Source organism: Ruditapes philippinarum, unplaced genomic scaffold (assembly GCF_026571515.1).
Source record: "Ruditapes philippinarum isolate M1 unplaced genomic scaffold, ASM2657151v2 ctg1670_1_1_1_1, whole genome shotgun sequence".
Lineage (NCBI taxonomy): Eukaryota > Metazoa > Mollusca > Bivalvia > Venerida > Veneridae > Ruditapes > Ruditapes philippinarum.
The window spans coordinates 42,486-114,574 of NW_026852743.1; the positions used below are offsets into that span (position 1 = coordinate 42,486).

A 72,089-nucleotide genomic window follows, 5' to 3' on the forward strand; every position below is an offset into this window, starting at 1 on the left:
TGTAGGAGAGACATTTTTGATGAAGTCATTATCGAGCAAGATTGGTTCATAACGGAAGAAATGATTTACAATTCCCAATGACAAACATTCTGTTTTCCTGACAGACAACATTTGTTTCTGTCAAGATGGAGAATTAGATAAAAACTAATAAATGTTTAAGAACAGTATAATTCTGTACAATAGTTTCCAATTATGTTAGTATTCAAAAACAATATAATGAACAGTATTCAAGAACAATAAAGTGAAAAGTATTGTACTAGCTCTTTTGATGTAACAAATACGTTGCAGCCATTTCCTGAAATATCGATTTATGTTGGGTAAAGTTTCAAAAGTCTTTGATCAACTAGATTTATTAGCAGAAAGTCGCATCATTAAAAGATGCAATAGCTTGTCTTGTGTGATATCATAATTCATTATTTCAGTTTTGTTCTCATTTTCAAGTGGCATTCAAAAATAAAGATTATACAAATTTCAAACATTCATGCAGAATTTGCGGTATTGCCACATAACTTATACCACATTTGTGTCATTTTAATGTTTTCAATATAATTTTTATTTGTACGTCTTTTTATGCCACTGCAATACATGTTTTCTCGTCAGTGTACCCTACCTACCAGCATGCCTGGATAACAAATAAGTAATAACCAGTTTTACTGCCAGTGACCAGATTCTAATACTGCATGATTACTGAATCAGACATGAGTGATGTCGTCCCATTAGCTCTGGAACACTAAAGTGTTTTCCTAGTTTTTACATTTAAATATTCCTAATGTCCAGTTATTTTTTTCATTATTATTATTATTATTATTATTATTATTATTATTATAAGAAAGAATCTCAAAATGTAACTTACATGTACTTATACCTGGTAACTTTTGCACAGGTTCAACATTCAAAACCATTTTGAAACTTTATACAAATTTCGGAATCATTTCAAGGTTATCCTATTAAACTGCTTCAACCTTTTAAACCTTTTGATGTAACTGCTTATTTGTTGCTAATCTACACAGTTTAGGTCATATTGCGCCTTTTGAGCTGTACTGGTGGAGGAAGACCCGTGGTGCACCTTCGTGAAATATTTCAGGCACAAACAGACGCCTGATTAGACCCGTCGACGTTCCATTGCGTTCTGTAGGAGAGCTGTATAGCCTCCTGACATGAAATATGCTGCCGTAATTCGAACGGACAAGCTTTTTGAAATTAACGACCTGAACCACTCTGCCAAGCTTGTCTCTCAAACTAATAAAAGTGAAACAAAATGACTTCAGTTTATAAACTTTATAAACTTTGATAGCATTTAGGATTTAAATTATATATGAACCATATCTATTGTTTCACCATTGGATTACATGAAGTTTTATAATGCTATGTGCATGTGAAATATGAATATTCGAAACCGGTTCCTTATTCTAATAATATCTTTATTTGGAACAAAGGCAATGGAGTGACAAAATAGTTGACAATTGCACTAACGTTACGATTCAAATGAATGATCGCACATTTGACGGGATGCAAACTAGATTTAATATATACAAAAGAAGTCTGATTGAGTATACAGGATATAAAATGTCAGTAAAAACCTGAGCTTTGTTCAATGTATCTTTATTATGCAAATGAAGGAAGCATTTCTAAATGGAAAATCCAATGTCGCTCCTCGCTTAATGAAGAAGTATTCATGCATTTTATTTCCCAGACATATAAGTATCCATTTTGGCCAGTTGTGAATCATTTAAATGACATAAAATAAGAGTACCAAGGTTAAGGCAAACAGTAATGAAAGTGGTGAGAGTTCTTTCAGAAGAGAAAGTTTAAAATGCGAAAAGGAAATTCGAAATCGTGAACAAATATTGTATTATTATCTTTGGTTTACCTATTGATCTGCCCAACCTCCGTAAATTGCATTTTATTCAGTACATCTTACTGTATTATTTTTCACTAAATTCAGGCAAACTCCTTTATGCGATGACAAAATGTTTACGTTCATGGTCATTTTCTATGACTAATGCAGTATGGTCACTCCTGCAGCTGTTAACAAAATTTAAAAAGGAATGCAAGAATGTGTAATGCATGAGTGATATAGAACCAAGTACATAATTAACTACACAATTCAAAAATTGTATAGTTTGTTTCATAACTTAAAGATGATTCCCAACCAAACGTATTTTAGAAATACAACTTCAAAATGTGTTGTATTTTTCTTTGCAATGTTTTCTTATTCGTTGGATACTACAAAGAGATCCCACAACTGTTTCGCAGTTTGGCTGATACATCTCACGGACATCATATATTTGTTATTTTTATAAGGGCGTCTTATAATAGCATCATTACAACATTACAACGCAAGATGGAACAAATGATTTATATTACCTAATGATAAAGAATACATTTTCATGAAAGGCAACATATTAGTTATTTCAAGATCAACAATCAGATCAACGGAATAATAAAAAAAACTCGCATAGAATTTGTTTGCTATTGATCCAAATAAAGCTCCATTATTTCGTTTTTCTCAACTAGTTTGTAACACATTTTTATTAACGTAATATTACAAATATTTATAAGATCAAGTGTTGCATAATTCTTAAAAACATAAATCAACGCATGCGAATTTTGATTTTTGGTAGGTAGATGATAGTACAGACTGTAATTGATCCTCATTGGTATTCCAGACTTCCCATTTTGCATCTACAAACTTATATTGATTAAATTACTTGAGGAAAAGTAAGAAATCAAACAGAAAAACCTGTCGTGAATAGAATAAAAAGATCTGACAATCAGATTTTGAGATTGAGTTACTTTGACAACAGATATTGTTATGCAAATATAGGAATTTGCGGCGTCTCATCGGGAAAGGGTTATAATGCCCTTTGAATTCTTTCACACATGCTTTATGAATACAAAAGCTCAAATTAAGAATGATGTTAAAATATTTTGCTGGTTTAATTAAATGTATGTCATAAAACGTTGCTTGTATAGCAAAGTACCGCACTCAAATTGAAGCCATAGAATTGGAAATTATTGCAGTCCTATTGTCCAACAATATTGACCTGGCACTAATTTTCGGAAAGGTCATATGAATAAACATTGACTATTACCTATCGAATATATCGATATTTTGCTAACTTCACTCGTCAATGAGGTGTGGTGTATTGGTATAGATGTCGGACTACAGATCTGAAGGTTCGATACCTAACCAACACCACGTTATGATTTTTTTAAATTTAATTGCAAGAATTAATTTGAAATCGTTTTACTACACCTGGTTTTAGAATACCTTTTAAATGGTGCTTTTATGCACAATTATGTCTTTTATTTCTTTATAGTATCTTTCAACGGTTCTTTTTGTAACATTATGCAATCCTTTATGCTTAAGCGCATACATGCTATAAAGGCAGTTATTAAAAATTCTACATAGATAGTACACACAATAAAAAGTTTTTCAATAGTTTAAAGAGAATGGCAATTTCAAAATTAAAATAAAAAATAAGTCGCTGAAATAGGATTCGAACCTACCAGTCTACGTCTACATTCTACAAGTGAAAACTATTTACCAACTGCGCTAAGAGGGAATTTTAATTTATACCATTTTAACAAATGGATATTTACATTCATATCGATTTACAAGTAGATCGTAACGTTTACGGAATATACCGACTACAGGACAGGGTCAAATGCAAGAGTGCCAGGTCAATGTTGTTGGACAATACCTCAATTCATTTCATCAATAAACAGGAAACAAAGATGAAGAAAGTTTTGTACATCATTTATTTTCTATCAGCGGCTTTTGTTTACAAATTATAATTTTCCGCATTGAATAAACTTGTCATTTTTTGGCAAAATATCAAGTGTACAATTTACATTTGTAAACAATAGTGGTGGCATTTTGCTCATTTTTACGCTGTCAGGTTGTGCTGAATTAAAAGATTGATTATTTTAATAAAGATTTATTTATCATTGTCTAATCATGACTATAAGATATACAAACTGCCAAAATTATAAAAAGAAAAAGACTGCCTTACTCTTAAGTTAACATAACCGCTGAATTACGAAGGATATTCATATTTAATTTAATTCTAATGGGTCACGTGATTTATTGATTATATTTCGAAAGCTGGGTATAATCTTGAAGATAATGGTGGCTTTTTTGAAGTAACAAACAGATCGTCTTTATTCCTTTATTTATGTCGACTGCTTACATTTCCCGATACTTTGATTAAAAAAATGAAGAGTTTATTCAATAAAATAAATTACAAACTTTCAGAAAATTGAGAAATTATTTTCAATTTGTGAAGTCATTTACTCGTTATTGATTTACAAAAGGTATTTTCATAGCTTATTTCCAAGAGTATAATGTTCTAACTTTAACAATGACATGTGTGATACACAATTAAGAAAGCGTGATCTTATAATCAATCTGCTTATTATAGGAACGTTTTAATGTGTTTGTTTCCCTTAAGGGATAAGAAGATCCGATCCATTTCATTGAATAATGTGTAAAACTTGCTTAGAGTAGTTGTTGTTGTTTTTTTGTTGTTGTTTTTTTGTTTTTTTTTTTCGTTGTTGTTTTTTTTTTGTATAATAATTGCGAAGAAAATAATAATGATGAAAACTCAACTTCAGTGACAAAAAGCTACGCTATACAGTGTTTAAAGGGAATCCACAGAGGTTTTTTTAGACACGACAGGACTGAAAGTATTTCTTCAAGATTTGTATAGTAATTGATTGAAGTCTTAACCAATGACTTGTGTGTAAAATAATTCGCCCAAACATTTTTCTCTTCTTAAACAATAATTTATGTAATTTGCAACAAAACACGTAAAAATGAAAGAATTTTGTTTATTATAAAGTGATTTTATTGACATATATGTAATTAAACAATACAGGTTTATACACTAATTTAAAAGCAATCTGTACAGCAACCTGAAACTTAAAGTGAAATGTCAATTCATGTTATTTGCGGATAACATTTATTTCATACAAACGTCACACATTTTGATAAAGTCATTATCGAGCCAAATGAGTACATAACGGAAGAAATGATTTACAATCCACGATGACGAGCATCAGGTTTTATGACAGGCAAAAGTTATTTCCTTCAAGACGAAGAGGGAGATAAAAAATAGTTAACGAACAAAAGCGTGGTAAATAAATATGCCGAGAAAAGTGTTGAACTTCTAGAACTATAAATAGCTTGATTATCTTTTGCCCAGATCAGATCATTATAATTGTAAAAACATAATCGTTTGAGTATAGTTTTAGAAATATCTCCGCTAATCTTTTTTGCCATTTTGGTGTTTTATTTATTTATTTATTTATTTTTGTTTTCAATAACTTTATTATTAAACTGTAATTTTCAATAACTTTATTATTAAAAAGTAACACTGAAAATTGCCGAACCTTTAATTTTCTGTTAGTTTTTTTCTTTTTCTCCTTAACGTTAGGAAACCTGAGTTACTAATTTTTCTTCCGCAAAAAACTGATACTTGGATGCACAAAATACGCCAACGTAGACATTTCACATACCGGTTCACGGGATTTTTATGTTTATTGATACACCTACATCTTTTCATTAGTATAACAAGAACATAGTTTATGATCACAATGGGGGAATTGTAAAGGGGCAAAAGACTTAAAACAAAGAAACTTTGTGTAAGAAATTGCAATCGTTAGCGCCATCTTTGAACTAAACATGGTAATTTGTAATAACGTTTGACAATACAATTTCATGTATGAATTTCTTGCGCTTGTGCAACTTTTGCATAATTATACTAACATGGTATCGACCATAAGATTATGAAAACAACGTGGTTTTACAATTCATAAATTTTATTATACTATTTTAATAGATATTGCTTTTTGATCTTTTAGACCACACGACATAAGTCACTTGGCTGTATTTTTTATTCTGATTGGCGAGACGAATACAGAACAGAACAGAACAGAAATTTTAGTTCGTAACGTTTACAATACAGTATCATGTTACATTACACATATCAGAAATGTTAAATAGATAAACACATGATATACCTCAGAGATTTACAGTATATTGGAGAAGGAACATATATATTGCTGCAGAGAATATACATAATCACAGTAAAGCGTAACTGATAAACGGGCGTCAAGACATGAAGTGTAGGTTAGTATAATTAAATAAATTTATTTAAACAAGTTGAATAAATAGAAATAATACTTACAATATTTTCTTATTTAAACTAAGTTTTGTATTTTTGTATACCATTCAATGTAAAGCTTAGTTCATGCTACAAGCAATTTCAATTGTCACCGTCTGGATACTACACATATCATAGACACGGATATCTTATTTTGCCTCTGACATTTTTTGATGAAATTATTAGAAAAACTAGATTAGTTCATAACGAACATAATATATATATTCCTTAAGGACACAAAGTCCATTTTAACGACAGACAACAGATTATTTCCGCCATGATAGAGAGTTAAATAAGGCACTATCGAACATAATTTAATGACATCGTCCAGCTCTACCCCTCCCCACCACCGTTTTGTTTTACGTAGCTGTTAATATGACAGTGAGAACCAGTAACCATTACTTGTAACTAAGTTAGCATACATTTAATCGTGAAACATTGATACGAATAAATGATCCGACGGATAACCAGTTTAAAATAAGTAGACTTTGCAACAAAATAATTTTCCTTCATTGGGCAACAGCGACGGACAGTACCGTTGCACGCATCTACTCACAGTCATATAATACAAAAAGATGTAGAACTACAGCGTTTAATGCGTTTATATATTAATTGCCTAACTCAAACAACACATACAGTAAAGAGAGGAGTAAGAGGTTGGTTCTACTGCACCTTACACTTTATTTTAGAATGCATCGTGGTAAGGTAACTGTTACAGTGCAGTTTACAATTTAAAATATATTAACTATAATAGAGACCGTTAAGTATAATAATGAAACAGTTTCATTTGTAGTGTATTAAATTGAAATTATACTGAAGAATAAAAACATTGTCCGTAGATTATATTCGTAAAGTTCACTTTGAGCATAAGAAGCATTGCTTTATAGAGTGTTAGTATAAATTTAGAAAATATCAATAAATATTACAAATTATGGAACAACATACAAACATTTTGCATGTATGATATCAAAGAAGTATTCCTACTTGGAAATTTTATGTAATGTTAAGAAATCTCTCTTAAAATATTGATATGAATACTTGTGAATTTTGTAAGATTATACAATGTACAAATTCAATAGAATATACATACAGAGGAAAGTTAATTCAATATATAATGTACAAAAGTTTGTAAATAAGACCGTAATCTTGTTAACTGTATGACTAAAACATGCAAATGAATTTGGGCTCTCGAAGAATCACGATAATCATTTAATTTGTCCAGTCTCGATGCTTACAAATAAGGAATTATTCATGTACTCAATTGCCTAACAAGGCCTTATACTTTACAGACGCACTTAATGGATGTTACGGAAACACATATAATGCTCGTTCTGTTCAGTTAACAGTGGATACTGATTATAGAGTTCTTTACAGGAAGCTCCTGTCAATTAGGGCAAGGCTACGAAAAGTACAAAATTTTTAGAACAAGAAGCAAACACTTAATTTTTGTCTTGTTGTAGCGGTTCTTGATTATGAATAAACTCAAATTTCAGAATATCGACTGTATCACTTAAATGATTATTCTCAGACTTTATTCTGCTAAACAGGATATGGTTGCCAGGGATGCTCAATGGTCAAACCGCGTGTTCTCTATATGAGTGTGTTTGTTTGGATCAATCTGGTGTAGGCCTAATGCTGAGGTAAGGCCTAAAATGAAATACAAATGGTCATTAAACTTGTAATTGCCGCCTCGCCCCCTTCAACTCTATGCTCAATCCGGAGAACCTGCTTTAACACGCTTCAAGCTGAGGTCCTCAACGTGCGTCATCTGATATTAATGTGTTCGTCCGTGCTACTCTGGTGTTATACCAAAATAAAGTCGATAATCGGAAGAAATGGTACTTTTAGCTAAATTCTTGAATTTTATGGCATGTTTTTGTGAGCTCGTCGCTCAATCAGGACATGATAAAAAGGCATATTAAAATGCTCTGACCATTAATACGCTGGTTAAGGTGATTCTGTCGGGTTAATTTTGGTATTTTCCATCTTTAAGAAAGCCAACACTCGAACAAAATGGTTATTTTAGAACAAATCTCACCTTTTCCCGGTGGCTCCTTTGTGCCCAAGTCTCATTTCCGAACATATATGGTGGCATACAATAGGGGTCAGACTGTGCATCCGACGGTATAAAAAAAACAGTAAAGAGAACCAACTCTGTTATTTTGACGTATATAAACATTGAAGGCAAATATTTTAGCTCAAATCCCTATATTTCAAGTTCAAGTAAAGAAATGTACAGTTCCGATCCTCGCTTCTCTATCAGGTGAGCTTAGGTTTAAATTTCTACCTGTCATTTCGTTTGCAAAACCTTATTCTTTTGACAATTATATTTCAAACAAAAAGAGAAATTATTTATAGTTTTACATAGTGACTGCAAGATTTTTGTTAAAAGTAGAAAGTTCCAAGCTAAGGTATTCTGCCTATAACCATATTGTTTAATTAAAGCAGTATGCAGTACTGTGCTTACTATACCAATACTGGTTCAGATACTGGAGTACTAACACACAATTTTGCTACTGGCACTGGAAGTACTGCTACTTAATTACTTCCCAAATAAAAGTACTGGTACTGCAGTACTGAATTAAAATCAATAACTGGTACTGGTACTGATACTGCATAAGTTGGTAAGTGGTGGTACTGGTACTTAAGTACTATACCCTCTAACACTGATGCATTTCTGTTATACTATGTGGATTGTACGTTAAACACACAATTTGTAGAAACCAGGTACCAGATAAACATGGAACTGTGAAATGAAGAAAAGTTCAGAAATAATTGGCTTTCAGAGCAATGCATAGAATAAATTTGAAAATACTAAACGAACTTGTTATCGCGTTTTCTTTTTTTTTTTACTTCATTTTAGAACACATACAACAGAATGATACTAGATCCATGAACCTAACTTTTTGTAATTGACTATTGCATGCGTCCTAAAGGTAACTGAATAAATAAAGATTATAGTAGTTTTTGTTGTTTGTTGGCTTGTTTCTTTTGTTGTTGTTGGTGTTGTTGTTGTTTTTGTTGTCGTCGTCGTCGTTTATGTTGCTGTGTTGTTATTTTTGTTCAAATTAAAAATTAAAAGTTCAGTAAAGCATAGAGATTATTTAAATGACCACTTAGCAATAATTAAGTTTTAATTACATTTATTTAGTAAATTTTGGACACTCGTCGATTGCTTAAAAAAAACAATGGTCCCATATCTTTGAACTTTATAGTGTCGGAGTGACTTAAAACCCAATAAAATACATTGATATAATCACAAATGGTACATAAAGCATGCTTCAAGTGGGACACATGTATAATTGCACAGCTATCTCTATTACTACAAATACTACATATCTAGCAAACACGTACTAAGATAATCGTTTCCTTGGCTCGCTAATGAAGAGTGTTTCGAATTACTGGAATCTGTGCATCCATTAGCTCAAGTAGGAGAGGTGGTTTTGAGCCCTGGTGTTGCTTTAAATTTGTCACTCCTGAGATAAGTCAATATCACATTTTCAGTTTAGGTGCTACATGTATGACTGACGTTGATGTCACATCTAATAACTGTAATACTGTAACTACAGCCGCTGACAACAGACTGAGGAAATTGGTTTTCAGCCCAGTGGCTTACTAACTCATAGATAATGTTGAAATCTACTAAAGTCGGTGCTGGGCCGGGGGAGGGGGGCTGGCTGACACTTTCTAGTACTGTTCAGAATCGGGCTTAATCAAATTCAGCCTCCAACATGTTCAGTTCTGCCGTTTCTGGAATTCTTACGGGATTCCTTTTATCCCATTTTAGAATATTGAATTGATGGTTGTATTTTGTGCAAGACTCCATATGAAGCCGGAACTTTTACAAACGCAATAGTGTCTTTATTTAAATTAAAATATACTCAAGAATAACAACATTATTATTTTTTTCAGCTTTTAATCTAGGAGATAAACTAAGGAATATCCAATGATGAAAATCATGCCTGACATCAGCATTCGGTTTACATTATGACGTCATTGAAGTCAGAATCGCTTATGAATCGCAAGGAGTAGGACTTCGTGAACATGAGATAAAGAGAAAAAGAAGAAGAAATAGTAAAAGAAGAAGAAAAAAAAGAAGAAGAAAAAAAAACAGTTTTTAAAATCGATCAGACTGTATCCAGGTTTAAAGTTTGAGTCCGGAGTTTAGTTTAAGCTGAGGAAGGAACGCAACAGTATCCTGGCGATTGGTTTTGGCAATCGTAACCGGTTGGGCAAGGATTCGTTGGCGAACATTCATCGGCGTCTGTTAAAAGATAAATCCGGTGTTAATTCATATATTAATACTGATCTTGATAATGTTGCAGCACACAAACTACATGTATCAAACATTATTTTAATCAATAACAAATGTATCCTACGATAAGAAAACGATTCCTGATGAGTAAAAAGATATATTTATCTTAAATAGTGTGCAAAACAAAGTCAGTATCAAATTCCGTCCCTATTGTCATATTTGTTATCATTATCATTTTTTCTAATACAGTTAAAGGGAGCAAACTGTGCAGCAATCTACAAAAATACAATATTTGTCTCCCTTGTTACTACTTATAATTATAGTCATCTTTTTCAGAATGATAAAGGAATCGCGTCTTACCTTCGTTACAAAATTCTCCTGTATATCCGGTCGAAGCACTGCAATCACAAAATACCTCACCACTGTCCGATAATCTACACTCGTCTGGTACATTGTTACATGGGCCTATTCGAATACAGATACATCAATCTATCATTAAGTGCCCATAAAGCTTCCAAAATGGTAATATTTTCATTTTTGGAATTCTTCTATAAAGCAGTTGCCATCTTTCTATTTTTAAAACCTGAATAGTGAGTGACTGGAACAAGGGGAAATACACTGTTTCTTAAACATTAGTAACAAATGTTTCAATAAGCAAAGGGGGTTCATGAATGAATGCATAACAACAGTCATAAGCCGAGATAATGCGAAAAAAGGGGAACCACCGCGTATGACGTTAGATTAACGTTCACTTAAACTATCAGCGTTGTCTCCCCTCGAACGTGTCTGCTTATTGTGCGAAACTGAGACAATTAACTCGGATATACACAAAAAAGCATTTGATTTATATCAACGTTTTAGAGTTTGTCTTAGTTAACTAAAAATGGCATCTCCGTTAGAGGAAGAAAAAAAAATAGTCGCACAGAATAATGTTCACTTATTATTTTTACAGCTTAAACAGGTTTGATCTTTTGATGGGCTCAGAGAACATTTAAACAGTAAACTAAACAAAATTTCTTTTTATTTTATGCCAAGATAAGGTTAAAATTGTAAACATTTTAATTAATGAAAAGCGTGCCAAACGATGATACAACGTGACGTCATTTACGACGTCACGTCATTAAGTTGGTTTCCAGTACTGTCCACGCAGGTATTTCACCGAAACAACGTAATGGACTTAAATTAAAAACGGTGAAGATATCTAATTGATATTTTCATTGTCTTAAACAGTGAAAATATCAGTTTATATTTTACTGATATATTTCTATAAACCACCTATAAAAGCATGTAATATATAACTGATACTTACAGTCATAACACTTAAACTGACTCTTTGAAGAGCCTTTTCCTGGGGCAGCACAAAATTGAGAACTGGTGCAATCCTATTTAAAATATATATATAAATATACTTGCTTTTGTTATTTGAAATAAAAACAATAAATTCATATTGAAGATTTAGTTTTGTGTATTCAAAAACAATGTATACATATTCGAGCTTACGGCATTTGTATTTAAAACGATAAAAAAATAAATATTTCTAATTTTAAAGCAGCTTGCCTTCAGATTTATGCTAGTTTTTATGAGAGTTGGAAATTTTCATGAGAATCTTGAAGCATGCAGCTTTTAAATGATTTGGTAAGTTTTCTTTTTTTTTTTGAAAATGGCTGCTGGTGAGGAGATCAAATAGACTTGAAATTTCGAATAAGGCGTGTCTTTAAATAATAAAGAATTTGTATCGGCCATTATTCAAATATCAAAATTCATCTTGAATATATATAATGGTTAAAAACCGAGAACGGAAATTTAAAAATACAAATGTAGCTAACAAACATCGAAAATTTTGAAAACTTTCATACAAAAATTAGCATACCAGACCGAAATTCTTTAGGCAATTGTCTGTTGCTCTTGTCATGGTACATGCTAGTGCAAAAATCTGTAACAAGAGATAAATAATTTAAAAAGAAAACAAACAAACAACTTTTTTGCATCATATTCGTATAACGTAACAAGATGACGACAAATAATTTTTCGACAATTTTTTTTAAGTTCTATTTTTCTTCAAAAGTACCCATCCATGCAGATGTAATAATAATAATAATAATAATAATAATAAAAATAATAATAATAATAATAATAATAATAATAATAATAATAATAATAATTTATGGCCCCAATCTGTTACGTTTATCATGAAATGTTTACTTGATCGCACGGACGGACGAATAAAAGGTGACTAATTAATTAAATAAATCGATTGACAGTCCGCAGTGTTATCTAAATCAACCCTCTAACTTGTGTTAGCCACTTATGTAATGAAGTTTTGAGAAGTAAAATTGCGATAGGGAATGACTCTGATGATGTTTGTTCATTACGATATACTTAACGAAATGTATTTTAGTTTAAATTCGAGAAGAAATAAAATGAAAGGGCGAGCTAGTAGCGAGCTCGAAGAGCTGGCCCGAAGGGCTTGCTCGCAAAGAGAGCTTTATAGTAATGCGAGTACCTGCTAGATACTGATAGTTTTGAAAACTTTCGTCGGAAGTACTAAATTGACACAACTCAACTTTTCAAATGACAAGGTAACGATAAAAGCCAAGGAATTCTGATTGAAAACGTATGCGTAGATTGGTGTCCTGCGCACTATTATAGGAACCATAATAGGACAGGGAACCAGAATAAACGGAAGCAGTGTGTAAAATAAAATACCGAATGACAATTTTAAAACGGAAAATGTAAAATTATTTTATACTATTTCACGGAAAAAGTAAATCAAGCTCGATTTCAGGATTTACCGTTTTATATTAATAGTATCCGGATCTTTCAATTATATTTCTCATAGTTTTTTTACAAGAGAGAATCTCATTCAGCGCTTCCGTGCCTCGTGAATTCCTTTTTTTGTAAAATTCACTCGGCCAGATACAATTTTCTCCGAAAAAAAGTTTATTGATTCAAAATACTCAAATCATCCTAATATTTATTAACACTGACCATTCAACTTTATTAAAACTTGCATTATTACAAAAATGTTATTTCAAAATTTAAATAATTTATTCTTCTTTATGGCATGAATTTCTCAACCTGTTTTGTTACCTCTGTGATAAATAATCTAGATAGCATTCATGTCCAAAGAGTAAAGTTAAATCAAATCGAAGAACTGTTGACACCCAAATATTGTTAATAACCTTATGAATATTTCATGCTTTGATTTTGAATAAAATCCTGAAATTAACAAATGACTCCTATGATAATAACGTTAGTTTGTCATAGTCTTTTTTGTCTGAAAAATACTTGCGCAAAGATATTTATGAAAATAATTTACTAAAAGCAATATATCTATCTAAATAGTAAAATCAAGACTTAACTCACCGCCAATCCGAGAAAAAGTTTTCCTGCCATACTGAAACTGGAAAATTGCTCAATGAAGTTAAAGTCGTAACAACGTTTAAAGAGACAATGAAATTGCCGTGTGTCAATCGCTTTATATTAGGATAATTTTAATAGAGTATTGATCGAATTGACTTGTTTGTTTAAAGTTTATTGCGTCTTTCGTATGGATGACCCGCACATATGTTACACATGGCATAAAATGTCATCCTGGCCTAAGTACAAAGAAGATAATCGTCCTTGTTTAACAGTTCAAGGTTAACTGGTTTGAATTGAGGATGAAAATCAAAAAGCAATCAGTTTTCGCGAGGTCGAGTTATGCATAGGGCACTGGGATTTTCAATTGTAACAATTTTCTCCCAAATCTCAGTGACAAAGTGAAGTCGACCGACGTGTACAAATTAGTTTATTTTTTCTTCATCTCATTTCTTGGCAGGAAACATTATTCTAAATAAAAGCAACGTTTTGGGAGTTTTTAAGAGATAACATTTTGAGTTTTAGTCGAATAGTAAATTCTAAAAACAAAAAAAAGATCGTGTTAAGAAACATATTTCGAGTTGAGTCAAATATAGCACGATCAAAGGTACATTATGCCTCAGAACGAATAAATAACTCCTTCAGTAAAAAGGGCAAATATGAGTTGCTCTCTATTAAAGTTGAATATTCGAAGCACTGTAACCATACAGTATTCCCTTTAAAGAAAATTATTTCTATTCCGCAAAGAATATGTCCAATTCACGGCCATATTGCCAGCATTGAAGCTTTCAAAACAACCTATTTGTAATACATTTTAAACACGTTAATTTTATTTTCACTCAGTTAATATGTTTTGTTATTTAAATGATATATTAAGTGAATAATTTTCATGAATCAGCATACGTTGTGCCTGTTTTGAAAAAAATATATATCGTTGCAACCATTGCGCCAAAAATATCTCCATTGCGTATTTTAGTCATACCCCTGGTTCCCTGTCCAAATTTGGTTCCCATCATTAGACTATAGATTTGCTCATTGACACGTAATTTATTAGGTATAAAAATAAAAAGAATATGATATTCAAACACGGCACTATCACTTAAGTTTATTCCGGTGACATGTTGTACATCAGAAAAGCTATTTTTATTAGAGAATTTGAAAACAGTGTAACTTTGTGGAAACTAAAAAGATAAACAAAATCAAGACTTAAAATGTTTCCCATTGCTAAATGGACGAATGCATATCTATTAGCGTGAATACGGCGTCTATTAACGTTTAGTTAATAGTTTAAGAGAATGTTAGATGCATATCACCTGAAGAAAGTAGGCTGACATAAAAAATAAAAGAATTTGAAATATAGAAATAAAAGCATAATGGGCCTTTAACCTATTCATTTTACAATGTTCCTTTTTTGTTATTTTGTTTTGTTTCTCACCTGATCGGATGTTATTAAACTGTACTATAAACAATGTCAATTTAACTTTAAAAACCTGTTACTTGCAATATATAGCAAAGCCAAGAATATAAATATATAAAGTACTGTAATGTATTAAGCTCAAGGTCTCGTGGCATCACGCGATACATCGTTATACGTACAACCTGCCCCGCTACAACAGATACAGGACACTACGTTATTTGTTTGAATTTATTAAAATAATATGTAGATCAATATTTTAGAAATATCATATATAATTTATGTTTATTGTGGGCTATTGTTAGACGTTCATCTTTCACAAACACCTATGTCATTCTTATGCGTCAGTCCTCATACTTCTTGTAACATGCTCATGATTTTAATCACATTTCTTAAATTTTGTTTAGTGCATTCTTTCTTCCTGTACTTATGTTAAAATGCTTAAGATCTCTTTATTTTTAAGTAATCCTCTTTCTTCATACATTTGGTCTTACACTCATACCTCTTGCCTCACCCTCACACCTCTTGTCTTACCCTCATACCTCTTTCTCATACCTCTGGTCTTACCCTCATACCTCTTGTCTCACCCCTCATGTCTTACCCCTCATACCTTTTGTCTCACCCCTCATACCTCTGGTCTCACTCCTCATACCTTTTGACTCACCCCTCATACTTCTGGTCTCAACACTCATACCTCTTGTCTTACCCTCATACATCTGGTCTTACCCCGCATACCTCTTGTCTAACCCCTCATAACTCTTGTCTCACTCCTCATACCTTTTGTCTCACCCCTCATACTTCTGGTCCAACACTCATACCTCTTGTCTTACCTCTCATACTTCTGGTCTTACCCTCATACCTCTTTCTCACCCCTCATACCTCTGGTCTTACCCTCTTACCTCACCCCTCATACCTCTTGTCTTACCCTCATACCTCTGGTCTTACCCTCATACCTCTAGTCTCATCCCTCATACCTCTGGTCTCAACCCTCATACCTCTGGTCTCAACACTCATACCTCTTGTTTCACCCATCATTCCTCTGGTCTCATCCCCATACCGCTTGTCTCACCCCTCATACATTTTGTCTCACCCCTCATACCTCTTGTCTCGCTACACTTGTCTTACCTCTACTTGTCTTCCGGTCCTCATATGAGGGTTTACGACTTGCATTGAATAAATTAACCCACAGTTTACATGTGAAGTACAAATATGTACACCGTTTATATGTGAAGTACAAATATGTACACCGTTTATATGTGAAGTACAAATATGTACACCGTTTATATGTGAAGTACATTTGTACACCGTTTATACGTGAAGTACAAATTAGTATGATGCAAATCAAGCTATTTTCAATTATATTAATCACGTTCGAGTGGTCTGAAACTTTCCATTACTGGTGCCAATACGAGGAAACTTGGTCCAAACCCGTGTAGAGTTCGAACCCATGATCCTTGGATTGACAGACGGATCTTAGGTACAAGGCCACTGCTTTCTTTCAAAGTCAAAGAATATTAGATAAATAATAATAATAATAATAATAATAATATTAATAATAATAATAATATAAAATATTGTATAAATGTTTACAATGCCGTTTCAATAGCAAATATTATACATTAAAAAAACATGTAATGAAACTATTAAGTCTAATATATCATTCTACTTCTAACATCTGGTGTATTGCAAAGCTATAAACGGCTAAACAAAGAAATAAGCAGTTACAATCATTAATTATGATCCAGGCTAATATTTAGGTGTGTTTTCAAGGCTTAATAATATACATCAAATTGATCATTATTTTTTATTTTTATATTTTGCTCAAAGCAGTAAATTCTTCCATAATGTCTCTTTTGCGTATATGTTTTTTCTTCTAGTTTTCACGCCAATTTAAACGCATTTTGGTCATATCTCGGCAATCACTTGAACTTTTAACCATTCCACGTGAGAAGCAAATGCATGAACACCAATGTCAAGTGTCAGAGAAATTTCGCCTCGCCCAAGGATCGAACAAGCAGCCACTAGATTATTATATAAATCCGATGCTCCCCCTATTGACCTTATCTTCTGTCAATTTGGCGATATGTTATGTTACGTCGCTTTTGCGCGAAATATTTGTTTATTTTATTAATTAACGTTATAAAAGAGATGAACCGAGCTTTGTTCTTTCACTATCATGCCCTCACAATTTTATTAATTTTGTTTCATGTAAAACTTTTCTTATTTCATGTCACAAACTTAAACTTCCACACCACCTTTGACTACCAAGCCCAACACAATTATAATAAATATGTAACAACTCCCAATACATAATGGCCAATCCGCGTTTGTGCCCCAATGACTTTTTGTTTCCATACGTTTGTCTAGCCTCCTTATATTGCATTCCAAATTTAACTTGCCTCTTCATATCACATTCGTCATATAACTTGCCTCCTCATTTCACATTCATCATATAACTTAATTATAAGGGTTTACGACTTGTATTGAATAAATTAATTAAATTAATTAAGTACAAATATGTACATCGTTTATATGTGAAGTACAAAACTGTACACCGTTTAAATACGTGAAGTGCGAATTAGTATGATGCAAATCAAGCTATTTTCAATTATATTAATCACGTTCGAGTGGTCTGAAACTTTCCATTACTGGTGCCATACGAGGAAACTTGGTCGAAACCCGTGTAGAATTCGAACATTGAGAGGCAGACATCTTAGCTACAAGACCACCACTCCCTTTCAAAATCAATGGGCAAATAATAATAATAATAAAAATAATAATGATAATAATGATAATAATTATTATAATTATTATTATTATTATTATTATTATATTATTATTATTATTATTGTAATAATAATAATAATAATAATAATAATAATAATAATAATAATAATAATAATAATAATAATAACAACAACAACAACAACAACAACAACAACAACAACAACAACAACAACAATAATAATAATAATAATAATAATAATAATAATAATATAAAATATTGTATAAACGTTGACAGTGTCGTTTCAATAGCAAATATTATACATTAAATAAAAGAAACATGTAATGAAACTATGAAGTCTAATACATGTATATCATTCTACTTCTAACATCTGGTGTATTGCAAAGCTATCAACAGCTAAACAAAATCATAAGCAGTTACAATCATTAATTATGATCCAGGCTAATATCTAGGTGTGTTTTCAAGGCTTAATAATATACATCAAATTGATCATTATTTTTTTTGCACGAAGCAGTAATTTCTTCCATAATGTCTCTTTTGTGTATATGTTTTTCTTCTAGTTTTCACGACAATTTAAACGCTTTTTGGTCATATCTCGGCAATCACTTGAACTTTTAACTATTCCACGTGAGAAGCAAATACATGAACACCAATGTCAAGTGTCAGAGAAATTTCGCCTCGCCCAAGGATCGAACTAGTAGCCACTAGATTATTATATAAATTCGATGCTCCCCCTATTGACCTTCTCTTCTGTCAATTTGGCGCGATGTTATGTTACGTCGCTTTTTCGCGAAATATTTGTTGATTTTATTAATTAACGTTATAAAAGAGACGAACCGAGCTTTGTTCTTTCACTATCATGCCCTCACAATTTTATTAATTTTGTTTCATGTAAAACTTTTCTTATTTCATGTCACAAACTTAAACTTCTACACCACCTTTGACTTCAAAAAGCCCAACACAATTATAATAAATATGTAACAACCCCCAATACATAATGGCCAATCCGCGTTTGTGCCCCAATGACTTTTTGTCTGCATACGTTTGTCTAGCCTCCTTATAATTGCATTCAAAATTTAACTTGCCTCTTCATATCACATACCACATATCACTTGCCTCCTCATAAAACGTTCCACATATAACTTGCCTCCTCACATTGCGTTCCACAGATAACTTGCCTCCTCATACCAAATTCGTCATATAACTTGCCTCCTCATATCACATTCATCATATAACATGACTCCTCATATCACATTTATTATATAACTTGTCTCCTCATATCACATTTATCATATAACTTTCCCCCTCATATCACATTCATCATATACCTTACATCCTCATATCACATTCATCATATAACTTGCCTCCTCATATCACATTCATCATATAACTTGCCTCCTCATATCACATTCATCATATAACTTGCCTCCTCATATCACATTCATCATATAACTTGCCTCCTCATATCCCATTCATCATATAACTTGCCTCCTCATATTACATTCATCATATAACTAACATCCTCATATCACTTTCATCATATAACTTGCCTCCTCATATCACATTTGTCATTTAACTTGCCTCTTCATATCACATTCATCATATAACTTGCCTCCTCATATCACATTCATCATATAACTTGCCTCCTCATATCACATTCATCATATAACTTGCCTCCTCATATCACATTCATCATATAACTTGCCTCCTCATATCACATTCATCATATAACTTGCCTCCTCATATCACATTCATCATATAACTTGCCTCCTCATATCACATTCGTCATATAACTTGCCTCCTCATATCACATTCGTCATATAACTTGCCTCCTCATATCACATTCATCATATAACTTGCCTCCTCATATCACATTCATCATATAACTTGCCTCTTCATATCACATTTGTCATATAACTTGCCTCTTCATATCACATTCATCATATAACTTGCCTCCTCATATCACATTCATCATATATATTGCCTCCTCATATCACATTCATCACAAAACTTACATCCTCATATCACATTCATCATATAACTTGCCTCCTCATATCCCATTCATCATATAACTTGCCTCCTCATATTAAATTCATCATATAACTTGCCTCCTCATATCACATTCGTCATATAACTTGCCTCCTCATATCACATTCGTGATATAACATGCCTCCTCATATCAGATTCGTCATATAGTTTGCCTCCTCATATCACATTCGTCATATTACTTGCCTCCTCCTATCCCATTCATCATATAACTTGCCTTCTCTTATTACATTCATCATATCACTTACATCCTCATATCACTTTCATCATATAACTTGCCTCTTCATATTACACTCGTCATATAACTTGCCTCTTCATATCACATTCATTATATAACATGCCTCCACATATCACATTCATCATATATATTGCCTCCTCATATCACATTCATTATATATCTTATCTCCTCATATCACATTCATCATATAACTTACATCCTAATATCACATTCATCATATATCGTATCTCCTCATATCACATTCATCATATAACTTGCCTCCTCATATCACATTCATCATATAACTTGCCTCCTCATATCCCATTCATCATATAACTTGCCTCCTCATATTACATTCATCATATAACTTACATCCTCATATCACTTTCATCATATAACTTGCCTCCTCATATCTCATTCATCATATAACTTGCCTCTTCATATCACATTCATCATATACCTCGCCTCCACATATCACATTCATCATATAACTTGCCCCCTCATATCACATTCGTCATATAACTTGCCTCCTCATATCCCATTCATCATATATAACTTGCCTCTTCATATCACATACGTCATATAACTTGCCTCCTCATATCACATTCATCATATAACTTGCCTCCTCATATCACATTCGTCATATAACTTGCCTCCTCATATCACATACGTCATATAACTTGCCTCCTCATATCACATTCGTCATATAACTTGCCTCCTCATATCACATTCATCATATAACTTGCCTCATATCACATTCATCATATAACTTGCCTCTTCATATCACATACATCATATAACTTGCCTCCTCATATCCCATTCATCATATAACTTGCCTCCTCATATCCCATTCATCATATAACTTGCCTCCTCATATTACATTCATCACAAAACTAACATCCTCATATCACATTCATCATATAACTTATCTCCTCATATCCCATTCATCATATAACTTGCCTCCTCATATTACATTCATCATATAACTTACATCCTCATATCACTTTCATCATATAACTTGCCTCCTCATATCACATTCGTCATAAAACTTGCCTCTTCATATCACATTCATCATATAACTTGCCTCCTCATATCACATTCATCATATAACTTGCCTCTTCATATCCCATTCATCATATAACTTGCCTCCTCATATCACTTTCATCATATTACTTACATCCTCATATCATTTTCATCATATAACTTGCCTCTTTATATTACATTCGTCATATAACTTGCCTCTTCATATCACATTCATCATATAACTTGCCTCCACATATCACATTCATCATATAACTTGCCCCCTCATATCACATTCATCATATACCTTACCTCCTCATATCACATTCATCATATACCTTACCTCCTCATATCACATTCATCATATACCTTACATCCTCATATCACATTCATCATATAACTTGCCTCTTCATATCCCATTCATCATATAACTTGCCTCCTCACATCCCATTCATCATATAACTTGCCTCCTCATATCACATTCATCATATACCTTACATCCTCATATCACATTCATCATATAACTTGCCTCCTCATATCACATTCATCATATAACTTGCCTCCTCATATCACTTTCATCATATAACTTGCCTCCTCATATCACATTCGTCATATAACTTGCCTCCCCATATCCCTTTCATCATATAACTTGCCTCCTCATATCACATTCATCATATAACTTGCCTCCTCATATCACTTTCATCATATACCTTACATCCTCATATCACATTCGTCATATAACTTGCCCCTCTATATCCCATTCATCATATAACTTGCCTCCTCATATCACTTTCATCATATAGATTGCCTCCTCATATCCCATTCTTCATATAACTTGCCTCTTCATTTCACATTCATCATATAACTTGCCTCATCATATCACATTCATCATATAACTTGCCTCTTCATATCACATTCATCATATAACTTGCCTCCTCATATCACATATGTCATATAACTTGCCTCCTCATATCTCATTCATCATATAACTTGCCTCCTCATATCACATTTGTCATATAACATGCCTCCTCATATCACAATTATCATATAACTTGCCTCCTCATATCATTTTCATCATATTACTTGCCTCCTCATAACAAATTCATCATATTACTTGCCTCTTCAAATTACATTCTTCATATAACTTGCAACCTCATAACATATAATTTGCCTCCTCATATCTCATTCATCATATAACTTGCCTCCTCATATCTCATTCGTCATATAAGTTGTCCTCTCATATCTCATTCATCGTATAACTTACATCCTCATATCATATTCATCATATAACTTGCATCCTCACTTCATATTACTTGCCTCCTCATATCTCATTCATCATATAACTGGCATCCTCATATCATATTCATCATATAACTTGCATCGATATATAATACCACTTGCCTTCTGATATCTCATTCATCATATAACTTGTCCTCTCATATCTCATTCATCATATATAACTTGCCTCCTCATATTGCATTCATCATATAACTTGCCTCCTCATATCACATTCACCATATAACTTGCCTCCTCATATCACATTCATCATATATCTTGTCTCCTCATATCACATTCATCATATATCTTGTCTCCTCATATCTTATTCATCATATTACTTGCCCCCTCACATTGCATTCACCATATAACTTGCCTCCTCATATCAAATTCATCATTTATCTTGCCTCCTCATATCTCATTCATAATATAACCTGCCTCCTTATATTGCATTCCACATATAACTTGCTTCCTCATATCACATTCATCATATAATTTGGTCCCTCATATCACATTCCACATATAGTTTGCCACCTCATATCCTTTTCATCATATAACTTGCCTCCTCATATCACATATACCATATAACTTGCCTCCTCATATCCCATTCATCATAAACCTTGACTCCTCATATTGCATTTCTCATATAACTTACCTCCTCATAGTGTTTGTTTCCCCCTCATAATTCTCATCTTATCATACTTGTTGACAATTATCTCATTTTCAGTTATAGATAATCATATTTTAAATTGTTTACAACTGATGAGATATAAATATCATATGATATATTTTAACTGACATCTTTGTTAACAGCTGGAGTCATAAAGCTGGATCAAACTTTAACTTAACCACACTTACAATAAAAATTATATAAAGTATATGTCAACCTGATCTTTAGAATCTGGTTAGGTTTAATCACCATGTGCAGGGTAAATAATTATATATAGTGTTAGAATGTTTGAAAATAAAACTCTCATCTTGGTATTGAATTCCAATTCCTTAGTCTTTGAATAGTCAAGCTTTAAAAGAAATGAGGAACTATTTAAACATTTTTTATTCTGATGCTTGCCAACTTACAATATATACACTTCTAAAGAGTGTTTTGACACTATTAAGTAATTACTATGGAATAGTCATTGAAAATTGTGTTTGGAATCAGAATTAATATTGTATGAACTGAAGAAGCTTAATAAAGTGAAACAAGTATTGGTAAACTGTGTTGTTTTGTTAATCTTTTTATTAAATCAGAATTAAAGCATTTTCAAATACATGACTGTAAACATTACAGACAATAGGGCAGCACACTTAAATATTTGCAGTACTAGAGAGTAAAAAAGCAGTACTTTAGTTTAATCGACAAAACTCTACACCGGTAATTAGCAATTAGTTTATACAAATTTATTTCAATTCGATTGTGTTGGAAGCTATAATCCCTTCCTTGAACCAACCAGTGCAAAGCAATGAGCGTAAAGTTTCTTGCTCAAAGGAAAGCCCCATGCTTGCCCCGGACAGGGTTTGAACCTAAGCGGTCAACAATCCTTAGATTACTAGTCTGAGGTGTTAACCATTCGGCCATACTGCCACTCAATGAAGCAATCGTTTGGTAGGTGGGACCTGCCCATAAAAAAATCATCTTCAGGGGAAACCTGGGAGTTTGACACCAGCAAAATACAGATGATTTCATTTCAGGTGCAAACAGGCACTAGAGTTGCTGAACTGCTTCCCCACATAAAGAATACAAATTCCCTGGTGGGATATCAACTCAGAGAAGTGTGGGGCAAGTGGTTTGAAGTCAAAAATCTTAACCATTTAAGCCAGACATGCCCTGTAAATGACAAAATTATGTTCTCTTGCATATTTGTGGATATTGTTGACATGACCTAGAGTAATAAGTTTAAAAGCAATATCTCAAAGGGCTCTGAACAAATTGGGGATGATACAAAACTTAACCAAGGTGTGAAGCTGAGGAACATGTAAAAACCCTATTGTATTAAGGTAAAACCAGGCAGCTATTTTATCAAGATACTTATTCATGATAAACATAAATAAGAAGGTGAACAATCTCTGGACAATCTTAATTGACCAAAAAAGGGAGCTATAGAAAATAATAAACAAATTTTGCAATCTCCATTATTGTAAATTTTCAAGCACATAAAAAATCTATTAATGTTGAAAATTGAACCTTCAATCTTAACAATACACCCTCAATGCAATATACATGACTGTATATAACAGATATATAAATTTACTCCGGAATAATGAAATATCTTTTATTTTCATAGCTGTCTGGCTATATGATTAAATTCCTGCACATTTGAACTGGAACCGTGCACTATTCTTCAAGGCACAGAAAATTGATTAATTATTTCCTAAATTATGAAAACTCATTTATCTATAACATGTATAAAGAACAGAAGATTAAGCATATATTTAGCAGATTTAGTTATAGATATTTAGCAGATATATTTAGTAGACTAACCTTGAAAGTACTTGTATATATCAGATTTATCTAGACATAATAGGCAATATTTTACATTTTTAGCAGATATCTTTGTAAAATATGTTAAAAGATTTATCTAGAAGATGTTTAGCCAATTTATTAATAAAATAAATATAAGCTGATTTATTTAGACAATAATATTTATGTTAGCACTATTTAGCAGATGCTGCTCATGATATTACATACATATATAAGCATTCAAATTGATTATAGGTTATATAATTATGATAACACTTTTTTATAAATATAAATAACATATAGAAGCATATATAATCTATTAAGTTTCTCTTAAAATTAACACTTTGTTCTATAAACCTTCATTTGTAATTCAAATGCATCTTAACTCTCAAATCTTATCACTGACAAATTAGTAACACACAAATTAAACAACATAAATCTGAAGGCATATGTACAATGTATATTAATATCCATATTAGATGATTGATAATAATAAAACATTTCACTCTGAAAAAAAATGTATATATATGTACAGTGCATATTGTAACAATACTATTTTGTTGTTATTGTTGTTATACATACATGTACAAAAATTGATTTTCAAAGAAATTGCTGTTTTTAAAATGATACATATTTATATGTCATTTTTTAATAGTTACCTGAATCATTCACTATAAATCTACGATAAAATTTGAATAAAATTATAATAAAACACCAAATAAATGAAATACATGTAGCTGTAGTGTTTACATGTATGTTTACATATTGAATGCACGTGATTTTAAACTTATTAAACTCAATAACAGGTATTCATAATCTCAACAAATTAACAAAAAACAAAACAAGCACTTAGTGTTTAACGATATCTCATCACATGAAACTTGGACCCCAATCCAGATCGTAACAGTTCCTTATAAACAATAACAAAAGCATTAACCCACAAAATTACTATTACTTTCTACAAAAATGATAAGAAAATGAGGATAAAAATTATTGCAGACTTACATGGTTTCTGTAAATCAGTTTGCTTCTTTTCATACTTCACAGAGATATTATGCCCACTGTTATACATAGTGACCAAATCAAATTTGTTTCTTAAGTAACTGTTCAAGAAATTTACCAGACCAAGAGAATGTTTTCAATTTTTGGCTATTCAAGGGAAATAACTCTAGAGCGACTAGTTGGTAGATTTTGTTGGTTACTGAACTTTGCAAAGATGTATTCCTTAAAACAACTGATAATTAAAATCCCACCCAAATATTACTCAAATTATACATCGACAATCCTTAAGATTTCTTGTTAAACATAAAAACAGTCAGAGCCAACACTGTTATTCAAAATAGGTGACTGTATACAAACATGTGATGACCCCATAAATAAAATCTTGCAATTCTTAGTTTCAACACTGATAGTACTCATACTAATAAACATTAGAGACTTAAAATAACATTTCAATTTTCCAAGCCCAATTTTGTTATTAGAGTTATTTGAGATCATCAGTATTTTCTCTCGGATGTGGCTGATATATAAATTCATAAATAATGAGCATAATTATTTTTAAAAAATCCTTTTATAAGCAGTGTCTACATGTATTCTAGGAGGGGGGATGGGAGGATTCACCCACATTTTGAGAATTCAACCAAATTTTTTCAGAGGCAGGGGGTATATTTTATATACTAGAGAAAGCAGGAAAAAGATCAACAATACTCAATAAAAATCCGTCCTGTTTTTCAAATCCTAGAATAGACACTGAAGAAGCACTTAGTTACAAAAAAATGACCACAGTTTTACGGTAAAACTTCTGCTTAAGCCTCATAAATGTCCTAACTTTGCAAAATGGACTTGTCCTCCTTTGATACTGGACCTGTCCATTATTAATAAGAGGGATTTTGATACAGGTCAACATTGCTCAAGACAAAAGGCATAGGCAAGTCCTCACAAGTACTTATAAATAGCCCTAACCCTGGTGAAACTGAAAATGACCAGCCTTTGCCACCAGTATATACATGTACCCAGACCAGAATGCACATTTATGCAGTGAGACTGACCAGGCTCAATACTATAATATTGTCTGGCAAACTTTACATTTTCATCTTGATATCCCCAAATTTGTTAATGGGCAATTCCCAAAATGAAAGCTGGCCAAAGCAATTTAAGAAATGCTACAGGTTAAAGGTTAAAATCAAACAATCATTATACAGTTTACTACAGTGTATGTCAGTAACAACAATACAATGGCCATGTTGTTCAAAACAGTGTTCAATAACTTTAAAGTTGATCTTTAAATCTTATATCAAGTAATTTTAACTGTTTCAAAATCTTTTTAAGTGAAAATTTTACGTGTTTTATGTTAACAATACAATGTATTACAAAATTAGAATGAACTAAAAAAAATTTGAACATCTGGTCCATTGGCTTGATTTCAAGTTTTATACATTGGACCCTTGATTAATTCTAATATTTAATAACATCACTTACAAAACAAAAACATCCCAACAAATTTGTATCCACAATGTTACCACAGCAAATAATGAATAAAACAACCTAAATAAATGTAACAACAAAACAGCTAAGTTTCCCATATCAGACCTGAATCCAAGAATTGCATCCTGTAGATGAAAATTAAATGTATTTATACAATATACTTATAAATGAAATTTTAAGAAATATTGATGAAATAAAATGCCTATTTTCATTTTTCTGTATTTTCATTGTAAAAATTAATTTTCCCCTCAGTGAAACATATATTTCCTATTTGCATTGGTGTCTTGCTGGACTACTTTCTTTTAAATTCTGCCAGTAAACAAAATTTAAGAGATTTTTTTTTAATTTTTCAAATTGTAATGTCAAAGAAGAAAAAAATTATGTAATAAACAGAAAATTCAAGGTTTTCCTATAAATACATGATTTATTTTCATGTTGTGGTATGAAAATTATCATATTTCAGTTGTGGCTAGTCCGCCACTCATGAAATATTTATTTTCATAAATAATTAATGTATTTATAGAAAGAATCAAATTTTATTGGTGGAGGAAGATGCCCAATATTCTCGTTACTTTAAAATTTTACTACACATGATACATGAACATTAAATCTTTTCAAGCTTTTATCCCTGTATGACACAGTAAAACTTGTTCAAATGCCTTGCAAATAAATCACTATGTGTAAACTCTTCTTGATTTAATATATTAAATTGCTGTTATGTGATAGCCTGCAAAAACACATTCTAAATTAACCCCAACAGATTTTATTCAGCATAATACTATACATTGTACATGTACATGTTAGCTACATGTAAAAAATGTACATGTATCAAGCACCACCCTAATAATGCTGAAGCTAAAATTGAAAACCCTTTGCCGAAAGAACAGAGCCTAGGTCAGCCAACATACTGTGAAACATGTTCAGTCTGGTTTGACAAGCTTCCAAACTTTTGTCATGACAATGATGACATCCCTAAAATTGATAATGGACTGTTCTGAAATGTAAGTTGGGGAAGTTCATTCTGAAAGTTCAAGGGTTAAAATATATTATGAATATGCTCACTTGTCATTAGGGGAGAAGTTTGTTTCAAACTTTCATCTTCTTTGGCAAGTTTAAAAAATCTCACGCCACAGAGCAAAGACAGAGTTAAAAGTCCCGAGCATATCACAAAAATCATCCTATTCCCGTGTTTAAACATGTCTTCATGCAACAACATTAACACAATGCAAGAAATTAGATTAATCGGCACTCTGAACCAGTTCATAATACTCCATCTGTGCTGTTCTGGAATGATATGACTTCTCAAATACCCCATGGCCGGGAAATATATGCCGACTGCAAACTGAAATATGCACAACGCAATAAATGAGAGATTTGTATTTCGATTTTCAGGGTCTGTAGAATTTACACAAATTAAGTTAGCTAACAGCGCAATTCCGCACGATGATAATAAAAGAATTGGTACTTCTATGTTTTTACTTGATAAAATTTGAAAAAGTCCCTGTCCCGCTAGAATGCACACCATGAAACATGAGAAAACGATGCCAAGAGATGGTTGGCCCGGTTCGAGAATTGGTGTCCAAAGGAATATGATGATATAAATAACGCTCTCGACAAGAGCTTCAATTGCTCCCACCATAAAGATCATCTCACTCGACATTATTCCTTTGAATCCATCGGAACAAACTTTCTTAAATTTTACTTTACTGCCACTATAGTTTTCGATCCAGTGTGTTGAAACGAGAATTCCTGCAAAGATCAGGAATGGTATGGCTAACATGTATGGCGCCACGGGACCCATATGGAACCATTCCGATACAAAATTTGTTATTATCCCTGCCGTAACAGCAAGAACACCATTCCAAGTTGAAGCTTTCACAAAAGTGACGGCAATCCACTCTTTTGGAAAGTCATGTGTTTCTATGTGCTCGTGAACATACCAAGCCTCGAAGGCGGAGAATAGTACCGAGGTGGCCACGCCTCCAATGATTCTTCCGAGTATCAGGATACCATAACTTCGTGATAGTTTCATCAAACATGATAGAGAATAAAGAACTGTAAATGAAAGGCAGAGTTTCTTTCTTCCGAATTGATCAGCTGCCAATGGCGCCCACATTCCAATTATTACTGTGGAAGCAAACCCAAACACATACAGGACAGCAATTTGTTCTTCTTGAAATCCGTAGTACGAATACAGCTTATAGAGATAGGGTCCCTGTAGCCAGTCTGCAAACATGGCCATAAGGTATGCAGCAAAGTAACCTCTCTGAAACTTGAGGAACTGTGGATTGTTGCCCTCCGACACACTCGGCCTTGTTTTGTAGGCCATAACCTGCAGGACCAAAGCCACAAACCCGAAGATAATAAAAGCTCCATATACAATGAACATCATCTTGCCAGCTGTGTTTTTGGAGTATCTTATGGGGGAAAAAATCCTTTATGACATTCGTTCACTGCATCTTTATTGCCAAAAAATCATGTCACATCAAAATCTGAAAAGAGAATAAAAAATGTTATTATGTTATTATACACATTTCTTTTGTTAGAAATTATACATGTGCTATTTAATAAGTCTGAACAACAATTACTGATTTTATTTCACAGATAAATGTGTGTTAAATAGAGAGCACTGACAGTGAAAAGGGAGGTAAATAAGTACATCTTTAAGATATTATTTTCATGAAATGATTTCCCTTGCAGTTGAATAAAAACTTGGCACATCTGAATTTTATACAGGAAAATTTTGGTGGTAAAATTTTACCAACATTATGATAAAAGAATAAAATTGATAATAAAAGTACAAAATTTTATAATTATTAATATTAACATTATTCCCATTAGTACAATGTACATATACTTATATAATGGTCCTGATTATCATGCTATACATGTATTGTAAGTACAATGAATCACGTAAACTAATGTGTAAGTATATGTAAATTTCATGTTTTTATGTCTGTATTTTTTAACACTTATCTTAACATACCCCCTTTTTTTAAACAAGAGGGCCATGATGGCATTGAGTCGCTCACCAGCAACAACTGCTATTCAGTGTTGGAATGTCAATATATTCTAATATAGAATATGTTTAAACAATAATTTGAAGAAATGCCATGACCTGGGGCATTTAAGCTTTAGCTTAAACGGGGCTAATCAAATTAATATGAGCAAACTTGATAAAAGACTACCTAAAGACTACATAAGAATGCTACAAATGTTGGTGATCATCTATCAAATATTTCAGTAGGAAATGATGTTTGAAGGTTTTTTCTATTTTTAGCTTTAGTGGCCCCTTTTTAGTGGCCCCTAAAAGGGGCCAATCAAATTAATATAAGCAAACTTGATAAAAGACTACCCAAGAATGCTACAGACAAAGTTTGGTGATCATCCATCAATTAGTTCTCTAGAAATAGACATTTAACGGTATTTCTATTTTTAGCTTTAGTGGCCCCTAAAAGGGGCCAATCAAATTAATATGAGCAAACTTGATAAAACACTACCCGAGAATGATACCGACAAAGTTTGTTGATCGTCCATCTATTAGTTCTGTAGGAGAAGACATTTAAAGGTTTTTCTATTTTTAGCCCTAAAGACCCCTAAAAGGGGTCAATCAAATTAATATGAGCAAACTTGATAAAAGACTACCCAAGAATGCTACAAACTAAGTTTGGTGATCATCCATCAATTAGTTCTCTAGAAATAGACATTTAAAGGTATTTCTATTTTTAGCTTTTGCGGCCCCTAAAAGGGGCCAATCAATATAATATTAGCAAACTTGATAAAAGACTACCCAAGAATGCTACAGACAAAGTTTGGTGATCATCCATCAATTAGTTCTCTATAGAAATAGACATTTAACGGTATTTCTAGTTTTAGCTTTAGTGGCCCCTAAAAGGGGCCAATCAAATTAATATGAGCAAACTTGATAAAACACTACCCGAGAATGCTACCGACAAAGTTTGGTGATCATCCTTCAATTAGTTCTGTAGGAGAAGATGTTTAAAGGTTTTTCTATTTTTAGCCCTAGAGACCCGGTCCCCTAAAAGGGGCCAATCAAATTAATATGAGCAAACTTGATAAAAGACTACCCAAGAATGCTACAAACAAAGTTTGGTGATCATCCATCCGTTAGTTCTGTAGAAGAAGATGTTTAAAGGTTTTTCTATTTTTAGCTCTACTGACCCCTAAAAGGGGCCAATTGGAATGACATGACCAAATTCCAGTGTGACTGTCACAAGGATGTTACAGACCAAATTTGAAGTAAATCTGCTCAGTAGTTTCAGAGAAGAAGACGATTGTCGACGCATACAAATTTTCTTGGCAATGGAAGGGACTGCTGCCCCCTTCAAACCCCCCCCAAACAGAAGGGGTTGATCCCCCTTAATGAATCATTTGGATTGGGGGGGGGGGGGCACGGCGCCAAAAAAGTGATTACATTTTTAACAACATTTCTCAAATGAAAAACAGTGTTTTGGGTCTAAATAGGCCATTTTTTCACTCAGTCATTTTTTCAGTCAAAAAGCCGTCAAACACGTCTATATGAGGTAAAAGGTTTTAAATACTTAAATACCTTAAGTGTCAAACGATGTGTTGAAATATATAATGAGACAAAGCTATTAAAGATCACAAGCTTTCAATTGCTGTAAAAAAATTTAAAATCGGACATTAAATCGCCCAGAACTAGCGCTATAAAAACAGCTTAATTTGTATTGTTATAGCATAAGAGATATCGATTTTACTGGAAGATAAGGGAAACAACTCATATTTTTTCACTTGATATACATCGGTTATTTACGTAGTTCATATAGAGACTGTCAATGGGTGTATCAATTAATTTTAGAAGAAACATGCATAATATTTTATTCAATCTTAAAGCAGCACACCTCCAGATTCATGCTAATTTTAATTTGAAAATGTATTTAACAAAAATAATGCAATTTCCACATTATCAATGGCACTTACATCCCATGTAAATTACTATGAAGAGGTCATCATTTGCAGAAATAGCCTTTACTGCATTAGTAACGCGGTAGAAATAGAGTTAAAATAACTGAAAAATCGGTCATTAATCGCACATAAGATGTAAATTATTTCTAGAATTTTAATTGCTTTACTTATTCTAAAATCGTAGTACATTTGTTTCAGTTTGGATTTCATCGAAATAGTTTTGCTCATCTGGAGGCGTGCAGCTTTAATTAAAAAGTGACTGATTGATCGACAACCAATGAACAATGATAACAACTAAAGGACGTGTTTCGGGACAGTCCGGGTCTGGTGGTCATCTCCAACAAGTAAGCTCAAAATTTGGTTGTGACCAGTGTAATGTGACCAGAGTCAAAAAGTACAATTATCGAATTGAAAATAATTATCAAAATGATTTTTTAACTCAATTATATCACAGGAACTTGAAATTCTATCACTATTAACGATAATATGCGAAATATACCCCCTATATACTATAAAAAAAACACGTGTTTTTATAGTATATAGGGGGTATATTTCGCATATTATCGTTAATAGTGATAGAATTTCAAGTTCCTGTGATTATATATTAGTCCCTTTTGAAACAAAATACGTGTATAGGTAAATATACGTGTAAAATGGCATGACATTACATGTTTACGTCGCTTCTGGTTGTTTGATATTTTAAATACATGTTTGACAGTTCAGGAAATTATGTCCGAAAACCGTGCAAGTTTGAACAAATATCATATTGAGTATTTGAGGTTTATCTTTGTGAAAAGCTTTCAAAAAGTAATAAATGCAATAATAAAAAATAAGAAAAATGCACCTTTAGACCACTTTCATTTGTAAAAAGTGTTAAATACAGTAAAAATATTCGTTGACAACTCAACCGGAAGTTCATTGACAAATTATTTAACTCAAAGACTACTTTTCTGCGAAAAGTGGACAGTCAATCGACAAGAAATAAAAGTGTCTAGTAAAGATATAAACAACAAGGTTTTCGTTCGTGTTCGTTCATTCATTCATTCATTCATTCGTTCGTTCATTCATTCATTCATTCATTCATTCATTCACTATCCTTAACAACTAAAAGCATATTAGCTCCTAAAATCATGCAAGCAGGCCCAATATTTTCACATCACAGCAATAGGCCAATCGAAAAATCTGTCAACTCAGTGATGTCATTGTTACAAAACCCACATTTTTAACAGGTTATAGTAATAAAATAGTTATTATTTTACAATTTTTTGCAATAACTCACATTCTGTACAGCACCATTGTAACATTTTATATGTTTATTGATCAAGAGTTTGCTTGAATAGTCAATGTCAACGTTTTAATAACAATATATACGTTTAATTGCATAACCTCCTTTGTTTTCAAAGAGGGTATTTCTTTTAAGAAGATGAGAAATGACCTTAGCTTTTAGGTTTTCACTGAGTGCAATGTTACCATTGACTTAGATTGTTGAAAACCTGTAAGTATAAAGTAACATTGGGACCAGAACCTCGCCTAAAGTCCCCAGGCTTCCAGTTGAACATACTTATGTAATAATAAAAGTCATGCCTACAAAGACTATAAAATGAAACTATAAACACACGATTAAACACTAAATTTTACTTTATTATACAAGGGATGTTCAGTATATAATGAAATCAATCTTGTATATTTATACAAAACCTCTTTATGTGTATGTATGAAACTACGAACACCAATAGAAAGAACTCGTGAGTTACAATGGTATTTCTATCAGACATGATACAATCATGCTTTGAAAAGCAACATCAGCGGATACACAAAATCTGGAAAGAGTGATCCATAGGAAGCATTTATCACAACAAAATTACATGAACATCGCAGACTCGGTTTGATCGAGTCTGTACATCAGGGATAATAAAAGATGCTACATCCCTCGCGCCCCTAGCACCGACGGTACCCAATTTTCAACACTTAAAAGTGCTGGAAACAGTTGATCACACTTGAAATTCTAGAACAGGTTTACCCTCGAGAGAGAGAGAGAAAACTTGGTTTTTTTTCAAGTGCAACACAGGTTCAAACAAAATACTTATACGTCGGAGAAAATATCTCACTCATCCTAATTTTTTCAAGCTCCCCAGATGCTCCCCGAAAGGCGTTGGGCATTATCAAGAAATGGATTGATGTAATATCATGTATGAGACAAAAATGGGTTTGAATAGAACTTCATAATGTTCACGAGCGAACACAAATAAATTAACGGAAGTCGCAACATACATTCTATACATAATTAAGTTTTTCATTCATTGTTCACACCAGTAAAAAGGAAGACAACCCTGTCATACATATCCGAATGTATAAAGACATCTCGTCAAACGACAAATCATATGATAGCTGGCAGAACTTTTTTCTATATCATTTACATTTATACATATAAAATTGGTTCAAATTTTACTGCATCACTTTAACTGTAAGGTTTTGCGCTGTTTTCTTTCAGATTTACATTCGCACACATTAAGTTTACAACCTTACTACAAAAAAGAAAGCGGTACACCGACCTTTACGAAGTAAGAACTATTAGATACATTCCATGAACAGAAGGTCACATTGGAGTTCAAAATTGTAAGTTTGAGACATCATTCTATTTCGGAAAAGCTATTTTGATCTTGGGGCCAGCGGTTATATCTGTTTCATCAAAGCGCTCCTTTTTCCATTTCCTTCTTCGAGAAATCAACCGATACTGTATACCAATGTTTGACGTGTGTTCTGTATTGTTAACTTAGGCAATTTAGTGATACTATACTCAATATTTATTAACTTAATCAAATATCAATATGTTCTAATAGTTACCATCTTAAAAAATATGAAACGCTTTCCATCTAATCAACAAAATGACCATGTATTAATGTGACTATTATCGCTAATGGATTTATTTTACAAGAATAGAAAAAACGACATCATATCATTGCATGATATTCATTGTATTTATATTGATAGCTTTATTAACTATTTATGAAAACTATTTGAAACGCTGATGTTTTACGAATTCATAGTAACAATGGATTTTATCATGAATGCTACAAAATTCAATATCGTCACAACGTGTATAAAGTTTATCTTCCGGCAATGAATTAGTCTCTCATCAGAAAACATGCTGGAATTTTGTAACAATGGAAAAGTAAATTGTTCAATCTAAAATCAATTATTTCTATTAATGTATCAATTGAAATATAGAAAGTATTTATAGATTCCAAAGGGAATTATTCTTTCAATAAAGGCATACAGTACGTATACCATCTACAGAGTAACACTCAATACATTGGTTGCTGCTGTAGAGATGTTATTATACAAAGTTCCAGAAATGGACTATTTCCATGTCTAAAAGACACATAAAAATCCTAGGTATTCAACCCTAACTCGAAGTCTTTATACTAGTTTGTAAGTCAAAAGGTAGAACATTTTGACATAAAATTCTTACTAACGAACTGTTTGCAAGCTCATTAAACTGTCATGTAATAAAAACATAAATGAGCAATTTCCGAGCACCGGTGACCAGCAGATTTTTTGCCTATACACAATAATATATAGTGTATCAAATTATTTAAATTGTGCATTTTCTAGGGCCGAGAACAATACTATGGTATCAGTTCTCGGTATCTAGTGACAATGATATGATAGAAAAAGCAATTAAGTGTTAAGTCATTCCTAAATGATTACATGAAACAAACAGCGCTATCCCCAATTACGACCAATAAACAATTATTGGGTCTTTAAATTTCATTCTCAAAATTTAATACGTATCCACTTTTCTACCTATACTACTTTATCGGTTGATTCGTCTTCATAAGCAAATGCAAAGTCATTTTGTAAAACTATTAATAAGGTACCACATTCCACGAAAAAAAAACAATGTAAAGTTACGTAAATGTACTAAATTTTCCATTTTGCATATACGTATACAAAGGATTTGTGAAGACGGATACAAGGAGGAACATTTCCATATAATTATCATTTAAGGACTTTTGACCAGTTTGCTTAATTACATATTAATTATTATAGTCTCAACATATATTGTTCAAGTGTTTATGGAAGCAATATAACACACGAAAGCATCGTATCAATGTTGATCATAATTTGACTTTTACAGGAATGCAATATGTCAGTCACAAGAAATCATCGTTTCAAATATGTACATGTTGATGATCATTTGACCTTTACTTGAGATCAATATATACCTTATTATCAATATGTAAACCGTTTACGAACAAAAACAAACCTCTAATATTTATTGACACTAATCTTTCCTAGAAATATCAAGAATACCTTCCTTTGAGCATTTTCTTAACGTAAGCTTTCGTTTAATTAGTGCGCATACTCGTTAAAAAGCTAAAATAGGATATATACACGAAGACTCGTAAGAAACAATGACGTAATTCATTATTTATTAAGACGGCTCTTTCAAGTGGGCAGCTAAGCAATACCCTAGTTATTGAGAAGTGTTTTTGGAATCAATACAATCTTGATGGAGATCAATACTATAGCAATACAGGTGTAGTAAATGCTGCGAGAACTACCTGCCTATAGTAATTTTATCGGAAATTATATATCTTAATAACATTTTCCGGCAACTGCAAGGAACGCTCGAAAATCCAAAGACAAAGGACTTATTTGACAAGGAAACTGGAATTAATTTGGTTATACGCTTTAAGGTGATTAGTTTAATTACATACAAGAGCAGTTTGTTGGAAGAGGCGTAAAAGTAAGGTAGGTTAAATATTATTTTGTAAAGAAATTCAATATAAAATCATTATTACAGGGAAAACAAGATACGTTGAATTGCATGATGGTCAATATAGAGACTTGATATCAGATATTTTTCTCATGGGAATCTATTTTCAATGCATAGATCTCTGACCTGTCTAATTCTAATCATCAGATTAGCGGATACAATAATTTCACCACAACATACTTGATAATAAAATAGCACATGTCAACGTTTTTTGTTAAATATAAAAGCCAGAGTAAGGATCTTTCAATTGAAATGTTCACTAAATAAAACTCATAATGTAGACATTGCTAATATTTTCTTAAATAAAAGAATTTAAATCTGCAATAAATATCCAAATATCAATCTATGCTTGTACCCACAACAATTCATATCTAGTCATTCAATCCTGAAAACAACAATAAGGCTATGTTTGCTTTCGCGGAGTTATCATCTCTAATTGATAGCACTTAAAAAAAACCCACATGATATGTGTTTTTAATCAATTTCCTCTGCTTCCATTTATCAGTTATTAACACCTTTCAAATTGCCATTCAGATTCATTAATTCTTATATAATAGCATATGATTTTACGACAGTAGACAAGTATGATTAAAAAAACTGAATTCTTTATTCTATTTCCGACCTCAAGATATTGTACACATGATGCTCATTATTCCTAACATGATCTTTTTTGTATTAAGTTTAGATAATTATTTTTGCCACAGGGGATATCAAGGTACAAAGAAATGTCTGATGACATTCTACGTCAGGCGGAACTGCGGCAACAACGTCGTCCAAAGTCACGACAAAATGAAGAAATTTTACCACTTGATGTCAGTAAGCACAAGGTGATCAACCATTGCTTTTTTCGATTTGTTCAAAGTTAATACCATTTATAGTAATAAATTTATACCATCTCAACAAATACGAGTTTTCGTTAGTTTTATTGATAATTTTGAGAATAATTCAACAGATACAAAATGATATAAACGAAATTTGTTATATGTAGCATTGGGCACACATATTATAAATCTAAAGTTGAAATTTGCTAAGAGTATGACACTGGCTTCTACTTTATAACATATTTGTTTATTCTTTTGTCTAGAATCCAAATCTTTTGATTGGAGACAAATTGCATGTTGACGGGTCATGTCTCCCGCCAATAAGACACTCTGGTAATTACGATAAATCTGCCGGAGGAAATATTGCAAGCCTTCATAACGGCTCTGAAACCCACGACGCATTGAGCAGCTCAAAGCAGATAGGGCAATTTGGCCGACCTAGGACACCCCGTCGTCGTATTGCATCACATTCAGACCGTCTTGATGTTACAAATGACGCACCTGTTGTTGAGAAGGACAAACGGTGTATAATATTACCATTCATAAAATGCAAAGTGAGTTGTTTGAATTGCACTTTATATATTATTATCCAAAAACTCGTTAATTTCTTAAATAAACTTGTCCAGCTTCAATATTTTGAAGTTTCTGCTGGCGGTCTTGTGTAGCTGGGTAGTATGGGGGTTGCGTTTATTGGGTGCCGCCCTTCCTTGTTGATCTTGTCTTCCATATAAGGGATAGAAAGATAAAAATTAAAAAAAGGAGATTAAAAAGCTGGTCAGCCAACTGGTCAGGACAGCCACAACTAATGTGCATGCTGGCTATGCTTTATACTCATGGCCAAACCAATCACTTTCTGTTCCAGCAGGTTAATGGTCAAAGTCAGAGTAACACAACCTAAAATTCTATTTCAGAAACACGACCAATACGTCACCTTAGGGCAGTAACGGGTTAACTCATTGTATAATTCAAAAGGAGGTAACTTCTTACTGCACCAAGGTGACAAATAGTGAATCTAACATTGAGTTTGGCACATTCATGAAACATGTATGACTATGATACAATTTCTTAAATGAGACAACTATAAATGTATTAGCATATACTAAGTGAACCATGTTTTGGGGCAGCCTGATCTGCAAAATAAATATGCAATCGTCTGGTGATACTATACGTGTAAGTCATATTAACAAAATGAAAACTGTATTATACATACAGAGAATGAGAATGCTGTATAAAAAGTGTTTGACGTAACAGAGGTTAAAGTGTAGCATGTATTTTGTATTTACAGATACAGGACAAAATAGTTAAAGCGCTGATAAGCACAACGACACAAAGGTCTACAATATCGCATCGATTGTTGGATGGTGTGAGGTAAGAACAATGTTTGTGTCTATATTGACATTGTTACCATCGGTGTATGTTATTACAAGGTAAATCTTTTGTATGCTGCAGTAAACTTTTATTATATCGTTATACATGTATATAATCATTGTTTGACATACAAAATATTTCTGCTATTGTAACACTGTTAAAGTGAAGTCTCCTAATCACCGAGTTGAATAAGGTAAATAGATTGTTATACAGATCACTCTGTATCATAAGTAGTTTCTTTGTTGTTGACTCTGGCTTGATATGATTAACGGAAGGGCACTTCAGGTCTTTCTTTACCTAGAAGGTGACATACCGATTGCGTGTGGCTAATAATCAAACAAAAATATACTTAATTTGCGTAGCAATATTGTTACGTATCGATGTTGATTTACAGAATATATAGAAATACAAATTTAATCAAAGAAACTAGGTATATTAATAAACGAATAATATAAAAGTTGAAATCTGACTGGATATAGGCGACTAAAATGTACTTTTATATTTGTTATAATGACAACGGATTGTTATTAAAGGTAAAATGTGAAAAGATGGTTTTAAGAAGATGACCAATTTTCATGTAAAAGTGTAATATTTCTTTTGATTTGTAAAACTGCTTTAAAGCATGCAAAATAACGAAGGCACCGACAATAAAAATTTAACTGTCAAATCATTCAGAAATAACTCTGACTTGGCTGGTAACTTGGAGTCATATGGTTATGAAATATATGATTATATTTTCAGATTTCTAATTACATTGTAATTAGTTTGATCAGCTTTAAGGATAACATCATCATTTTAACATATTAGTTTTTAATTACCGGAGTTTGAAATTATCCTAAATATGTGAAATATATAAAGACACCATTAAAATCACGAATAATTCTGTCGCAAAATATGATCAGAATCAACCACTATCTGTCTTTGCTATTTTTATTTCAGGTGTAAAAATGACTCCGTTGCAAAGTCAGTTGAGATATGTGGTCAAGAGGTTCAAGTCAATTTATTCATTAATGGTATGTGTTATCTATAAAATACACACCGTACAGTTTGGTAAAGAATGCCACGTTATATTCAAGAGCTAACACAATTAGCTGCACCATTCAAATGATTTTATCTTTCTAATAGTCCCATATTTGTTTTCATATATTGATAACATCAACATTTGACGCACAATTTTCTCAAAAACTGAGCTTTTTGTGGCATAAGCTTATCATCTCTATTTGTTTAGTTTTCTTTGCATCAAGCTCGTGTTATTATCCTTCTTTTCTATCTACAGATTCAGCTTTGCACGATCTCGTATTTGGAATGGATTTCATTTATGACAATAATGTGAGTATACATGAGTATTAAAAACGTATTGACCTTTATTGATCTCTTCTGTTTTATTGTTTGTGGAAATGAAATTAACCAATATTTTCTAATAATCACATTACACTTTAAGATTGACAGCTAGATTATACTTATACTGCATACGAGCATGATTTTCTTTTATATTACATGTGCATTCTTTTTCGATATAAAGTATAAGATACTGCAGAGTACATTACAGAAAATATTGACCGGTCACCAGGAAACATACCAGAAGCAGTTATTGGTAGAAAATAATTCATTTACCTTAATGTGGTACACTGCAGTATAGAATAAATTGCAGTATAAAATATACACATGTCTTTCCTTTTCTTGTAATTTCAGTGTATTCTGGATTTTGCTGCTTATGAATTAAAGATGAAGGAGAATATGAGGACGCCGTTCTTGTCAGAAAGTGATATACCATTGAAGTTCAGAAACCGACCGGGACTTGCTTCTTCTATTTGATTGATTCATTTATTACTCTTGCGACACCATGATTATTTCCTTTATTCAAACAGATAAGTTATCTCGAAGGAAAAGAAATGAATCTATGCAACTAATGAATATATAAAAGGGATTTTACATGAGCTGCCAAAATTCATAGTTGACGAGTTTATGAAATAATTTAAAAGTGAGCATTGGCGTGTACACGACTTTTTATCACATGATATTATACAACAGGGACTGCTAAAATTGATAAAATAAGAGTACGACGGGATATTTATATATATATTTCATATAAAAAAGCGTTTTAGTAATAAATACAGAAATACGTTATGGTTTTATCTCAAACTCTTAAGCTAATGAGCAACCTTCCGAGTTTCCTGACGGACATTCTGCATATTATTCATAATGAAAAGCAAACAGAAATGCACAAAAGTGAAAGCTATTGTTACCATTATTTTGCAAAAGTGGACATTGTCTTATTAGAGATAATTAATCTCCGATTTATAATTACTTTTGCTATAAACATCAAATACCGATCTTATAAATATAGTACCATGTACACTTGTGTAGCATCCTCATACAAGTGAAAAAGTTATTTGTACAACTTCTGACTCACAATGGGTTATAAACATTGATAAACATGGCAAAAAACAGTACCCAGGCCAAGCATCATTGCAAAGAATTGCAAAGTTTTTATGTTACTATCTACGATTTATAAAGCGGTTATAAACATTGAGAAACAACGTAATAAATACAGTACTCTGACAGGGCATCGATACACTTGAATGAAGTTCTTTAGTACTATCTACGATTTATAAAGCGGTTATAAACATTGATAAACAACGTAATAAATACATCCACTTACATGTACACGACATCATCAAACTAGTGTTGAAAGAAAGAAGGAAGGATTACACATTATCCGCTAATATTTAATGATATAATTATATAAGTGTGTTCCCCTAATTGATATCATTTGTACTATGTAAGATGTTAATTGAAGCTTAAGATGCATTACGCTCGTACTTTTATATTACAATATATAATATTGAGACAGAAGTATGTTGAACAATGATTTATAATTTTAAATAAAATTATAACTTAAGACTATAATTAGTGTGTCATCACGGCAAGAATCTGAAATTCAGAAGTGTTTTTATATAAATCGAGCACTTAAAGATAATTTAGAAAAAAAAAGTTGTACCTTTCACTTCAATTAAAACAACGTAAATATATTCAGAAGTGAACATTATGAGGGTCGTGCGTTCTAAGAATACTAATTATGTTGACTTATCTCCCTTTATAGTGGTGTCACGCATTGCATGCATGCGATAAGTATAAGCCCCTTTTCAATTGAATAAATAATATTGAATACCCTTTGTTCTTAATTGTTCATGTATAGCTAGAGGGTGATATTGGGTATTGTGGCCTAAGAACTGCTATGTTACCCCGAGATGCAGCCTAGAGGTAATGTGCCAGTTAAATGGTTGACTATATCCACTATATTGCTCCGAAAGTCATGTGTTATTTTTCAGTTGTACCGAAAAAACAACAACATAATACTACATAAAATGTCAAAAGAAATACTTTCACAGTTTTAACGAAATGTTTGTTCCTGTCACAAAATAGGGCACGGACAGTCTAACGTCAATCAATATGAATAGTTCAGTGGAGTTAACTAGCACAATACTGAATACGGAGGTATTTAGAGCTATGCGCCCTTAAGTGATATCCCTTGGGAGTGATGTTCGATCAGAATTATGGGTCTATGATAGTTTAACATTTGAGAAATTATATATTAATAATGTTGAATAAGCTTTATTCTCAATTAGATGGCATTGAATTTATAAGATTTGTTCTCAAAAGATAACATTTATTAATAAATATTATTGTATATGTGTTGGTGTCAATATATAAAATTAATTTACATTTGTTACATTTGTTCTCAAAGTATGATATTGAATAACCTTAAAAAAAGTTTGTTTAATGATAAATTATATTAAATTATATAATGATAACTACTCAAAAATATGTTTAAAGAATAAACAGTTTGATGTTTGTTTTCAATGATTATACTGTCATTTTGGTGAACATGAAATTATTTATATTTATTTTTCTTCTATATCTAAGGAAAGAGGGAAAGAATTTCAAAAATATTTCATCGTCTATCATGTCAATGATTTATCCATTGCCCTCCTTTTCTAAACAGCCACGTGCATTTGAAAATTAGATTATTTATTGCAGTAATAAGTGAATGTAAATAGTTTATTTCACTGTATCTTGAAATAAATCGTGCTATATCTAACAGATTTATTGCATTCCAGACAAGGGGCTGTCAAACCTTAAATTTACAAGTGCCACTCAGCTATAAACGTGGAGTTGGATGTTTTATTGTTAGATTGAATAAATATTATAATACTGCATGTTTGTGACGTCATTTTTTCATCGGGTAGTTAGGGCGTTGTATATACAAGTTTGGTGTCAATTTAGGATGACTGTACAGAATCATGGATTCCATAATACCTCACAATATTTTACCAAACACGTTGACCTTGTGACTCATATTTTCAACTGAACGAGCTTTGATTTATTGTTGAGGATTTATAAATATTCGGATTTAGATTTTAAGATTTATTGCAAATATTTCTGAAATGTCGTTCATTGTACATGATAAGCGTTCTTATTTATTCACCAAAAACGTGACCAGCAAATCACAGCTCAAGCACGTGTTTGTCACGCATGTTCGCCATATAACATAATGCACAGTAAGATTTTTTATAAGATAGATAGATAGATAATTTATTGACGTATACATTCAGTACATAGTCATATTACACACATTTATATAGTACAATCAAACACAATATCATGGTACATGAACAAACTTGTAGTACAAATTTTCAATTTACATATTTTTAGAGAATGAACGTTAACACCATTTAGTACTAAAGTGAGCTTATCTATTATAAAGCGTTTACATTCTTAAAGATATAAAAAAAATGGATTTTAAACTTAACCATATGCTGTGATAAGATTCATTTCACAATGTTTCATACTAGACACATTGTCAAGTAAATTCAAGAAATAAACAATATCACTTTTAAATACAACGGGACAAATTTATACTGTAGTAGTATTGCTTAATGTAAATAGAACGTATATTAGAGTAACTATTACAAACACATATAAGATGGAATTCATCTTCTATTTCATTACTATCGCAAAGCTGACATATGCGTTCCTCTCGGGGTAATCTATTAGCACCATACATGTATCTACCTGTTTCAATTCGAAGTTTATGTGACGATAATCTTAATCTTGCTATGCAATTTCTATAAGTTCTGTTATGGAGAATTTTCAGGTAGTTTGCCATTTCAAATGAGTTATGCAAATGTACATATATATTTCTTAACAATGGACTGTTTGAAATATCGCTAGAAAGTTTTTGCAAAAAGCAGTCAATCATCCTTTGTTTAAAACGTTTAACAAAATAGTTGGCTTCGTATTGAAATGGGTTGTTCTAAACATCAGAAAACCCGTACTCATTTAATATTCCATGTACTTTAGAAGCCCAACATTGATTGTTGTTTTCATGTTATTCAAACGAAGCGTACATAGCAGTTTTCAAAATGATATTATCGCTATTAATTATTTTAAGCCAGTATGTAATAATTTGCACATATCGTTTAATAAATAATGGATAACGACCTAATTCGCTATAGATTGCTGCAGTACAAGTACTTAATAAGATATCTACTGCCCCTTGTGCATTAAGTTGAATTTTAAAGCGAGACATAATTTATATTTCAGTAATTTACTAGCACAGACATTGGCGTGTTACTGGCTTTAGTCACTCACTTTAGTAGCAATACTAATTTTATCATTTCATATATCAACACGAGGTCATGTCAACTGCTTTATTTTGTGAAAGAAGAAAGTCAATAATGATGATATGCATTTTAAAGTAAACCATCATGGAAAACAAATATCAGATTAAAGGATATCAGTTTTAACTGAAAATGATGTTTCTGTTATTAATTGAATGCATTTCAATATGAAACGTCACCCTTTAGCATAAGGGGTTGCCTTCAATGACCGAGGCACCAGAATTTCAGGCCAACGTTTATCTTTGTGTTATCGTATAAGGCGACGTATCTCTAAGCTCCTGCTGGTGAGGTGGTTTTGATCCCTGGTGTTGCTTTAAGTTTGTAACACTTAAGACTAACTAAATCATCTTTCCTGTTTCGGTCATTCGACCTAAATTTGGTTGGTGCGCCGTAACCCCCCCCCCCCCCAAAAAAAAAAAAATATATATATTATTGTTTATATAGTTATATTTACAATTTTTATATTTATCTTTATTCTATTGGGATGATAATGCCATTTTTATACATGTTATTCTAAAACACTTGATTTAGATTAAGTGTCATCAACGATTTATATAAGAACTTATTTAATCCAGAACATGCCGAAATTGAGATATCACGTCATTCTTTTAGAAATCATCAAAAGTAACGAAAATTTATAAAGTTTGAACCACTTATAAAGATATCACTTTAATTTACAATGCATCAATTTGTTATCCGCTCGTCTCACACCGTGACACCGTTCAGAAAAGTAAATAATTAATAAATCGTACTAAATCACCATCATAAATAGTATTTAACAAAAGTGCGGATTAACAAACGTGATTTACTCATTGTCGGGTGTTTCTATAGATTGAACTGATCATTTTACAATCAACTTGGATTCCCAAAAAGTGACATTTCATAAAGTTACACATATTTCGGACAGATAATTTTTCCTTCGTCTCTGCATGTGCAAGTGAGTATAATTATCTTAACTTTTATTGTAATCATTATTTATTTACCTTTATTTAAGATACTGCTTTAATTTCAATCCGGGATATAGGAGATATTTAATAATTTTCTATAAATACTGGATTAATTTTTTTTCGAGTGGTAAAAATTATTTCAAGAGTGACGGTAGCGATGATGTAATATGATAATTTTTGTACCTCTAGATAAAAATAAATCGAGTATTTATAGAAAAACTTCTATTTTCTCATTATCGTATACCTTTTTTTCTCTCTTTTTTTCTTGACCTTTCGGTTTAAAAGACTTCATCCTTAATTCTATATATTGCCTGAATTTAGAAGAAAGCAGTCCTGCAAGACACCAGTGCAATATTTTATTACAGAAAATATGTTTCACTGCAATGAAATATAAACTTTTACAGTGCAAATAGGAGAAAGGAAAAGATGCATTTTATTTCATCAATATTTCTCAATATTTAATTAATTTATATCACATATTAAACATGGTAAAACTCTAAGTTGTTGCATTTATATTATTTTTATGATAATAATTTTTTCAGTATAAGCATGTTAAGGTACGTAGTATATGTGTTGATGATGTACTATCTGGTGACATCTACCGATGGGTATAGTATAGGAGCACCAATGGGAGCCTGTGATACCATGACCCCATCGCATGGTGCTGTTGCTCAAACATCCCCATCTTCATACACCATAACACCTTCTTCAAGCACATTTGACTGCGGAGAAAGCATCAGTAGTAAGAAAATCATTCATTTTTTTGTCATTTGTTTCTGTCTTTTTTGTCCTTTTTCTTATGTTTATTTATTATTGCTTTTTCGTTTTTCTTAAATTTGTTGTTGTTTATTGTTTGTTTTTGTAATCTTGTAATTACCATACACAATTTGTAATCCGGACATGTCTTTCGTGTTATTTATTAGCGTCCTTCCGTCTTAAGTTGGCAGAAATGTTATTGTTTAGCAATTATTATTATAACTTGCCAAATGCGTAGTATGATTGGCACATTATTTCAAATTATAAGGTATTCATATAATGTCTACAAATATTGAGGTGCCATTTGCAAAAACAACAACAACAATTTACGACTGCTGCTCATACAAATGAAAATGATGTATACATATAATAATACATTCCAAGGCATGTGATGGTCCCCACACAATTCTTATCAGAAAATATTGTTTTATTATTCATTTAAGCATTGTTGTTGTGTTTTTTTTTTGCAATAACTGTAGATATCTTAAAGAGTCGCATTACTTTAGAGAATAACAGCGAAATACAGGTAATAAATTGATTGTATTGCCTGCAGTTATGTGCGTCTTTTATTACATTGATAGTTACTCTTAGCGGAGGTACATTTAAGGGATTCCTTTGCCAAGCTCGACTTGATGTTAACGGTTCCTCTACTGTTGGTACATTGGAAGAATCAGATGGATCGTCCTCAACAACTAATAAATGTGCAGGGGTATGCTTAATGATTTCATATTTGAAAAAAATATTTGTGTTTTATAAGATTTGTTACATTTTAAAGCGTGTATGATTAACACATTTGCTTTAAAGGATTACAGAGGTCCAAAAGCCTAAAAATAGGTAGTTTGTAAATATTACATACATTCATTACGGCTACTTAAAAAATGATACAACATATAATAAGAATTACATTCCGATTTGCATTTATTTAATTAAATCTAAAATCGATTTTTGTGCAATTCATCGCTTTTTCACTTTTGGGCCATTTTGCACTACAAAATGTTTTTTTTGTTCTATAAGATACGGTGTGAGCGAATGATCTGAAATTTTACAAATAAGTTAAATGTGTAGACATACATTAAATAATAAGGGAATCTCGAAACGAATTCAGTCTCACTCGAATCCCTTTAAAGTAACGGTGAAACTATGAAATTTATTTATTCATCTTAAATTCTTATTCAGAACATATCAGAGTTTTATTCAATTGTTTAAATGTCAAAAATGTTGTTCATTGTGTGTTGACTACAAATGAGATGATCCGGCAATGGCATATGCATATGGCATCTTAATAAATAATTTATATAGTTTTTTTAATTACACTTCAGAAGGCCTCAATTACGCAAAACAGTGGCACTGATAAGACTACTCTTCAGTTCACTTGGACACACAGCGGAGAATCAACAGAGGACATTTATATTGTGTAGGCACTTAAGATTATTCTTTCCAACAAATATGCATGTCAGATATGTCTACAATACAAATTTGCCATTGCTGTTAACTCTTAAGATATATATAGCTATCACATTTAATGTACCAACTCATTCAAACGAATAATTTTAAAAGTTAAATTAAATACAAATAAAATCTCCAGTAGGCTGTTGTCTTTTGCCAAGGTAATTTCTTGTCAAAATAATTATGTCTATTGTCGCTTATCTAATAGTTAGTTTAACCGTATTTTATTGCCTATATACATGCAAATATACACACAACAGTGTGGCTGAACTTTTCTCTGGTGAATTCAATGCGGCTTACTGCTGTGATCCGGAGTGAAAACTATCACCACCACCATCTACACACAAAATAGAACAATGAAACAAAAGCAAATGGGTTGGCAACAAATTCTATCAACATTGTATCCCTTCACAGAAAGTTGGTGTCCAATAGTTAGTCATGTATGGAAAGTTAGCAAATTGTAATATTGGCCTCATAATCATCTTTCATGATATTAAACACACTCAGGTTAATAGTTGAAATGCTGTGAAATTCTTTTGATGAAATACAACCATACTTACGTTTTCTTCATGTCATTAAATTTTTTTCTCATTTTTTTTGTAATCTTTATAATTTTAGATGCACAGTTGTTCAGACTCAAATAGTTTTCTGGGAGAATGTGGCTTCAACGGCTTTGACTTACTCCGGGTCATTAACAAAGTGTAACAGTTCAGGCTCCGGTGGAATAATTTCATCTGTAGTTCTGATGTGTATTTGTATTGCATTTGGTGCCTTTAAAACATTTATATGAAGAAATAAACAGACTCGGCACTCATCAAGACAATATTTCCTATATTTCTATTTTACAGTTAAAAGAAGATACTACGTGTATGTTATGCTCTCTGAATAAGATGGTTTAATTTCGTCCAGTTTAATTGATACAAATTATAATATACTATATTACGATACTATTTCATTTTAATTCTTAAAGGCATTGGTGTACTAACCTGATTTATAGTGTGCTAGGATTGCCTTTGTAGTAAGTAATACACGTTTGTTTTCATGTTTTGTGGTATAATCCTGAATTAAAGAAAAAAGCTTGTAAGATTGTTAAGAAAAAAAAATCATGATATATATTTTCCGGCTTTTTTATCCACACTTTGAGAACTTAGGATACAAGAAATAAAAAAGCTACACTCCTAGAATAAATATTCAAATAATATGGTTTTTATTCTTACCTGGAAAACATGACAAGTGTTACTGACAAGTAATTACAATGTAAACAAATATGTATAGTTTAGTAACATAAACATTTTTAAAATACACACTATAATTATGTAATGTTGACTTATTCATCCGGTTTCCGTTCAACCTCTGTCACCTTGCGGATGTAGCCGTCCCATCTCATGCGGATGTTATTGTACCACATGGTGTACGTGTTTGATTTATTTATTAGTTGTTAGAAATTTCAATCGTCAATTTTTAAATAGTATTCCTCTCTTTCTTGTACAATTTCATGTTTATTATGTAAAATAATATATCCCAACACGGACTTTAATTCATGATAATATGACTACAATTATGTAGTCTTTTGTTCATAATGATAAACATAAAAATTTAAAACTACTAATGATATCAGTTTGTTATTTCAATACTGATCTTTATTTTATGCCTCCATGGCCTACACGTATAAACATGAATAACAAGCAATTATCATAGTATTGCAAGCAATCCATAAGTCCCCTACCGGTAAGAACCCCATCAACATTCTGAAGGGCCATTGGCCATTCACTAGTGTTTCAATTTTTCTCTATTTTAAGTAAACTTGTTGGAAAAGTTCTTTAAAAGTGATCACAGGAAACAGTTTTTATGAACAGACAGACAGACGGACTGAAGGACACTCTAAAGTTAATATTTGAAACATCCCTGTTACCAAAATATAACATTTTAAAAGCAAAATTCTTAAAGAGGAGATAACTCTTGAATTAAAGATGCAATTTCATAAAAATTTTCAGCTCTTTTTGACTAATCACAAATATTGTTACATTTGCCATGTTTTAAGCCTATTTGTTGCCAAGGCAACTGATATTTTTTCAAAATAGGAAGAACAGATAAGACATGCATAATCTCAAGACTGCTATCTACCCATATGTCAAGTTTCATAAAAATATTTCCAGTACTTTTTGAGTTTTCACTGGATTCAGTTTATGTGTAAAATTTGCCATATTTTCAGTCTATGTGTTGCCATAGCAACCAGAATTTTCAACATAGGAAGAAAAGAATAAGACATGCATAATCTCAAGACTGCCATCTACCCATATGTCAAGTTTCATAAAAATATTTCCAGTTCTTTTTGCGTTATCACTGGATCCAGTTTATGTGTAAAATTTGCCAAATTTTCAGCCTATTTGTTGCCATAGCAACCAGAATTTTCATCATAGGAAGAAAAGAAAAAGATGTGCATAATCTCAAGACTGCCATCTACTCATATGTCAAGTTTCATAAAAATATTTCCAGTACTTTTTGCGTTATCGCGGGATCCAGTTTATGTGTAAAATTTGCCATATATTCAGCCTATTTGTTGCCATAGCAACCAGAATTTTCAACATAGGAAGTAAAAAAAAAGACGTGCATAATCTCCATACTGCCATCTATCCATATACCAAGTTTCATAAAAATATTTTCAGTACTTTTCAAGTTATCGCGGGATCCAGTTTTGTGGACGGACGGACTGACAGACAGACGGACGGACGGACAGACGGACAGACGGACGGACAGACGGACGGAGGGTAAACCTAAAGTCCCCTCCGGTAAACCGGTAAGGGACTTAAAAGTGTATTAAAGGGACAGCATTGAGATTTTTGACATGAAGGGACTAAAAAGATGTTTTTGGCACTTCTGTAGGTCTGGACTTACAACTGGTGTGCAAAGGTTCATAGTATTTTCGTAGTCAGTTTTTTCAAAAAAATATCATTTTTATAACGTCAAACGACCCCAAATGAAAGGTGCGACGCTTTTCACAGAAACTGAGCTAAGAATCAATACAAAAATTCGAGTTTCGATTTACTTATGAGTTTATTTCTTTATTATCTTTTGTATATTTTTTTAATTTTAAACGTCTAAGTTGATCTATGTAAGAATTTATTTGAAATGTTATGTTTTAGGCTTTTTATAGAGTTTGTTTAACATGTTTAAGGTGTATGTATGTTTGAACAGTGAAATCCATGTTATTTGTCATTAATAAGACAAGTACGAAATATTGGGCGCGTTAGCACTTCAAATTCAGGGCCAATGTAAAGTTTACCTCTGAAACTCAACTATAAAAACTTGACCATAACAAGTCTTGAAGAAAAGTCGGACTCTATGAGATTCGGACATTCAGATTGCCTGTTTAAATTCGGCCATTATGAAACAGACGCTGCACATAGTACATGTCGATGACAAGATAATTTTGAATGTTTAATTTATTTTTGATACACGCCACCTTTCAGTGGTCATACAAAATTGTACTTTAAAATTTGTTAATACTGCAATGTTAAATGATCAAAATGTCAATTATATTCATTACTTACATTTTATTAAATTAAATGATGTACGGGCCAATGCCTTGATGGCTACTTGCTGATGTTTAGGGCGAGTTTTATTAATCTTATATTATCCAAACATTTCTACCCAAATCCATAGTCAGAATAATATTGATGAAATTCTAAATCAGCAAAATAATGTATAAAAAGAAGATACTGGGAATTCACTTTGTTTCATATGAATGAAACTTCATGGTTTTGTCAAAAACGAGAACGCCCAAGGAACAAAATATGATTTTGCAGAGTATGATAAAGAAATGGCAAACCTGTAGTTTAGTTTCTCAACTCAGTATTTCTCAAACTTTAACACTTTCTCTAAATTTCAAATGAATGATTGATATCAAAACTTAATTTTAATAAATCAAAACATGTCTATTATGTATGCGGATCTGAAAATAAATGACATCATGTTGCACTTTCCTGGAAGGTTTAATTAATAATGAGTTTTAATGAGAAATTATTGTTAATGTTTATATAAATAGATATTTATACATCACTGTTCTGAATACGCCACTCGATTAACTACAAGAATGGATGACACTACCCCTGCTAAGCTTTGAGGTCATTGTTAATCGTAATATTCTAGTGTGTCTTGTATTCTAATGTGGACATCAAAATGACATACATTAAATGTAAAGGCACATTCAGAATTTAACAAAACAAATTGTTTTCATTCTGACATTTGTTTATATCAGTAAATTCATAATGCAAATAACTTTTCTTCACCTTGTTACTATTAAAAATTAGTAATACAAAGTTTACAATTTTAACACTTTAATTTGTTGTATCGTAAACATACGAAATTTTATAAACATATTTAATCAGAAAAAATACCAAATTGAATAATAATTGTATACATGCAGTTAAAATGCTCCTATTGTTGAGTGGTTGTGGCAGAAAAGATAATTTGACAGAACTAATAATTCCATACTTACATGTATATCAATTTAGTACGTTATACAGTTTTGTATTGAAGTTTTCCAACCATTGTTGTCATTAGCGTAAAGGTCAAAGTGACTTCATTCTTTAAAGTGACATTATGCTCATATTTTTATCGTCAAGTTGAACTAAATTGACAACTTATTTCGAAAGATTGACTGTTATAATGGTGATGACGAACAGTTGATAATGGAAAACGTTTTGTATAGAATATATATCCTGCCTTAAATATAAAAAGACTGCCCCACTCTTTTTATAAATTGACCGTTTCAGGTAAATTCTGGTAAGATATTTAGATATTTCTTGGGGGACCAGATGTGTAATTTATCGTTCATGCGAAGTAAATTATAAAATTGAAATAAATTCTGACAAAATGTAAACTTGTTCTGACTTTTACTGGTGTACTCACTATATACCCTTGTATGAGCATAATGTCACTTTAAGTAACTTTAAACTTCGCCTGTAGTATACTAGGTTTTATTAGAACACGATAAATTTCATTGCCAAATTCCGTTGAGAAATATATTCAAGGAAAAAACGACTTTGACTAGTTCCATGGACACATGCATCTTTAGCGATTATTCCCATTTATGGTTTTCATCAACCGAGCCATCTATATTATAGAAGCTCTACCGAAATCAAAGAACCTGGAACACAAGTTTATTTTTTATCTTTAGATAGATCAATTAGGCCTTCAAAAACAGAACACTATAAAATGATAATGAATAAATACACAGAAAGCAACATTGAAAATTGATTATTTTGTAAGATTCTTAATTAAATCTAAGTTAAAAGCATTTGGACGTTTACATATTTTGGCTAATTTGCATTATAAAAATGATTACTGTAGAAAAATGGAGTGAGCAAATGATATGAAACAATTGGTCTTGACAAACTTTCAAACTGAACACAAATCTTGAAAAATTATTTACTGGGACCAGTCCCGTGATGTCCTGTTAACGCATCGCACATTCACTACAGTGACATTGACATCCAACTGACGTATTATAATGCATACTATAAAACCATCAGTCATTTTAATGTTATTTGTCAAGCAATACATATTAATTAGCATTATAACGTTTAAGAATAAAGCGGACAAGTAATATTTCGTTCACATAGGAAAATAAGAAGTTATTATCAATAAGATAAATTAATTACATAGTGTTAAATGCTTCCAGCTGTTTTATTTGTGCTATATAAAACATTTGTAATTGTGATCCTTTACTGTTTTAGTAAACGACGGTAAGTAAATTGTTATATTCTGATTTATATATATTAACTAATTCTGTTAACTACATAAACAAATGGTACATATTTGAGATTTTTTTCTTTTATTCATTTATCTTTTTTTACATTTTTTTTTGAAACTTGAAAATTGTTTGAAAGGTAATGGTTGTTCAGCCGGTTTCATAAGCAACATTTTACTTGCGAACATCCAAGAACCTTAAAAATTTAAATTGATCAAAAACATGTTGGGGTTTTTCCACTCAGTAAACATAATACGTATTATTATGCCTATTTAACATTATTTAGCATTGTTTTTAATTATTCATAATTTTTATACGTTTTTTTCCTGCTGTTAGGTTATAAAGTCAAACAAGATGATTCTTTCTACGTGCTTGGTTGTATCGTTATTCATTTTGGGCTCAAACTCGTCCCCAAATGGAGCCCCGCCAGGAAGTTGCAGTTCCATGATACCAAGCCCAAACCACCATGCCAGTACACCACGAACTACACCATGTCCCTATACCATAGAAACAACACCAAACACGTTTACCTGCGGTAGTACAGTTTCGGGTAAGAACTTTTGTTTTACGCGTATACTTTATGCAGTTAATAAGCTTTTGGAATTGGATTTGCCTTTCATGATATCAAACAAATGCATTGAATTTTGATTTTTTACCATCAATTTTACCATATGATTTTTAAGTTAAGTACTTATAACATCCTTATCATCATTTTTATAACAATCGTAATCACCATCGTCTACATCATAATCGTCATCATCACCACCTTTATCATTATTTCCTTCTAAATCATCATCATCACCATCATCATTATTTCCTTCATCATCATTATCATCATCTACATCATAATCATCGCCACGACCATCATCACCTTCATCATCATTTCCTTCTAAATAATAATAATAATCATCATCGTCATCATCAGCAGCAGCAGCAACAGCAGCAGCATCACCTCCACCACTACCATCACCTTTGAAACAACAACCGCCATCATCATCATCATCATCATCCAAACCATCACATTTGAAACCACAACCGCCATCATCATCATCATCATCATCCAAACCATCACCTTTGAAACCACAACCGCCATCATCATCATCATCATCATCCAAACCATCACCTTTGAAACCACAACCGCCATCATCATCATCATCCAAACCATCACCTTTGAAACCACAACCGCCATCATCATCATCATCCAAACCATCACCTTTGAAACCACAACCGCCATCATCATCATCATCCAAACCATCACCTTTGAAACCACAACCGCCATCATCATCATCATCATCCAAACCATCACCTTTGAAACCACAACCGCCATCATCATCATCATCATTCAAACCATCACATTTGAAACCACAACCGCCATCATCATGATCATCACAAACCATTACCTTTGAAAACAACAAACGCCATCATCATCATCATCATCATCATCATCATCCAAACCATCACTTTTGAAACCACAACCGCCATCATCATCATCATCATCATCATCATCCAAACCATCACTTTTGAAACCACAACCGCCATCATCATCAAAATCATCATCATCATTATCGCTATCATCAAACAGAAACATCGACATCTTCATCAACAGCATAATCTTCATAACAGCATTGCTTTTTATTTTATTCTCAGTCGCATATTCACCGACATTCTAAATAGATCTACTATTTTATAGTACTATCCTTTTTATTTTCTCGCCGTAACACGTTTTTTTCATTCGAGCTGTCATTGTTTGTATAATTGATAACATTAAAAACAAACACAAAAACTGTTGTCTTAAAAAGCAACAATTAAACTCAAGGACGTGTTACGCATGAACTAGTATACCGCAATGACGTCACATTTGTGGTCTGTTGATAAATAACATTTCTGATTAAATAGCAAAATTGCAATGTTTTATACTAATTCAAATTTGATCTATTTTATATATATGAAGGTTGGCACATGTTTTAATAACTTAATGGCCTCTAAATTTTCTCAAACGCATTTTAATAAAGATGTGTCTTAATAAGTGACAAGCTAGTAATTGCATTAAGTTAAAAGTCAACGTCCTGAAGAAAAACAAAATGGATAATCTATTTAAATTCTTTGCAATGTATTCTACTGAAAAAGTCATCATAATAATCAACTTAAAACATGATGGTGACCCGAAATCTGGATGATCTACTATAAACATCATAATGCTTACCCAGAAATTAAAATTGCCCTTTCTGTGTTAGACACGCAGTAGAAATATGGCTATAAATACTACAGTCAGTCATGAGTTGCACAAATTATTTCTTGAATCTTGAAACGTTTTACTTTTATCTAAATCATAGTACATTTTTCACGTTTTTCTTGATAAAAAAAATCTTTCAGTTTTTGGTACCATAATAATATTTTTAATTAAACAATTCACCTGTCAACTGTTTATATTACTTTTTCATATTTTATAAAACATTATGTTATATAACATATTAAACTCAAAATGGCGCAAGCTATGGCAAGGGAGTTGAATATTGTAAAACTCTTGAACTATCCATTTCAGTAACACTTGGTAAAATTAGCACAGCTACCCCAGGATTCAGAGGATTTTTATGCCAAGCACGAACAAATGTCGACGACTATAGTACTGTGACAGGCACGCTAACAGATACAGATAACGCTGTACTCTCAACTAATAGATGTCCAGCAGTGGTAGGTCATCTTAATCCTTAAAAGTATCTTTAATTTACTCTTAAGCTGCATACTCGAGTTTTCATCCTTTTCCAGAAATGAGATGTATATGTGTACTAAAATGAATAATGATTGGTACAAAGCATCGTAAAGGAACTCCAATGAAGCCAAAAAGTCCAAAACCATAAAGTGATAAAATTTGAATTTCTTGTGCAGATCAGAGGGGGCAATTAAAACAGAAAAATATGCAAAGGACAACTCCACAACCAAGAAATGTACTAAAAATAAATTAAAAATAGTTTTCATGTGCTATTTTTAGCCCGATTTGAGTGAAAAGTTTTGTAACGATTTTTTGGACAATTTTGTCCAGTAGGATATATATGTCATTGTGGAATAAATAATATGTATATACAATGTGTAGATAAATGCCTCGGTAAACATCATATTTCTCGGGTGAGTTCTATCACACTCAACAGGTTGTCATATTTATTTAGTACAACATTTTCTATCACTATTTCGTCATGCATAAAGGATTTTTTGCTAGAGGTATCAACAAAGTTTTTATAAAACAATCATAATTCGTTATAACAATAACTAATTTAATCTTACAATTCGTGATTAGTCTTGATATCTATTGTCACAGTAGTATTTCTGTTTAAGAATGCTTCCATAACACATGCTGAAAGGAGCGTCAAAGACAGCTTCACTTTTGATTGGACGAATGATGGAACTAGTGCTACAACCAACAGTGTCTATATAGTGTATGTATAATGTTTCCTATCCGCTTAAATTGTATGCGTTCTTACACTATAACAGATGTTCCAGTGCAGGGACTTTGAAATTGCACATTAATTACCCCAATGCTTATTGTCCCCCGCCTTTTCGAAATCCGTCTGTCTTTCTGTCCGTCCGTCTGTACTTCCGTCCGTCCGAGCAAACATTTTGGGTTAAGGGGCTATATAACAGTACAGAGAACAAAAGAGAACAATACATTCATTCCGTGATCAAAGGGTTTAGGGGCTAGTAGCCCTTAAGAAAACAAAGAAAATAACAAAGAAAAAAGCCCCTAAGGCCAAAATGTTGGAACGTCCGTCCGTCTGTCCGTCCGTCACACTTTCGTGTCCGGTCTATAACTTTGTCATTTATCAAAGGAATCTGAAATAACTTGGCACAAATGTTTGTTATAATAAGACGATGTGTCATGCGCAGCAAACAGACCCCTACCTCCAAGGTCAAGGTCGCACTTGCTCATTCAAGGTCAACATTGTCTTTTTGAGGGTATATGTCGTGTCCGGTCCATAACTTTCTTATCTTTGAAGGGATTTTGTAAATACTTGCCACATTTGTTCACAATAATGAGACAATGTGTCATGCGCAACAACCGGCCACCTACCTCCAATGTCAAGGTCACACTTGGAGGTCAAAGTTTAACATAGTCTGTTATAGGGTATATTTTGTGTCCGGTCCATAACTTTTTCATAGATCGAAAGATTTTGTAAATACTGCTTGCTACAAATAGTCACTATAATAAGACAATGTGTCATGCACAACACCAGCATCCCTACCTCCAAGTTCAAGGGCACAGTTAGAGGTCAAAGGTTAACAATCTGTTATATGGTATATTTTGTGTCCTTCTTCATAGATCAAGGAATTTTGAAAATACTTGGCACAAATAGTCACAATGATAAGATGATATATCATGCGTAACACCTGTGTCCCTACCTCCAAGGTCAAAGTCACACTTAGAGGTCAAAGATTTACATAGTCTGTTATAGGGTATATGTTGTGCCCGATCTATATCTTCTTCAGAGTTCAAGGGATTTTAAAAAATACTTGGCACACATAGTTAATACTAATAAGACGATATGTCGTGCATAACAACTGCACCCCTAACTCCAAGGTAAAGGTCACACTTAGAGGTCAAAGCTTTACATGATAAATTTTTAAATTCCGTGTTTCATTTTATTTCTTTAATTTATTTATTGTTGTATTTGCAGAACTAGTATTGATCATAAGTTTGGACTGAAAGCCCTGAGATCCATATCTCAATCTTTTGAAATAGTACAATTTCATGCTTCATATAAAAATTCCCCGAGGCGGGGGACGTTGGTAACTCTGTTACAAATTCTTGTTGTTTAATAAGCCGGTGCTTAAGGGGCAATGTGGGGGATGTGAAGACGGTTACTTTCGTCTATGAAGAGACGCCATAGAACCGAATTAACATCATTCCAAATTTTGCCATGTTGGGCGGCATTGATGGTGTCATTTGCATACTAATTGTTACATCAGCATTGTTGGTAACTTATTCGATTCCCGCCATTATGTCCCTTCCCGTTAATGGTCCGGTGCCTTTTGGGTGCCCTGCTGGTGGGGCTGGGTTTTGTCTGGGGTTGCGTTCTGTGAACGTGGCCTTGCCTTGCTGAACTTTGTTCTGATTTTTTCTAATCTCTTCTCAATGTTTCATTACAATGGGCATCTCTATCAGTAAAATATGAAGCCATAGCAAACTAAACAAAAATGAATTCATAATTTACAACATTACATTTAAGCCAATAAAGGTACATAATATATTTTCACATTATAGAAAGAAAACATTTTATAACTATGATAGTTATAGGTAGTTTTTCATAAAACATTCATGAATCGTATATATAATATGTTCTTTAAAGTTTCGTTTCTGTTAACTGTAGGTGTACATTGGTCCAGTCAAAGACAATCTTTTGGGTAAATATGACAACTCCAGCTCTCACATATACCGGGACAGCAACAACTTGTTAAGACATTCAGTTTAATGATATTTGTTCGAGGAAAAATTTAAAAAATAAAACCTTTCCAAATAGATTATAGCCCCTGTATGTACATATTACTGAGAAATAAAGTAAGAACCTAAAATGTGATGCTCCTGTTGCTTTTATTCCATAGATATAATGCTCTAGAGCTTCCTATTACAGAATATCTTGGCAAGAATTTAAATCGCGATGGCGTGTACTATTGTTGATCTGAGGTTATACTGAAAATTAAAATCCTTTGACGACTTTCGAGCTTTACCGGTGGAGAAGACCTCAGTAATAGTATGATCAAATTGGATAGTGAATATAAATACTGCACAATGTGAAGTACTTACTGTGTCATACAACAATTACCATTACATTTTACACTGGCATATTTTAATATAGTATAATGAAAGACATTCAAAGATGAACAAGGCTTTCAAAAGAGTACGCATAAAGTTGTAAGCTGTTAATATTGAACGAGCAAACGGAGTCTGATATGGATTTTGCAGTTGTCTATGAGTTCAATAGAATCCGTATTGTTACTATGTTTTACGACCTCTTCATTTCACATTTTTCGACTTTTTGCAGTTCTTCAGTTTCTTCAAGTACAATAAAACATTGATATATTGTTTTTACCCTGAAAATGGAATTGAGGCTAAAATGGAGTACGATATGCATTTTATATAGATATTTTTGAACTCTGAAAATTAAAACGAGGATATATTGTGGGTACAATATGAATTTGGTACGGATTTTTAGAGTAAATCTTGAAATGTAAACGAGGCTTAATAAATGAGATCGGAACTGATAATAGGGACATCACATCGTTCAAACGCTGAAAAGTCATTGGTTATATTTCATGAGGTGTGAAATAACTGACATAATATTCAATTAAAACCCTCAGTAGGCTATTACAATTGTAATGATGAAAACAGAATTCTTTAAAAATGAATACTACACTTCGTAATGGCTTACAGCTATAAATACGTCCGTTTAAATTAATATAGGTAGAAATTCCGATTTGTAATCCAAGGGTCGTTGGTTCAATCCTCGAACGAGGCGATATTTCTGCAATTGACCTCGGACATTGACTGTAATGGTCAATTGTCTTTCACCGCTGATTCAGAAGTCACGTGGGATTACAAGTCGGGCGCTTTGGAGAAAACTTAGATGTACTGATTTACAGCGGTTAAATAATGTGTTCAAGCTAGTGTAAAACATTTACTCAAACAAATATACAAGGAAACATGAAGTTTTATACACTAATATTATTTTAGTGTTGTAAACGTCAATTTATATGGTGGTCACATAGGGCCCACGTATAACTGATGCATGACACTCTGACCACCTGCTGCTAGCAAAATAAGTGAACAGTGTTGTTTTTTTTAATCATAGGTAGTAACATGATCCTTACAGAGGGCGGCGGGTACGTGATTCACGGAAGGGATTAAGGCGAAATTTTAGAAGTCTAATTATGTTTAATTGATATTTAATACCCTCCAATGTCTCCAACTGTCCCACTCTTGTGGTGATATGGATCTAAGTAATGAAGAAAAATACATTTTGGAGATAGCATAGAGGCCGAATTTTTCTTCAAAGAAATAAGATGTATATAAAAAGACAACACTTTATCTATAAAAAAGAAAAAAAATATTATCTAAGAAAAATTCATAGCAATACATCTGTCACAACTTGCAAATAAACTACGATTTAACAAGTATATACGGAAATGCAAAAAACATACAATGTGACTTATTGTAGGCCGCTTTTCAAATCAAGCGCGTTTAATGAAGTACCTACTATTATACCAAACTAATGTAGCAAAACTTGAGAACTTTAAAAATAGTTTCTTTTGATATTTTCGGTAAATCAATGATATACGATATTATCTATTATAACTGTTCGAAAATCGCGTTAACTTTCAAAACAGTACAATTAAAAGTCATACCAGTATGATAATTTTACTGTTTAAGTATTACGGGGGTAAACCATAACCGTGTAAAATGATAGTTATAAACATTGCAATTATCTGTAATACTTTTATATCATATTTCTCAAGGTTAATCGATCCTAAGTCTGATTTCAAAATTGATATATATCGAACGACTTTGCGTTATTCCGTAGGTACTTTACACTGTTTTCAAACGATAATTCATGATGGTTAGATATCTGGAAGAAACTGTTTAAAACGATAGAATTTTTTACTAGAATAGACACCGGAAACGAGATAAGGAAATTTATTCATCCTGTTGTGGGTATGTTTATTTATGAATTTATTGTTTAACTTAATTATAATAATAACTTTTATATCATGTATTCTGATGGTGCAAAAAGGAAATAACTTCACCATCTTCATTCTTGCATTTATATACCATGTGCAAGCATCACTATTTCCGATCACTACCTTTTATTTAAAGCATATATTTCTTTTAAACTTGTACCATTGAATTCCTTGCAATTTCAGGAAGTACATGTAGACTGTTTTTGCACTGTAATCTCGTGAATTGTTTATATGCTAATTTTGATAAGCAAATTTTACAACTTTTGTATAGTTTAAAGCACCAGATTTATGATTTATGATTATCAAAATTTTAAATACAAAGTGCATTTTTAAGTAAAATACTAGAGAAAACGGAATACCTTAAGAACAACTCAAACGACAATATTGAGAATGCTGCAGGCTCGTTTCATGGACGGTACTGGAAAGTGCAATATACCGTCCACGCCCCATAGCATCGGCTTAATAAACAGAATTCAACTTTTTAATATGGAAAGTTAGAAATTTGAAACATCGCAAATGAATTCAAATCTTAGTTAGGCACTCTTCTAGTGTACTAAATTTAAATGAAAAATACACAAATATTCTTATTTCGTTAGCACCGGGGCAAAACAAATTGTTATATAAATATTTTGCCATATTTAGCATATGTTTTTGTTTAGCCTGTGTCATTAAATATAATGTTCTAAAACATAAATATATTTTTCTGAAGATACTTATAAAAAACCTTTGTTCGATCATATGGTACCAAATAGTAATTATAAGACTTTAATAGAACAGACTATAATTACCTATCATAAAATATTAATTTAAGATATGCTGATTTATATAGAGGGAGGCAGTATCCTATATATTTTTTTATTTAACAAACAGAAATGCCTTCCTGTTTATTTATCAAATCAAGTATAATGCATATCAATGCAAAGTTGTTTTAAGACGGGTACATAAAATCAGAAAAAAAAATCAAAACAAAAGAGTAACTTTCAAAACAAAAGAGTAACTTTATCGAAGATTTTTAGATAAACCTCGGATTTTGTTTTAAAAAAAGTCAAATAAAGCGTTAAGTGACAATTTTAATCATTTCTTTATCATAGTCTTCATTATCATTTAACTGTTTAAACTGATAGATATACAATCACAAATTGGTTAATACGAATGTAATTATCGGTCGTTAATGCAATTATTACATAGTTCAAGGTCCTTTGCTGCCTTTTTGTTTATATGGCTCCTTTTTTAATCTATTGTTTCGCTCGTTAATGTACACGTGCGTTTTAGAACGTTTTGAGTGCATGTCTAAAAATACACTAGTTTTGTATAAAGTCATTATAATATCATTTTGGGTGCAGCATTCCTTGTACAGGTTAAGTTTTGGTACGTAAACCGTATTAATATAACAAAACTCGGCATTTTAATGCATTTAATTAGTTGCGTTAACGAATAAGAAAATGATTAGAAATTTTACTCTTAACCCGTTTTAACTGTGTAATAGATTCGTGCAGCTGTGGATTCGGAACAGTTTATTTGAACGTTCAGGGATTAAAATATTAAAATACAAAAAAGAACAAAAAAAAAACAAAAAACAAAAAAACAAATGGAGCTATCAAGAGTAAAGAGCCTGGTCAGATTACTCAGACGTTCATGATGACCTGGCTCAACTTTGGTGGCACGTTGATGATGGCGATATAGTTTGCGTGTAAGTCGGCTTTTATTACATAATACGTCATATCAAAAAATATAAGAGAAATATATTTAAAAAAAAACCAAAAAACAACAAAAATGTGCTGCACGTAAATTGTGCAGATTATTCGTAATTTAAACGGTATAAACATCAAATAATTTGATGAATTTAATGATGAATTTATCCTCTCAAATTAATTATATTAAATTGAATCAGCAGCAATGAATTTTCTTTTGAATCAGCTAATTAAATGCTTTTTCATTTATTGCTTATATCTTGAAGATTTTCGTTTGCTTTGCTACATGATAATGCACATACTTAATCATGCGTTGTTAACTAATTTAACTTTCATTTTAGTTTACTACTCTTAAATGTAATCAATACCCTTCTAGATATAAGTGTTGTATTTTAAATTGAAAATGTAATTGAATTTCAATATCAAAGGCGTTGATTATTATTCTTTGATTATTCTTCCAATAACAAACTGTATTGTTATTATCTCCTATGTGATGAAAGCATTAAATAAGATAATCATTCCACGAATCTTGTTTTTCTAATTGAAATATTTAAAATTATGGATATTTTTTTTTTCAATTGTACAAATGACAGGTTAAATAAATCATTCAATGGAAACTACATCTAACTTTGATTAACATTTTTATTAAACCTATTGCAAGAGTTTTGGTTTATATTATATTTTTGTATGAAATTAAACATATTAAATGCAGTTTCAGTAAATGGGCATAAAGAGACAGAAGAAAGAGTTTACTTTAAATGTGATTTAAATAAACCGTTGATAAATATTACATACGACAAAAGTTATTGTTAATCACGCTTTTATGGGTTGAGGTTTGTATGTGAAACAAGACTCATATTTAACAATTTAAGCTTTAACCTATAAATAAATTACTACTGAAATCATTTTAATAAGTAGATTGTTACGACATTATTAAATTATTAATAATAATGTACAAACATATTCGCTATTAATATTATACTTGTAAAAGGGCTTTTTATCATGACATAAACCATTTATTCACAAAAAATCGAGCATTTGCAAGATCAGAATCAAATCTGCACGATTGTGAAGATTCACAAAACCTGAACGATACATCACGAATTTAGCAAGGAAGTCGGTGATGTCATCACTCATTCATGACAAAACATCTTAAAACCTCCACAGACCAATATTCCGGGCGCTTGCAGCTGGTCTACAAAATAAACTTGGTAGCTGTGTGCTATTTCCTTATAATAAACATTCTGAATCAGACACATCCACCGAGTGCCATAAGAACATTATGTTTATTTACCTTATGTAATTTCCCTGCCAGTCTCAATTACTTGTACAATCTCTGGTAGGACACTAAATAAAGATTAAAAGTTGAAATAATTTGTAGGCAAATGAACAAAGTCATTCTTTAAATCGATTTTTCAGTACTTTGCAATAAAACGTAACAAAATACTTTTCACTCAACTCTTTTAATTTTGAAGTTGCAATTTCGAAGTTTATGACATCTTTTAAATTGATAAATCTCTCATTTGCTTGATAAAAATAATAAATGCCAAACATAAGATTTGAAAGACAAGAAATCACTTAAAATAGAAAAAAAAAACGTAATAAACTTCCCTTTAAGTTGTGTATAAACAACACTTTTTACAATATCAAACCAAAGACAAAATATAAGTTAACCATATACACATTTAAATGACTCCTCTAACCGAAATCTTATTTAAAACGTTTGTTTGCCTATTACAAACGATGATAATATGAGAAAAACCAAAACTTTCTGTTTAAAAGCAACACATGTTCAATAATTTAATAATCACTTACTTGTCTGTCCACTAGATACTATGCATGCATTATCAAACATAGACGATTCTAGAAATTCGGATGCTTAAGTGTGTACGTGCAAATCGTGATGAAATGGTTAAGTTTCATGCTCACAAACCATCAATTTTCAGCAATGTCCAATGCAGCTTCCTTGATATAGTCAATTCGCATCAATTTCTAGGCGATCAATCATTTCTCTGTGTGGTATATCTTCTTGACAAACTACGACAAAAATGAGATATAAATGAAACAATGGGAAAAAATATCCTCTGAGCATTTTAAGCGAAAAGGAAGCGATGCGTCAAAATGTTTTGTTATGTTTTTAAGTTCTGAGATTGTTTGGTTTAAGTTTTATTGAAAATCTTTCATGATTTACGAAGAAGCCATAAAAAATAAAGGTCAATAGAAAAGGAACTATTTATTTCATAGACATCAACACAATTTAAATGAGTTGATTGGGTTAGACGGAAATGGCATCGTTTATTGAATCGGAACTTACTGCCTGTCATGACAAAAGGTAAAAAAAACATATTTGTCGTTTTATTTATATTGATCTTATTTCTCTGAAGAAATATTTCTAGCATGTTTACAGATCTTTGTCACTCCATTGAAACGAAAGCTGTTCAGCAACAGAATCAGATGCTATTCATTTGTTATAAAATACAGAATTGATTCTAAGTGTTTTAGTGCTTTACTGTGTGGTATAGATACACTTTGGCTTTGACATTAAGATTAATCAATTCTATATTAATTCTAGTAGTAAGCTTTGCTGCAGTATGCAAATCGGTGTTTGATCTTTTGATTTAATTATTTCGATTTCAATAGATTAAGGAAAGAAAGTAACATGTTTGTGGTTCATTGTAGTTCCGATAAAAGAGATATGTGCCATCTAAATTAAATAAATCCTATTATTTATATTATCAACGTATTATTTTGGAATTGTTTAAAATTTTGTAATTAGATAAATTATGTTGAAACATATTTCTAAAGACAAATCATATAATTGTAAAAAGAAAATTGTCAAGGGTTTAACTAGCATGGGCAGACCCATTTAGGTAGTGGCTTCGATTTTCGCTAATTGCATTGTCTTTATCCTTCCCAAGAGGACATCTAATTTCTGTGTTTATCGTTTTATTATGTAAAAGCAAAATTATATTGCAGAATAAAACGGATTATATATGTTAGTTCTTGTATAGCTCTTGTTAGTATTTGTTTAGTTCTTTAACGTACAGCACTTACAGTAGGAGCCATAGTTTGATAATAGGTATGTGTGTTCATCTGCTTTTGCATTTGGTCTGAAAAATAAAAGTCAGCCTGACGAAAAATGGGTCAACTGTACTTCAAAACATGAAAATATTAATATACAAATTCCTTTTTCTATCTGCTAGAGTAGAGATATTATCTTTAAATTGTGAAATTTGCAAGTTTTGAAATATTTAATGTGTTTTCAAATGCCTCTAGTTTACATTTAGATTAACAATAAGCTAAGAGTTATTATGCCTTCACTTAAGTAAGTTCCATCCACTTAGTTCAATAAGGACAGCATCCGATTTGTAAATACTGAAATATGAGAAGTATTTCGGAAAATGCTGAATTGCAACATAATAAAATCGAAAACCTGAAAAGATTTTCCAGTTTTGTTCGACAAACTTTAGTGTCATTTTATAGTGTTATCTTGTTTGTATATACGTATATTTTATCTGTATCATAATTTAAATAAAAACACAATTTTTCAATGTGTATACATGTATAAAATTGTAAGTTTATTATGGTATTATTGTTTATCATCCTCTAATACATAGATAGAACAACTGATGCACAGATCAAATCCCTTAGAAAGTAAATCGTGTTTATAACTTGTTTGAATATCAAATTCATCAAAGAAATTATGTTATTACTACATCATGTAATGCACTCATGAATTAATATCAATTTGCTTAAAATAAGTCACTCATATTTCATACTATAATTTGGTTAAAACATTCTTGCATCTTGCAAATAAAGTATCAAAAAATAAAACAATTTAGACGTATGTACGTTGTATATATTCAGCTTTTAGCTTTCGATACAATTTACGTTTTACTTTTCAAAATGCTAATAAATATTGAAAACAGACAAGCACGTCTTAAATATATCTACCATTTCTATTTATTGCCAACTAAATGTTGGCTTTAGCACAAACAATAATAAACTTTCAATGCTAATTATTATCATCAAAATTATCTTGTTATCATTATCTGAAGACATGTCTTACAATATTATCATTTTCATTTATACATGTTATAGACAAAATATCATAATTCTTATTTCATTGATTTTAAATCAACAAAGTAAGATCATCATATTAATTTAAAGCTCTCCGATTTCCATTTGCTTTTAAGCAATGCTTTTAAAATCAATTTCCATTCTGCCAGTCATCTGTTCTCTTCTGGAATTTTAATTAAGATATTGTCATCTTTACTCGTCACTCAATACGACACTTAAATTCAAGATTTTCAATAACTTATATGCGTAATCATAAATAAAAGATTTTTTGAAGACATGGAATATATTTATTTAAAATTATTGCATTTGTCTTCGCAAAAACGGGAAGAAAGGTTTCTATAAGTTTGTGTTAAAAACAATATTGAAGATGTTTACCGTATCATTTTATAACCCCCACCATATCAGTTTTATCTGGAAACAATTGGCATTTGTTTTCATTTTATATTGATAAATTTCATCGTGCTTAAGAACTTTAATATTTTCAAATAATTTTAGATTTGTCAGTGTGAACAAATGAAACAACAACAATAAAAACAAAATAGAAAATAGAAGCCGATCGATTTCACTTACTAGACAGTTAGCATACTAGACAGTTTTCCTAATTGTCATAGAATAATCAGGTTTCAAATATATATCTTGAGTTTATCTTAACCGAAATTCTCAATAAGACAATACAGTTTGATAATGATATGAACTTTGATGTCCAAACGTCTTTATTCTCAGTCTTGTTTTAAAATTAAAACAAAAAACACCTGATATTCTATATGCTAATTCGAGTCATACGAGCACATTAGAGTAGCTTCAATTTTAATAATAATTCAGCAACCTTGATACAAATATATATTCCATATATTTTGTTGATACCTGGTCGTTGTTTGTTTCATCCATGCATTCAGTAAATCCATACATACATGAATATACATGACATCGTGAGTTCATGAAATGATTTCCGATTAACCCCTACCTCACCTCAACCTTTCTAATTACGACAACGTGAGTAACTTCTCTTACCTGACGATCTTTTATCAATCTAATTAATGAAAGACACAGCATGGCATAATTATTCTGTCTATAACATTTTCATTACAAAGATCGTGTTTAGCTGAACTCCTGAAATGTTTGTCCAATTAATAATTATAAATATTTTATGACAAATTAAATTATTTACTTGGAATATTATTATTATCGGAGAGATGAAAATTAATTTCCTTTTTATGTTTAACGCTCATTAATTTAAAGGTCAATTTTACAAAGCTTTTATATATGAAGTAGGACTATTAGAAGACACATTTCCACACAACAAGAAATATATTCTGATTTTGTAAGAAAAACAACAACAACAACAACAACATTTATTTAAGCAATAAATTTACAAAAAATCAGAAATATTAAATTAAATACTAAAGTGACAATATTGTTTTCTTTTTCTTAAAAATAAATAAATCTCTTAATGGATTTACTTCCTCTTAAAAGCCTATGCAAAAGTTCTTTTGTAATTGCATTCTTTTACTTTGGGACCATACATTACTTTTCATGGAATGGCACGAAAGTGTCACATTGAAGGTTTCATGGTCACCGCTTTATGATCACATCCTCAGATTTTTTCACTACTGCCACGTTTTAAAGCTGTATTATGTTTAACACCTAGCGAAGGATAGCTAGCCTTTGTCACAACATTTCATGAACAAGCTTAAACAACCCGGGTCTGCTACCTTTCAATTTGCCGATTTTGGCGTTCTTTGTGGACTTTTTTATTTCTGTACCAGTATATTTGTTATGTCTTAATATGTATTTCCTAATGGAAATTCGCCATCTTAAGCTATCATATTAGTCTGAAATCGTAACTTTGAAAAATTAAATTATCAGACATGTCAAAATAGCATTAGCATATTTCTGTTTAAGAATTATTGTAATTCTTTTTACTATCATGAGCATTTACACAATTTTGTTGAAAACATCTCGTTTACGTTCATGCTTACAGCTTACAATATTTGTGCGGTTTTGATAGCTAAGGCATCTTATTATCGTTTTTATATTCAATGTTGTCATTTTTACCGCCATCATTATTATTATCAATGTAAATAAACATCACACCCTGATCATTGTTATGATACTGTATCGTCATAAACAGAGCTTTTGGTGACATTTGATTTGCTTTCATGCCATTTAGAATATTTCCATATGAGCAACTTGTGTTGTTAACTTAATTTCTGTTTTATGATGATTTTGATACATTCATTTATACATCCTTTTAAATACAGTATCGAAATATTGATCAGCTATAAATTAAATATTGTCAATCATTAGTATCAACTTCATTTATTTATTGCTTTCTTCATTAGTGATATCAACACACACTTACTAACAATTTATTACATGTATTGTTCTTTCTTATTCCATTTATAAACATTTCGTAGTTGTATTCTGTCCTGTTCTTTTTTATTTTCCTTATATGACGATTTTAATACATTGTTTTATACATCTAAATCAATACAATATGGAGATATTTTATCAACTACAAGGTTTTCAATTAATTTAATTTGTGCTTTATGTCAAAACAATTATGAAGACATGCAAAAGGGAAAGACTTGTGCATCAGTTATGTTTGTTTTGCAAATATTGATCAGATGGTTTGCACTCCCTTCTTTCATGGAATTGTCTTGTCTTGGATAAGAGAAATTATTTTGCTACCATTTGTCAAAACAAAACAATGACAATGTGCGTGACAATCGTGCATCATGTATCCGTTTTATACAAAAATAACGACTTTATCGGTTATCCATTTTATAGATGAGGATGTTTAATGATGCAGTTTAAGTAGGAAATTAATGATTTGATTTGCTCTGGATCTAGCAAAGATACTGACCACGAGTATTGAATAAAAAACATAAATGTGTCTATAAACTGAAGACTTAGATAAAGAAAACGCTATGTATCATGGCTGAAGTCGTCATTTTTCAAGACATCAAGTTTTTGCTTAAAGGAAGGTGGGGGAACTTTGTGCTTCCATCATTTAATTTAACTAAAATTTAACCAAATAAAACATAATCAACACAAAATATATGAGACAAACAGTACTCGAACAGGTACAACATGTTATAAAAATGTATTAATTTTAAATTCGATGATGCTGTCACAAGCATCATTCTGGCACTAAATTACAATACTGATCAAGGTAAAGCGACTCATTCATTAATCCTATTCATTTTCTTTTACATCTTACACACAGTAGTACTAGTCTAAAGATCTGACTAATATATCTTTGTCATATAAATTCAGTTTAAAGTCATACAATGACAGGCTATTTTACCAAATAGAAACAAATATTTAATGAAACTATAATTTTCTATTCAGTATGCATTTTACATGTATTACCAAACTGTTTTCATATTTTAACATAGACATATAACATATAACAAAACACTATACACATTTGTATTTAGCTTTAGTTTCATTTATATTGTTATTACAATTATAATTTCTTTTCATCATATTTTTGCAAAGTAAGTATATGGTTAAACCGACTCGGCACTTTTTCAATTTTTTAAATTTATTATCATGCCTTTGTACTCTTACGAAAATAAAATTCTGATGTCACCAATCCGACTTTGGTTCAGAGTAGCTGAGGTCAACACTGGTTATTCTATTTTTAATTATCTCTCCAATTATCTCTCCAGACAGTTATCCTGAATATTCTAAAAGTATCACGAATTGGGAATATTCAGATGTACGTAAATTATTCACGTGAAATGATGTTTACTTTCTTTTTACGGTAAATGTAGCATTACGTTAAAAATATGTTTGTGTTTTATGTAATCTTTCTTGTTTAGTTGTTAGAATCTATGCAAATAGGAAATAAATAGTTAGGATAGGGCTACCAAACTAGTTCAAAAACCTAAAATTAACAATCTCGCATGTAGTCAGTCATATGATCTACATAAGACAACAAATATGACAAAAAAACAACACAATAACATCCTCTATTGATAGATAATTTGCTCATTACACTATGTTTTACCTCAATAAGTGTATAAACGAATGTAGCCGATGAAATTGTACAGATAAGAGTGAATTTGGTGTTTTAGTACCAGTAGTCAGTGATTTGGGTAATTGGTCTAATTAATTGTAATATCATTTAACTCGTAGATTAGAGGACAGTTATTCTACCATCAATTTGACACATGAAGTGTTATAATTATAATTATTTTCTTGTTTGGTGGTTCCAATATTCCTCACTTGAATACTAATGAATCACCCTTAGGATATGCGGCCTGCTTTTTATATTTGTCTTTTGACGTATTATCAGTGATATGCAGGCTTCATAATCTCTGATCCCCTTTCAAAATTCCATTTTGTTTAGATCCGATCCGTCCATTGTTTTCTCGTTTAGAGCAAAAACAATTTTTGCTTGGGGACCATTTGCAGCTTTTCATGGAATGGCACTAACGTGTCACATTGAAGGTTCCATGATAACCGCCATATGAACACATATGCGGATGTTTGAAAAATCCAAATTTTACCAGTTCATGTTAAATGTTGAATTCTGCTTAAGCCAGTGCTAGGGGGCGTGGACGGTAACTTGCACATTCCATTACCGTCCATGAACAGGCTCAATCAAACCGAGCCTGTAACATTTTCAATAAT

The 72,089-nt window shown here is 31.7% G+C and overlaps 4 protein-coding genes across 4 annotated transcripts; 3 read left to right on the forward strand and 1 right to left on the reverse strand.

Moving 5' to 3' along the window:
* Positions 1–24,619: 24,619 nt before the first annotated feature.
* LOC132723095 (molybdate-anion transporter-like) lies at positions 24,620–33,336 on the reverse strand. Its single transcript, XM_060707764.1, has 2 exons — positions 33,237–33,336; positions 24,620–29,937 (listed from the first exon to the last, which is right to left on the reverse strand). The coding sequence occupies exon 2, from the start codon at positions 29,835–29,837 to the stop codon at positions 28,482–28,484; it is 1,356 nt and encodes a 451-aa protein (XP_060563747.1). The 5' UTR covers positions 29,838–29,937; positions 33,237–33,336; the 3' UTR covers positions 24,620–28,481.
* A 4,547-nt stretch (positions 33,337–37,883) lies between these two features.
* On the forward strand, positions 37,884–41,351 carry LOC132723078 (uncharacterized). The gene is made up of 6 exons (XM_060707743.1): positions 37,884–38,002; positions 38,260–38,550; positions 39,282–39,364; positions 40,304–40,377; positions 40,641–40,693; positions 41,057–41,351. Exons 1-6 carry the CDS (start codon positions 37,901–37,903, stop codon positions 41,177–41,179), a joined length of 726 nt encoding a protein of 241 aa, XP_060563726.1. The 5' UTR covers positions 37,884–37,900; the 3' UTR covers positions 41,180–41,351.
* Positions 41,352–45,814: 4,463 nt separating this feature from the next.
* On the forward strand, positions 45,815–49,802 carry LOC132723086 (putative defense protein 3). The gene is made up of 5 exons (XM_060707752.1): positions 45,815–45,985; positions 46,538–46,737; positions 47,333–47,460; positions 48,071–48,165; positions 48,816–49,802. The coding sequence occupies exons 1-5, from the start codon at positions 45,978–45,980 to the stop codon at positions 48,985–48,987; spliced, it is 603 nt and encodes a 200-aa protein (XP_060563735.1). The 5' UTR covers positions 45,815–45,977; the 3' UTR covers positions 48,988–49,802.
* Positions 49,803–53,734: 3,932 nt separating this feature from the next.
* On the forward strand, positions 53,735–59,422 carry LOC132723106 (putative defense protein Hdd11-like). The gene is made up of 5 exons (XM_060707775.1): positions 53,735–53,944; positions 54,286–54,499; positions 56,492–56,640; positions 57,280–57,380; positions 59,310–59,422. The coding sequence occupies exons 2-5, from the start codon at positions 54,304–54,306 to the stop codon at positions 59,395–59,397; spliced, it is 534 nt and encodes a 177-aa protein (XP_060563758.1). The 5' UTR covers positions 53,735–53,944; positions 54,286–54,303; the 3' UTR covers positions 59,398–59,422.
* Positions 59,423–72,089: the final 12,667 nt, after the last annotated feature.

Excerpts from the sequence above, each read along its gene's own strand:
- LOC132723095 (XM_060707764.1), bottom strand. The coding sequence starts at position 29,837 with ATGATGTTCATTGTATATGGAGCTTTTATTATCTTCGGGTTTGTGGCT.
- LOC132723078 (XM_060707743.1), top strand. The coding sequence starts at position 37,901 with ATGTCTGATGACATTCTACGTCAGGCGGAACTGCGGCAACAACGTCGT. Across the intron at positions 38,003-38,259 it reads TTGATGTCAGTAAGCACAAG|AATCCAAATCTTTTGATTGG; the intron begins GTGATCAACCAT and ends TCTTTTGTCTAG. Across the intron at positions 40,694-41,056 it reads ATTTCATTTATGACAATAAT|TGTATTCTGGATTTTGCTGC; the intron begins GTGAGTATACAT and ends TTGTAATTTCAG.
- LOC132723086 (XM_060707752.1), top strand. Across the intron at positions 47,461-48,070 it reads CAACTAATAAATGTGCAGGG|AAGGCCTCAATTACGCAAAA; the intron begins GTATGCTTAATG and ends ATTACACTTCAG. Across the intron at positions 48,166-48,815 it reads ACAGAGGACATTTATATTGT|ATGCACAGTTGTTCAGACTC; the intron begins GTAGGCACTTAA and ends TTATAATTTTAG.
- LOC132723106 (XM_060707775.1), top strand. The coding sequence starts at position 54,304 with ATGATTCTTTCTACGTGCTTGGTTGTATCGTTATTCATTTTGGGCTCA. Across the intron at positions 56,641-57,279 it reads CTAATAGATGTCCAGCAGTG|AATGCTTCCATAACACATGC; the intron begins GTAGGTCATCTT and ends TTTCTGTTTAAG. Across the intron at positions 57,381-59,309 it reads ACCAACAGTGTCTATATAGT|GTGTACATTGGTCCAGTCAA; the intron begins GTATGTATAATG and ends TGTTAACTGTAG.